This window comes from Theropithecus gelada, chromosome 4, assembly GCF_003255815.1.
Source record: "Theropithecus gelada isolate Dixy chromosome 4, Tgel_1.0, whole genome shotgun sequence".
Classification (NCBI taxonomy): domain Eukaryota; kingdom Metazoa; phylum Chordata; class Mammalia; order Primates; family Cercopithecidae; genus Theropithecus; species Theropithecus gelada.
The window spans coordinates 74069094-74141182 of NC_037671.1; the positions used below are offsets into that span (position 1 = coordinate 74069094).

A 72089-nucleotide genomic window follows, 5' to 3' on the forward strand; every position below is an offset into this window, starting at 1 on the left:
TATTTGACCATGCCAAACTAGAGAATAAGGTCAAAAAATGAATCCTACTAAAATATAATTATTAAATACTAACTTAAGGAGATGGGATACAAGAAAAGACACAATTTAAGAAAGCAAAAAAAGAGCTGTACCATATGGAAATAAATACAAATTTAAAAGATAAAATATAATATGGGAATAATCAGAAATGTAGATAGTAAGCTGTTCTTTTTAACTGCACTTTGCTAACCAGCCAATATCTAATTCCGAATCAATTTTTTCCACTTACATCATTTCCAGCCTAATTATTTTTCTAAGAATTCTCAACTCTTTCTGATTTTCAAATAACTATTTTCTTAATGAGCAATAAATGGGCCACTTCAGTGAATTATCTAAAAATATCTGTAGTAGGGCCTCCAGAAGTTCCTCAAATAAAATTCCTTCCTAACAACGACACAGAAAGGAACATTAAAAGCAACCTCATCTTAATATTACTTCACAGAGTTCACTCTGAAAAGACTCTACATTCATAAAATATTTATCAGCTAAGAAAAGTCAGCACCTTTCTGTCACTTTACTAAACATGCCATACATTTTGGAAATACTCTGCTTCCCCTAATCTATTTTTTTAACCTGTAGTCTCGAAGTAGAAAATCAAACACTATAGAAACCTTGAAAACCTCGGCATAATCATGCAAACAACTTTACTTTCTCACAGCCTCTAAAAAAGCACAACTCAACCCAGAACTTACACAGCTGTCACTTGCAGAAGTGTTTTTTTTTCCTCCCTTAACTTCATCAAGGGTATTTCTTTATTGAAAAAAAAAAAAAGATATCTTTCATGACATTACCCCATTTACCTTGCAGAATAAGAAAACTAATTTTTCAGGTCTCCAATGACAACTGAGGGACCACAGAAGTCGCCATGGGGTTGACATATAGACCTGGCTTGTTTAATGAACACTGAGAAATTAAGACATCAAGCGCATACAACCAACATAATTGGGTGGGACATCTAACAAAAGCCCTCCACTTCCTAGAGGAGGAACCACAGGGCGCCGTTTTGGAAACCCATCTCAGAGCGCCCCACCGCCTCCGCGGGGAGGTCAGACGCACCGGGCTCTCCCAGAGGGAGGCAGAAGGGAGCAAGGGCAGGACACTGGAGGTGGTGCCCAGCAACTCCGGTGCGCGCTCGCTTCCCAGGCTGGAAACCTTGGCCCAGGCTCAACCTGTCTGAGCTGGGCCAGTCCAGGCCACGCGCCTTGGAGCCCTGCGAACCAAACAGGGACAGCCGCGACCCTAGGTCAGGCGAACACCCGGGGTGCCGGATCTCCGCTTGCCAGCCATCATCCCCTAGGGTGCTTGGCTGCTGGCTCATCTGCCCGCACCATCCGCCCCGCCGACTGAGCTCCCCACAAAGCACACAGAGGCGCAGAGCCAGCGCTGTTGGAGTCTTTTATTGTGTTCTGTCACCGAGGTCGCAGCCCCGAGCCAGGTGGTTCGTTACTAGCCAAGCGAGCGAGTGCGCCCGCTCTTCGGGGCTCCTGGGTGCCACCCGGAGGTGTCCTGTTGGTTGAGATGATTAGAGCCGTCGCCCCCTCTCGGGTGGCTGGTCCTCTCATTAGGCAGCAATGCAGGTGGCAGTGTGGACAGCACACCGCAGAGACAAGCTCAAGAAGACCACACAGCACTGTATGGAATGCATTAAGCAGAATACAAAAGAGCTGGACCTGAGAGCTGGGAAATGGACAAACCTCAGGAGAAAGGGGCGTTTCTCTGGAGGAGAGAAACCACCGGAGAGAGCACGAAGCGCAGGGAAAACAGAGCAAGCAATAGAAGCAAGAAAGATGTGTTTTTTCCTTTCTCGAATTTTGCATTGTCACTCGGAGAAGGGGAAGGGAGCCTTTTACCTTCTGCCTCAATGGAAGACAGGAGCAGGGCCGCGCCCAGGGCGGCAAGCACTGGGGGAAGCCTGGTCCGCATCCTCGGCCTCCGAGCTTACAGCGGCATGAAGAGCTCTGCGGGAGGAAGCAGTAACCGCATCAGAACTGGGTCTGGGCAGGCCTTGAACCAGGTTAGAACTGGAGCCTGGACCTAGTCCAGAACCCGACCAGATCTGCCTTAATAACCACAGGGCCTACTCCAGCACATAATGGGCCTATTGTGAAGCAGTGGAAGTCAAGTTCGTCTACAGAAGTTTAATCATGGCCCTAGGAGGAAGTTCAAGTTTAAAAAGGGTCCTGTTCTCCTGGAGACTGGTCCTGCTTAGCATCCCGGGTGAAGGCCTTACCAGCCCCCACATGATTTCATCCTGCCTGGGTAATGGCTAATTCAGAGGTTATTTTATCCTTCACTCAACTAAATATCTCTTCCAGCTGGGGATTTTATTTGGCTGCTTTTTCCTAGCTGCTGAACTTTTTAGGTAACTGTATTTTAGTGGTCTCAGGGTAATTTGGAAAAGTATAATAAACCTTTTTAATTCTCTTTTTTCTTCATGTTGTTCTGCTTTCAAATATGCAGCTCTTTAAGATCTGAAATGGATTATACAGAAAAATGTAAGGCCCAGCTGAAACCTGACCCTCCTGCTAACTGTGTTGTTTTCACATCTGATAAATCCTTTACCTGAGATGAGGGAAAAACAACTCCAAAATACATAATAACAAAAAAGGCAGCAAAATGGAAGAAGCAAGACACTTTTGTCTGTTTTTCCAAGGTGTTTTTAAATAGAAATTATCAATAATAATCTTTGTATTTAACTGTTTGTTTAAGCTGGAAGATTATAAGTATATATGCCCCAGAGGAGAATATGTTCTGTTCTGATTCTTTCTAATTTTGTAATTACATTATTAATTCCTTAAAGACAAAGAATCTTATTCATCTTTGTGGTTTCCCAGGACACAGTAGGTACTTAACCCATGTCTACAGAATGGAATCTCCTAAAATAGTCTAAGGTTCAACCCAAAGACAAAAGCTACTAGCAAGGAACTGAACTGGGAAGCTGCCAGTGGCAAAACATAAAAAGAGTTGAGTCTGAGGTACATAAATTATTGTAAACCAACAGCCTAGGCCTCAGGAAAAATGGAGGGGGATAGGAGACTGTCCTGCAGTGGGAATACAAAAATGAGCCAAAGGTCGAGGCCTCTTTGAGAAAAGAAACTGACAATCTCCAACGATGACTTTCCAAATTATTGGCACAAAGCATGAGGGCAGCTTTCCTCAGCCTGTGTGTAAATTGCATTTTAAATGTCTGATGAGCAGGCGTGCCAAACTGCCTAGAGCTCCTTTTTATGAAGCCAAGATTAAAATTTTGGCACTGCCCTAGGTATCTAAGGGGTCTAGCAATTTCTTTCTTCCTAATTAACAACTGTTTGACATTGCTAACCCTCTTCGACATCAGTGAAAAGCAAGAGGTGAGACTGGGCCATTGTTCCAATCTCCTGGCCTTAACTTTGGTATAATAATTTCCAACTCAGTTGGCAGTCGTGATTGCGAAAAGTTAAAGGCGAACAATCGACCCACCGAAAAGCTGTGAGCAGATTTTTTTTTTTAACAGCTGAACTCAACAAAAATCTGAGTAGAAACACTTTTGCTGGGTCTCGATCGCCTCCTGTCGGTTTCCCGACTTAGCGGCAAGAATGAATCATCTCGCGCCGGGATACCGAAACGCAGTTAGAGCTCAGCCAGCCAGCCAAGCATCTCGTCCATATGTTTTAAAAAAGAAAATGTTTTCTCTCCTTTTTAGCCAAAACATTCATTTCAATGCTTAGCAACAATTCATTGAGCATTCTCAGACATAAATATCTGAAAGCGGCCGCCCCTACGTGGCAGCGAGGATTCCCTCACTTCACCGTCATGAATAAAAATGAGTCCATTGGGGTGGGAGTTGGGGCTAAGTGGACTCGCCCCTTCTGCCAACTCGTCCCCTCCCAATTCCCCGCTGGAAGAACCCAATTTCTTAACTCCCGCGTCAAGTTAAAAAGAAAATCTCTCCCACACACACACACACACCGCGTGCGCGTCGCCTACCTCCTCTCCCACCCACCACCACCACCTTGGCATTAGCCAAAGGAGAGCTTAGCGTTTATTTCCTTTCCTGTCCCATCCTTCCCCAGCATTCATTAGAAGACTACCGAGTCCGGGTCGAGAGTCTCCCTGGCTCAGAATCCCAGGGAACCCTGAACTGGTCACTGGAGGGCTCCCGAGGACGCCCTCTTGGAGGTACCTGTTCCGCTCGGTGAACCAGTCGGGCGCCCCACGCTCTCTGATCCCCACAAGTTTAATATTTGAGTGGGAAAACGCAGCAGAGATCTCACAGACCCGGAATAGGGCCTCCACCAATGCACCGGGAGGGAGTCGGAGAGGGGCTTTCTCCTGGAGCTGGGGAAAGTCCGCCAAGAATGAGTACCCTAGGGCGGGCCTAACCCTCCATCTCGGATGCGCTGAAAGGTAGGGGAGGAAAGGAGCCAGAACACTCCACTTGGAATCTGTCTCGAGATGCCACACACACCCGTGCAGCCTCGACGAGCTGCAGAGCACTCAGCGGGCCCTCCAAAGAATTCCGCACCGTGCGTCATCAAAATACCTTCCCAGCACCCCCGCCGCAAGCCTGCCCTCCCCGACAAAGCCACAGCCGCAAGATAACCAGGGCCCTGCCGCCCCAGAACCCGGTGCGCCCTCCATTGAAATCGACAGCATCCACAGATGAAACTCCTCTAGAAACGGAAACACTGAACGGGATGCTTTGCGCGCACAAAACCGTGCTCAGCTCTTAAGAAAAGCAACATTCCCCTCTCCCTCAAAAACCCCCCCAAAATCACAAAATCTCAGTATACAAGGCGAAGCTCAAGCCCATGTACACTATTACAAGTCCAAACTGTCCTCTCCCAGGATTCTTCACCGCTCCAGGCAAGGTGTAAGCTAGACGCCGTTTTCCGAGTTGTCTGTAGGAATGATGGGGTAGGGGAAAGGGGACAGAAACCAGGCTGACCTGAGACGGCGGCGACAGGGTGAGGTAGAGGCGGCGACGGCGGCTTCCTGGCGTCGGAGAAGCTGGTGCTCGGTGTGGCCCCCACACGCCCCGGCGATAGGCGCTGCGCTCCAGGAGCACCTAGCGGCCGCCGAGGCGTGGACAGCGGCGGGGAAGTCCAGTAGGAGGAGAATCTCAAGAGGAGAGGCGGGCGCTGCAGGACGAGTGGAGACCGCCTGAGCCTGCAGCTGCCGGCGCGCGGACGCGTCTGGGGCGGTTCGCCTTCGCCAAGTGGGAAGAGACTCTGCGCCGCGGGCTACTTAATAGAGGGCTGTTCCCAGCTCTCAGTTTACTCGGTTACGAAACGCCTGAGAAGGTGGACGGCTGCCACGGGGTGATGTATGCTCCTCCGGCGGTGAAGGAGGTCTACTTTTGGGAACGTGTGCATACTTTGAGCATTCCTTCGGCGTGAGGTGGCGATCGCCGTAGTAGCAGTACCCCGCCGGGGGGCGGGGAGAAGGGAGGGAGCAGAGAGGGGGACAGCCGCAACCGGGTTCCCTGCCAAGGGAAGCCGCGTACTCCGCCACTTGGGGCGGACTGGGAAGCTCGGGTTTCCCTATCCCTGCGATTTCTTTAATGAATTTTTCTAAATTAAGAACAATGGGAAGGGGAGCGACTCCCATTTTCAGAAATGCAAGGATGCGTAACCCATTCACCCCCGCTCCTGCCGATCTCCATCCTTCATCATCACTACCTCCACCTTCCTCCCCCTCTGTCCTGGGTGCACTTAAAACCGATTTACAGGATTTCCATTAACTAACTGTCTGTACACGCGGCGCGCCTTCTGTCTTTTTCAATCTCCAAGCGCGATTGGAAACCCGGACAGCCGCCCGCGCGGGGCTCAGTGATGGGATGGCTTTCCCAGTCCTCTTTCACTCGCCTGGTGCTTCAGGACGGAACTGGGAGGCTTACGTTGAGCCAAAAGAGAGGGAGAGGAAAGCTATGAAACCCAGGGGTCCTCAGAATAGGAAGCCGCTCAGTAACAAGTTCCATCCACTGCAGAAACTTCTCACCCGGACCAGAGCGAAACCTGGCCCCGAGCGGAGGCTTCGGACTGAAAGCTCTGCCCTTAAAACCTCGCGGGGTCAAAGGGGCGAAGAGGAGTAAGTTTGAAACCCCAAAGCACCCCTCCACACACAATACTGGAGAAGCCAAATAGGCGGCTGATATTCTGCCAACACCGTCGCCTCTTCTTAACAGCCTCCTCCATCCTGGCATCCTACCCCTTGTTCCTGGGCAGGAGTCTGGTACTAGGGTTGCCAGTTTGTACAAGGCGCACGGGAGGAAGCTTCAAGCACTCACACCAAGAAATCAGAAAAATGCTACGGAGAGATTCCGATTATAACGTCTGACCTCAGTACAGGCCCTGCACCGTTTTGGCCTCTTGAAGCCCAAGGGTTACTCCCGTGGCTGGTGGGGAGAGGGGGCTGGGGGAGCTTTGAACAACAAAGGAACGGGGTGGGGCGCAAGGGAACAGAGGAGCTGCTTCTCTGGAACTGACCGCCCGCCATAGTAGAATCCGAGGGCATGGCCCCAATGTAAACCTCTCTTCCCTTTTGGCTCTGACGTCTGCAAATTTGGCCTTCCCACTCCACTGGGTGCAATAGCCTCCAAACTTGCCTTTCGAATGATAAGAACTTGTAGGGAGCTCCCCTTTCTGCACATCTCCCCACACACAGGCTGCCCTCCGCAGGAGCCGGCGAAAGCAACAGAGAAGACAAGAGGGAGACAATGAAGACAAATAGGAATCGCCGCCTCTGCACATTCCCCAAGCACACAGCCCACTCGAAGTCCAGCTGGGCAGCTCGCACAAAGAGCCTACACAGTGCACAAGCTTTTCCCCCTTCAAAGCCTCACAACCAGGATGTCTGACAAACCCCTAGTGCGTGAGCGCGTCCCAGGGAGGGAACACCCGACTTTCTCAACGCTGCGCCCAGTCAGGCTTGCAGCCACATTGCCCTGGTATCACTGAGCCCCGAATTTGTCGACAGCCGGCGTCTGCACCCAAGCTAGCCCTTCACTTGCCTCCCCACCCAACACGCAAAGAGCAGGGAGCCCAGTCCAACCAGGCTTACAGACCGCGCGTGGACTAGTGGCAGCCGCAAAGACGGAGCCTGGGAGCAGAGAAGTCCCTCAGGCCGCCAAGCGGGCACCCAGTAGGACTGCGCCCTTGGCCTGCTCCGCGGCCTAAAACCGCCAGGGAAGCCCCCCAGACAAGGACACCCCGTCCAGAAAGGAAAAAGGAAAACTGCTACTTTGCACGCCAGCCCAAGCTGGCTGGTGTTTGCATTTTGGCCCAGATGTTTGTTCTCTCTCTCTCTCTCTCTCTCTCTCTCTCTCTCTCTCTCTCTCTCTGTGTGTGTGTGTGTGTGTGTGTGAGAGAGAGAGAGAGAGAGAGAGATGGCGGTGTTGTTGACTGAGGAGCATGTAACTCTGAATGTTGATTTTTTTTGTTGTTTAAAAGGGAACTTTTGTTGATTTGGCTCCGAGCTGCTAATGCATCTCTCAACCCCGGAGTTGCGCAGTCACCCTCCGGGGATCCAAATACAGTCACGGGCTTCCCTTTCCTGCAGCTGGAGGCCGCAGACTGGGTGGAAAAGGCATCTGTCCCCGAGGGCGCGCACATAGCCCTCTCCAGCCAAGAGCAGCTTACTGGGGACCCGGGTGGGCATCTTCTCTTGCTCGAGGCATTCTTGTTCACATACTTGGATTTAACGTATCTGAAAATAGTTGCTGCAAAGGAGTGTAGGTAACACAAACCACCACCTGCAAACGTTCTCTCTAGCTCAACAAAAAGGATCCTTACGCAAAACTTCCAGAGTAGGATGAGAGGAACAGGAAGGAGAGGACTCCCGGGTTGGGGACCACACAGATTCCTCCAGAAACTAATTCAAATACACTCATTCCCCAGGGACACGAGTGCAATTCAAATATGTACAAAGAGGCACTCCGGGGTCCTCCCCGCGTGACGTTGGCGTGTTGGTCCCCTGGGGCCTTTACGCTAGACTCCCAGTATGATAAACGGTAAAGAACGGGTAACCCTCTTCCATCCTTCCCCTTTCAATGGTGCATCCAGATCCTAATACCCTTTGGAATCCGTTGGTGATATTTATTGACTGGGGAATAGCCGGTTGGATTTATTCCGTTTGGTTGCTCTCTGTGGCTTTTATTCCTCTGGCGATATCACGGGATCTGCCTCCTTCGCGCTTCCTCTGTTCAGCTCCCACCGCTTCACCCTCTGAGTCCTGGGCTCCCGGCGGTTCCGACACTCAGATTTCTTGTCCGACAGCGCGATCTAGTGGTCAGCGCTCACCCTGGCGTGGGAGGTTAAAGTTACAGAGAGCGTGGAGCTGGGAAGTTGTTGACAGGCTTACAAGTCTTGGGGTGAGTTTTTATAAAAAGTCTCATTCATGTATTTGATTCTCAGGACTGAGAGGCGGCAGGTTGGGAGAACGAGTGGGGAGAGGGGCATCAACTTTCTTCATGCTGTTTAATTAACTGCCTACAGAAATTCTTGCTCCAAGGCTTCTAAGCTCTGATCAAGTTTCTTCAAAGAAAGGGTGAGTTTACAAGGGAAGAGATACTGATTTCAGGAAGAAGTTAATATTACAGAGCGCCCTTAACTTCTGTAATCTTAACTTCTTCAGAGGCATTGGGGGCCTCTTCACTGATTTGTTTGAGGTCAACCTAGCCGGCATTCCTGGCAACAGGTGAGACAGTTTCTAGAACACTTCCGTTGCAGGTTCTGGCTGATTTGTTCAGAAGGAAGGGGAAACCTCGTCTGAACATGAACTATTTGCCTATCTCTTAAGGCTGGCCCCAGCGTGAGTTGTGAGGATCTTGAGTGAAGAAAGCTCTCACAAGCCCCTTGTAATAAAAGGGTGAGGAGAGGAGGTAGTACACCACCTGCTCTGATTCTCAGAAGCAGAGAGACAGCCTGACCAGCAAGAGTCAAAAACTGTGTGTCTGAATCCTCTTCTTTCCATCCCTGTGTGCAAGTCAGATCAACATACATTTAATGAGCACCGTCTATTTACAGTGCCAAGCTCAGAGCAGCTGACGCAAAGACAAGTAAGACAAGGCCTTGCCATCAAAACTCTGTCAAGTAACAGCTGGGACACCTGAAGCAACTTCATGTATGTGGCCTATTTAAATCTCCCAAGATCGTGGGCTCAGAATGTTGTAACATTAAAAATGAGAAGCCATAGACAACCACTCTCTCTGCACTAGCAAAGCTTAGGAATCCTGAGACCAAACCATCCTGAAAGGAAGGAAGGAAGGGGACGTGCTGCATTCTTGCCTCTTTGACAAGTTCTGCTTCTTTACAAAGGACGTTGCAAGTACTTCACCCAGACCATCTCACCTGTACTGAAATAACCTCCCCTACTAGTGAATGAGCAACTTTGGAGCAGAAAGCAGAAACTGCATCATATTTCGCTTACTATGGAAAGTGGTAGCTCAAACCTCATATGACCTCAAAAAAGTATAATTGCTTCAACCTAAAAAAGCTGATTGTAAACAAAAAATAAAGCTGTGATTGCACAGGAAACTATGACATTTCAAAAAACACTGTATCCACATAAAATAACATCTCAGCATAAATCATTTAGATTTAACAAGAGTCAAGTGCCACTGGGAGTTGATTTTCCAGTTAGCTCTGACCTCCTTGAGCAAAAAGTAGAAGATAAAAGGAAATTAATTAATTTAAGAGCTAAGAAAACAAACCACTGCCACTTCTTCCTTTGTTTCCGTAAAATTCAGTACTGTTTAAATCACACCACTACAGGCATCTTGCAATCTATTTGCTTTGGAACTATCAAAGTAGCATAAGGTGGAGAATTTCTAGTCAGGCCACTGTTCTGTGTGTCAGCAGTCAGTATGTGTATACTTAAATACACTTTCAGACTGATGGAAAATATGAAGAATCACAGGAATCCATTTTTCAAGATTTGGTCTTGGCTTTTAAACTAATTACCGAGTCGATTGAAATGCGGTAATAATGAAATCATAGTCAGAAGATGTTTATTTACTCTCAGTAGGAGCCCCTGTGTAGGGTGACATGTAACCTGACCAGGTCTCCATGTGATAACTCGTTTTTGTTTTGTTTTGTTTTGTTTTGTTTTGTTTTGTTTTTCTGAGACGGAGTCTGGCTCTGTTGCTCAGACTGGAATGCAGGGTCGCGATTTCAGCGCACTGCAACCTCTGCCTCCCAGGTTCAAGCAATGCTCATGCCTCATCCTCCTGAGTATCTGGGATTACAGGTGCGTGCCATCATGCCTGGCTAATTTTTGTATTTTTAGTAGAGAGGGAGTTTCACCATGTTTGCCACCATGTTTGGTCTGGAACTCCTGACCTCCAGTGATCCGCCTGCCTCGGCCTCCCAAAGTGCTGGGATTAAAAGTGTGAGCCACCGTACCCGGCCTGATAACTCATTTATATATATTTACTAATTCATTCAGCTACATGTATACAATACTGACATCAATATATTTAAAGCAGACAAGAACCCAGATTTTGAAATGCTCCTAAATCTAATGTGGTTGCGCCCTCTGGTGGAGAAGAGCAAAAGGATGTTATCTGATCAGACTGAATCATTTTTATTCTAAACACTCATTCTGCAAATGCTGTTACTCTAGTCATAATATTCACTAGGAATAGTGGGAGATTTTTTTTGTAAAGGCAAACCAAAAGAAGTCCTGCCCATAAGAAACTTATAGTAATGAAGACCAGAAATAAACATATGTGAAAGCCAAATATGACTCAAGAGAAGTTTGGAGACAGAGGATAATTGAAAGCTGAAAGATCAATGTGAAAAATGATTTGGGGAAAAATAGATGGTTATAGGAACAAGATAAATGACATCACAGGAAGCAATCAGTTCAATGCAGGACGTGCAAACTTCCGAGGGATAATCTACAAGATTTATCCTGAACCAGTTCCTCCACAAATCAATGACAAGAAAAAGGAGAAAAAAATAGATTGCTATGAAAAAAATAGGAGCTATAACAACCAAATAATAATAATAGTTATCAATAAATATGAAGGATCTGAGATTTTATCCTACGTGAAAGCTAACAAGTTAACCTGTTGTAGTTTCATGGGTACTGACAGAACACACAAGGAATCAAAAACAAAGGACTGTATGGCTCACAGTAATTCACACCAGTTTCTCAAGCCCCAGTTCCAACAGGGCGATACAAGAAGAGCTAGGTGACCCTTGCAAATGCAGTGGGTTGCATTATAGGAATGGAATCTGAGCTTGAGATCTTTTATGAGGGCAAAAAGGCTGCGTGGCTTTTGCCCTGGAGAGACGCATTATTTTTGTTACACTGGACAGTAAACAAACTTGCCCTTCGCTCTGGAGACAGAAATGATCACTGTCTTCCAAAGCCGTTAGTATGCAAACACCCTTGAAGAGATCATCTAAAGTGCTGGCAGTCAGAGCCTCTGCCAACAGACATGCAGAAACATGAGAGACTTGTGGAGAAATATCTCCCAACAATAAGAATTGTTAAAAGTTCATGGGCAGGAGAAAGCACTATATGTTGAAGTGGTCCCTGAAGAATTTCTAGGGAAGGAAGACTTCAAAGGACTAGGAGTAAGCATTCTAAGCACAAAATTCAAAATGAGAACTTGAAAACATAGCAAAAAGCAGGAAATGTGTTGGGCAATAAATAAACTACAGTGGTTTTAGCAGAGTGTTTTTCAATAAAACTGGAATAGTAATGGGGCTTAAAAGTGGCTGAGAGCCTGGACTTTATTCCTCTGAATATAGAAATAACTATAATTTACAGAGCACCCACTATATTTCAGATACTACACAAAGCATTGTATATATGCCAGTCCATGAAATTTATTTTTTTTTTTAATTTATTTATTATTATTATACTGTAAGTTGTAGGGTACATGTGCATAACGTGCAGGTTTGTTACATATGTATACTTGTGCCTTGTTGGTGTGCTGCACCCATCAACTCGTCATTTACATCAGGTATAACTCCCAATGCAATCCCTCCCCCCGCCCCCCTCCCCATGATAGGCCCCGGTGTGTGATGTTCCCCTTCCCGAGTCCAAGTGATCTCATTGTTCAGTTCCCACCTATGAGTGAGAACATGCCCAAATGTCCATCAGTGACAGATTGGATTAAGAAAATGTGGCATATATACACCATGGAATACTATGCAGCCATAAAAAAAGGATGAGTTTGTGTCCTTTGTAGGGACATGGATGCAGCTGGAATCCATCATTCTTAGCAAACTATCACAAGAACAGAAAACCAAACACCGCATGTTCTCACTCATAGGTGGAAATTTATTTTTTATCCCTATACTATAGATAAAGAATCTCATGAGGCAAGTCCAATCTGGCAACAGGGCTCAGGGTAACTTGCTAGGAAGACAACCTGCAAGCAAGGAGACTGGGGCAGGGGGTACCAGAATCCAAGGAAGAGACACTAAGAGTCTCTGTATGATGCTCACAGCAGCAGCATGCAAAGAGAAAAATGGCTGGCTTTAGGAAGTAAAGACGAGACAGTATCTAAAGATGATGGAGCAAAGCCGGGTGACTGAAAGAATGATGATGGCGCCAAAAAAATTAGAGAAGTGAGGCAGGTGAGTCAGTTGTAGGGGAACATGAAAAATGGCTTTACATGTGTCTTATATGTGATCAAAATCCTTGGATATTTTTCCTAGTAAAGTTTATTGGACACACTCTGTTATATTAATACAATATGAATAGTGTCTCAGGTTCAAATACAGATTTTTTTAGAGTGATATACTCTTTTTTTCTGGAAATTGCAAACCACAGAAAACTACTAAAAAGACATATTTGCACTCTGTGCAACAGGCAGAGTTATTCAAAGGGAAAACAATGGCATTGTTATTTCTTGGCTCTCCAGCAAGCTTGTTCTTGGGTGGCTGAATGCATAACACTGCATGTGACGCAAAAAGCAGCTGGGAAATGCTTAAAAAATTTTCTCCAACCTCCGTCTATCTGCTGCTCAAGCATTAGACTCATCAAGACTATGGGACATAAAGTCCTCACTCATTGTTTAAACTGAGAAAATTATTTCAAACTCTCACACAAGGTCTACTTAAAAAAAAAAAAAAAAGGTAGTTTGTAGTTTTACTTATTGAAGCTTATTTTCATGTATTTTTGTTTCTTTCTTGGTAGCAATAGCTTTAAAAGAAAACCACTAATTGCCCTCAAAATACAAGTTCCTGATCTCTGATGTTAGGAACACATAAGGCCATGTTCACATCAGGGAAGTAGAGTTAGAAAACCAAGTATTGAGGATTGAGTTTGTTTTAATTAACACTTTTTTGAAATGAAGTCTTGTGCCTTTGTGATTTTTATCACTATTGATGAAAATGAAGTTGAAATGACTCATCTTGTACTTTCTAGCAGTGGCGAATACTCATTCAGATTTTTACCCTGGAACTAAAGTGAGGGTCTTGACAGACAAATAATGGATTTTTCCCCATATGGCTGTTGTGTGGGCCTTGCGATGCCTCAGTAATACTCCTTCCACCTCTGCCGCACCCACTGTGAGGCCACCATGTGGCTTGGGGTGGTGCTGACAGGTCTCAAGCCAGACTGCACAAACAAAAATCACTAGGGGAGACTGAGAACATCTGAACTAATAATATCTGAGGGCCAGCCTCAGACAATTAAATCTAACTCTCAGGATGGGGCCTGGGCATCTGTATATTTTTTAAGCTGGCTGGGTAATTCTGATGCTCAGTGAGGGTTGACAAACATTAGTCTAAGCCTTGTCACCCAGAAGAGCCAGAGGAGTCATCTATTAATAGAACTGGCAGATAAGAAGGACTAATCAATCACCTGTAGGACACACAGGTCCCCAAATCAGTGGTTCAAGTGGGTGTTTATTGGTTCAGCCTAACTACTAGCCAATAGTAGTTAGGAAAATTATTTTGAGGAAACTTGCAAACTGAGAGGAAAAGTTGATGGGCCGGGTAATAGAGCCAGTGTGAAACTCAGGCCTGTCTGCTTCCCAAACCTCCACCCTCCCCACTTCCATGTTACACCTGGGAGGAATCTAGTTCATTATTGTCATTGACTTTAAGGTTTGTTTATTTATTTATTTGAGATGGAGTCTGGCTGTGTCGCCCAAGCTGGAGTACAGTAGTACGATCTTGGCTCACTGCAACCTCTGCCTCCCGGGTTCAAGCGATTCTCCTGCCTCAGCCTCCCAAGTAGCTGGGACTACAGGTGTGCACTACCATGCCTGGCTAATTTTTGTATTTTTAGTAGAGACGGGCTTTCACCAAGTTGACCAGACTGGTCTCGAACACCTGACCTCAAGTGATCCTCCCGCCTCAGCCTCCCAAAGTGCTGGGATGACAGGCGTGAGGCACCACACCTGACCTGACTTTAAAGTTTAAATCAGACAGAAACATGGTACAGTTTCATTTCCCAAAGGACACTCAATATGCTATTTATTTCTTGTTCTTACTAACATTGATGCTAAAATATATATCCAAATATAAGAACGTTTTGCTTTATTTCTTCTCAGGAAATACAGGTAATATTTTCTTACTGTCTTTATACTCAACAGATTAGTTGCATACTTATAAAGAAAGCAATGAAATTGTGATACACCTGATCTAATGATTATAGAAATTATCACAGTGACGGAACTTAAAAGGACCTTAGACTTCCTGCAACCCACTCCCTTGTTTCACATTTGCAAAACCTGAATAGTGACAGGAGTACAATCTAGATGCCAGCTGCCTGGCTCATCTTCCTTCCACTATTCCAGACACCCTATTCCTGGGCATGTCATGAATTTTGTAAAACATGTTAGAACTCACTACCTCCCTGTCTCAAGACTGAGGTTAGAATACAGCCATGGAAGGCTGCCACCTATCACAACATATCTGCATCTGCAGTCTTTCAAAGTCAAAGCAAAACAAAACTTGCCACAATACATGAGGACATATGCCACTACATGTGCCTGGCCCACCCAGCACTCCCAGTACAACTGACAGAGCTGCTAAGACCAGATGCCTCAACATCATTAGTTTCTGCTTCAGAGGGAGGAAGAGGGGAAGGTTGCAACCGTGCCCAGTACTTAGTAGCATCAGACCTGTGTCCACAGGGCAGTGAGTGCAGGTGAAAGGGCAGACCCAGTACAGTGGACTTGTGTTGTGTGACAGGCAATGTCTGCTTACTTCCCAAGCCCACCTTTGCATCTAAGAGAACATTCCCTCACTCATTTTTAATTGCCCCTCTCCTAAGAGTGTCCACAACTGGCACTCTTCTTCATCAGAGGTTTCTGCTACTAGTAATGGAAAACAGAAATAACAGGGACTAAAATTCTCATGAAAATCAAGAGGTAGGTAGTCCAAAGCTGATCCAGTTTTCTGAAGTCCTCAGACACCCAGGTTCCTTCTATCCTATTATTCCACACATGAAGCCTCATTTCAGGGTACCGCATGGTCCAAAATGGCTGTACCCACTTCAGAGATGATGTATGAATTTCAGCCAGAAGAAGCAAAGGACAAAAAAAGACGGGGAGAGTTTCAAATGGTGGTCTTTGCTGTCTTTTGAGGAAGGTTCTCACAAGCTGCTCTTTGACAATTGCAATTGTATCTCTTTGGCCAGAACTGAGTCACATGGACACATCTAACTGCTAGGGAGAAGTGTGGAAATTTCTGGCCACCCATGTGTCCATCTAAACACCTGAGGTTCTGTTACTATGGAATAAGGAGAAAAGAACAATGACTCTACTGCTAATAGATAGAAATCCAATGGTAAACATCTGTATTCTCTTACACAAAGCGAAACGTTCGAAGTGCTGGGGCAGGGGACAGATAAAATGATACTAATTCATAGTGACTGACGAAAAGATATTCTGACAGATTAAATGTAAATTATACAATATAATGAGAGGAATGCCACTTTATTTATTTTAAATGCATACCAGAATTCAAAATGATGCTAACAAATGTTGTGTAGTAGAGGCACCAATGTAAAGAATTACTCCCGATATGTATATAGAATACAAGCTCAGCTTACATTGCTGATACCTCAATAAATCTCTATAAAGCACTTAGACACTGTCTAGTCAGTTTAGGCTTCTATAACAAAAATACCACAGACTGGTGGCATCCAAGATCATGGTGCTGGCAGGTTCAGGTGAGGGGATGCAAATGGCCATCTTCTTATATCCTCACATGGCAGAGACAGAGAGAGAGAAAGGAAGCAAGCTCTCCCATATCTTCTACTTTTATTTTTTCATCTTTTTATTTTTTAGATATAGGATCTTGCTATGTTGCCCAGGCTGAAGTGCAGTGGCTGTTCAGAGTCACGATCATAGTGCACAACAGCCATCATGTCTCTTAAATGCACTAATCCCATTCATGAGGGCTCTGCCCTCATAACCTAATTATCTCCTAAAGACCCATCTCCAAATACCATCACATTGGGGATTTCAACATATGAATTTGGAAGATGAAGGACACAAACATTCAACACATCGCAGGAACATGTTTCCTTTAAGAAAGTAAATATTTTATGTTTATACTACCAGTTTGATTGATTGGGACTTTTTTTCGTGGATCCCTTTCTTCAGCAGATAGTGATTGGTCACCTTTTGTGGACTGCTGTACTGGGCACTTGGCAGCTAAAAAGCAAGCTAAGCCATGTCCTATTCAAGGTGTTGAATACTCCTGCTCTCTGACATCAGTTTTAACAAGATTTTAATTGGAATTTGGACTCATTGCACTTAGCCTGAAAAACAAGCTGCAAGCACAAGGCAATCTCCTTTGCACTATGGTCTTCAGAAATTCGTTAACTCCTGGTCCTCATGCTTAGCATAATTTGGGGATAGCCTTTACTTAAAAGAAAAACCATCCTGTGAGCTGGGTGGCCTATGAAAAGAGAAGGTCCCCAGAGGACAATGGGGCCATGGAATCATCATTGATGATATCACTGCATGGACGTGTGTTTTCCCTAGCGAATCATTTACTCCATTAAAAAATTCATAACAAACCTCATTTCCTCTTTCCTATCATACAGGGCGTTGAAAGGATTACATGGTATCTTTTTTATAAACAAGTACTATGCTGAAAAGCAAAGAAGGCAAAACAAATACAGCAATAAATAGAAAGGGAATATAGGCTTCCAGGAAAATGTAGGCGTCTTATAAATGACTATGACTGAAATGCTCTCATGAAAACATGCTTGTGCTTATCTTGTAGACAACAAATAAATCACAGAAGGACTCCCATATCATCTCAAAAATTAAGAAGGCTCCTTCTAGAACTTCAAGTTCATTGAAATGTATTGTAAGAATTCTTTGACATATCCCAGAATCTGAAACTGAAGGACACATCCTACTCACATCTCAGACTTCACAGTTTTGTCCTCTGGGTCTGAGACGGATGGCCAGAGAAAGGAATTTATGAAGGTGCCACAGATGATCTACTCCAAAGTGTGTAGGATGGTTTAAGGGGGCAGAAAAGGAGATTAGAATCTGAGAGAAGCATGCCATTGATGTGTTATATACAGAGTAACAGTCAGAAGAGGGTTAAACAGAAGAGAATTAAAGGGAGGGAAAGCAGTTTTTTAATTGACCAAATAAAAGAAGACACTCGTGAAATACATATATTGCACTTGAGTACTTCTCGAGGCAATGCCCACAATAGTCCTTTAATGCAGATGGAACTAATGTTATTTCCTAAGCATTCCAGATTTTTTTAATCTGATGTTTCAAGTGGAGGTTACATGATTTTCTTAAAGCCACGTAACTAGAAAGTGGCACAGCTAGCTCTCAAACCCAAATCTACTGCCATAGCTGGAAGAAGACCAAAGCAGGCTTCTGGTTCTGGTGTCCTTCCAGATTGGTTGTTCGTCATTTGCTGTATCCCTCCCTCACCATGTCACTCTGCTCTTCCCATCTTTGGCTCCCACTCAGGAACCCCTCCAGCCTGCTGCCCCTGAACTCAGACTCCCCATACTCTGAATGGCTGTTTTCACACGACTCTTAGCAAGGCCATTGAAAAATCATCCTGATAAACTCTGATGAAGTAATCCTACCAGAGCATCTTGGTAGGGACTTTGAATTCTAACAAGCATCTTGAGAAAACGTTACCTGAAAAAAGAAAGACACTGTAATGAAGGAATTCGAAGTATCACTAACTAAAAAGCAGAGGAGTTGCTTGAAAAAGAATAAATCCTATTCAACATCTTTCTACTCTGGCAACCAGAAAAAGCTAGGCCTTAGCACATCTATCCATTTATTTTTACATATTTAAAAAATAATTATAGCTGACAAATATAAAACCAAAAATCAAGTGTGATTATATTTATATTCATTTAAAAAATACTTATGAACTGGAAACTACAGATACTGTGTACAGATCTGTAAATTACAATCACTTTGGAAAAGTTTAGCATCTTACTATCAAGTTAAACACATGCTATTGAACCCAGAAATTCCAACCTTATATATTTACCCAAGATAAATGAAAATGTATGCATATATAAAGACCTATATGTGGAGTCAGATGTGTTGGCTCACGCCTATAATCCCAGAACTTTGGGAGGCCAAGGCATGAAGATCGCTTGAGGCCAGGAGTCAGAGACTCCTGGGCAATGTAGCAAAACCCTGTCTTAAAAAAAGAAAAACAAACAAACAAACAAAAAAGAGTAGATGGGCATGGTGGTATGAGCCTGTAATCCAAGCTCTTCAGGAGGCTGAGGTGGAAGGATCACTTGGGTCCAGGAGTTAGAGGCTGCAGTGAACTATGATCATGCCACTGCACTCCAGCCTGGGGGACAGAACAAGATCCTGTCTCTAAAAACATAAATAAATAATAAAGACCTGTATGTGAATGTTTATAGCAGCATTATCCATAACAGTCACAAACTAAAAACAACTCTAATGTCCACCAAATAGATGAACACATTGAGACCATGCAAACGCTGGGTACTACCTAGACATGAACAGGAATATGAAAAGGAATAAGCTACTGATATGTGCAACATGGATGGGTTTCAAACACATTATGCCATGTGAAAAAGTCAGACACAAAGGAATGCATGCTACAGATGATTTCATTTATGGCAGCATAGTACTGGCAAAACTATAAAGAAAGAAATCAGAGCAGCGATTTTTAGGGGCTGGAGATGGGGTAGGAGATTGACTGCAAAGCAGCAAATGCAACCGTTGGCACTGATGAAAATGTTCCATATGATAAACGTGGCATAGTTACAGGACTATATACTCAAGTCATTAAGTTGTACAATTTAAAAGGGCTAGTTTTATTGTATATGAATTGTCCCTCAAAAATGTAACTTTAAAAGTGTATTAAGGAAAAAATGTTTGAGATTTTTTGAATCTCAGTTCTGAGAAAAAATGTTTAAAAAAGAAAAAGAGGAATTTATTGCATATTTGCTGTAAAACAGACACTCCAGGAATATAAAAATGAGGGACATAATTCATGACTTCAAGGAGTTTATAATCCAGGGGAGAAGAGAGCGGAACAAACAAAGCCACAATCTTGAGTAATAAGTGCATGTAGAGGTATACCCAGCAGGCTGTAGGCACACAGTGGGATACCTAAGTCAGATTTCTGAAACTGACAGACTCCCGAAATGAAGGTGCTTCAGCTGAGCCATGCTTCCATAGGAGTCAGTCAGCCAGATAAGAGAAGGACATCCTTAGCTAAGGAAGTAAAAATTACAACAGAGATAAAGATAGAATTCATGGATCAGCTCTAGTTTTGAAAATTGCCAAAATGAATAATGTAATGAATTTAAATGAGAAAATATACACCACATGACAGAAATTACATTCTATGGCAGTGAGACATATTAAAATGTGAGTTCTTCTTTCCACAGAACTGACTGATGAGCCTGAGAATCCTGAAAACCAAGTTTATAAATGAACAGGACTATTACATACTAAGAATAAGCATTTCTTGCTTTAGCATGATGACCTATTCTTCAATGACTCAAGGATGAACGCAGACTTCACTGATCTGTTCCATTTCTAATATCTACTACTTTGCTACTTCATGTCCTGTTTACTTCAATTTGTTGATTACATGGTTTAACTCAAACTTTCTTCTCTCTATTGTTTTCCATGTTTAAAAAAAAAAAAGCACACAAAAACCTAAAAATTTGGTTGTCTGCCATGTTGTATGTATCATCCTGGCACATACAGACATCATTGAGCAGGATATGTTACTTCCTGGTACAAAAGTCCATTCCCAAAGAGACAACAAAAGCAGGAGGTCTCTTATTGCTCAGAATACTGGGGTAATGGAGATAATGCATTTTCTAGTAAAACATGAACTTAGAATTTAATTGTCAAAATTTCTCCCTGATTTGAAGCTGATTCTTTTTAACAAAAAAAATATATATATATTAACTTTTGTTTATTTAAAGACAGGATCTCACTCTGTTGCCCAGACTGGAGTGCAGTGGCAGGCTCATAGCTTACTGCAGCCTCAAACTCTTCAGCTCAAAGGATCTTCCCACCTCAGCCTGAAGAGTAGCTGAGGCTACAGACATAAGCACTATAGCTAGTTCTTTTTTTTTTTTTTTACTTTTTTAAAACAAGGTCTTGCTATGTCACCCAGGCTGGTCTTGAACTTCTGGCCTCAAGCAATCCTCCCAGCTCGGCCTCCCAAATTGCTGGGATTACAAGTATGTGCCCCTGCCACTGATTATTTTTTACTCAGTACAACTCTGGAGCCACAAAAATTACAAAGCACTAAGGACAGCACCTGACACTGAGTAAGTGTTAGATAAAAATTAGCTGTAAATGTCAGGATCTGTTTGTAATGAACGTATAGAATCTTATATCTACAAAGGATATAATTTAATCTAATCTTCTCCCCCATCCTCCACCTCCCCCACAGAGATAATCATTTATAGTACTGGTAACGTAGTGGGGAAAAAAGGTGAATTTTATAGAACAGTTCTATACGAAAGCAAATAGCATTTAATAAAATGCTTACAAAATAAGAAAATATTTTTGTGCGTATGTGTTTCCTTTTAAAAATAGTATTTATTCCACTAAATTCTATTTTTTTAGGCCTTAAAGTTTCTGTGGCAAATAGCTTGTCAATATGCTTAGTTAGTTCTGCCTCTAAATACTGCAACATTTTATGTACATTTTTTTCTCATTTGCCAAAAAGAGATAAAAATTGGTGTTCATATAAATGATCGTTCCCAAGCTTTCCAAAGAGGAAGTTCTATTTTATATGCTTATTTGTCTAATCTTTAATCAATTTATTTTAATCAGGCAAGTTTTCTAACAAATTGCCTGCATTCTTGGTAACAAAACAAAATTACACGTGCCTTTTCCAGTTTTCAACGGTGGCCATTTCAAATTCACACATCAGTACGTCAAAGGCAACTGGCTTTCTTTTATAAAATCAATCTTATTTCCAAGAATGTCACTGAAAACTGGGCAAGAAAACACTAAAAATAATCTGCTTTCTGTATAGCTTTTAATGTGAAATACAGTTTAAGAAATACCATCGTGTTGTAGATACTAGTGTTCTATTTTGGTAGCTATTTCCTGATGGCTAATATTGTAAGGCAGACCTGAGAAAACCTAGATAAGATTGTTGATCTATTCTTTTTATTTTATTAGAAAGTATTCTGGGTAATTTCCATAGTATCAAAATGATTCCCAGTAAAAGATGAATAACTACATATTTCCATTAACTGAAATGTAATAATAAATAAACACTAATACAAGGATATTTCCAGTGGGTTTTCTTTTTTTAGGAAATTAAATAGAAAACAGCATTGCAGTTTACTTAGGGACAAACTGTTTTGAGAACTGAATTTAGAATTAGGCCAAAAGGCTTATCAAGTCATGAATTATTACACAAAGGGAACAAATTTGCCTCCAAACAACCTTAAAAATAGTTGATCCAACAGATTGTGAATAATACTGTTTAGGAAACTAGTTACTGTTTAGGGAACTCTGGGCAAAACTAAAATCTTTCAGGTGTTCCCTTATCCACTAATAAGGTTCAAGTGTTAACAGTGTTTCCAATGTCTTTGTCTCACAGTTATGAACATTCAAAAAGCAATGACTTTCAAATTGTATTCTATCTCCTTCATGTGGATCCCATTATCACACAAGAAGGGCCCGAAGATCTCCTTCCGTGAAAAATCCTTCTCTCGCCACAATCTCCACTTTTCCAAAACCCTTATTTTTTCCAAGATTACATTGAGAACTGTGGGCAAGTTTGGCAGCACAATAATGTAATGCCACTATAATCTTCAAACATTTATCCAGCACATAACGCTGATGGAGTGCAATTAATTATCCACCAGCATTGTATGCTGAATAAATGTTTTAAAACGGTATACTCTTTCAAAAAAAAAAAAAAATGGCACTGGATATAACATAGCATTTTAACTTATCTGGAAATGTCTCAAGTTACAGTTTTCTCATCCCCTCATGGGATGTAGCTTACAATTTCATATACCTCATGTGTTAGTTTTCAAGGGCTGCCATAACAAAACTGCCAGAAACAACAGAAATTTACTTTCTCATAATTCTGGAGACTCGAAGCTCAACGGCGAGGTGTCAGCAGGTTTGGTTTCTTCTGGTGCCTCTCTCCCTGGCTTGCAGATGGCTCCTTTCTCACTCGCCCTCATCTGGCCATCCCTCTGCAAGTGCACATGTCTGCTGTCTCTCTCTGTGTCCTAATTTCCTCTTGTTAATAAAACACCAGTCATATTGGAGTAGGGCCTAATGACCTAATGATTACATTTAACAATAATTACTTCTTTAAGGTCCTATCTCAAAATAGTCACATTCTGAGGTACTGGGAGTTAGGATTTTCCACATATGAATCTTGGAGGGATACAGTTCAGCCCCTAACGGCTGGCCACCACAGAATATTAAACTTAGACAAGGGAAGACCTTGTTTCAACCTCTGATAGCTTTTCTAATCAAAACATAACTGTCCACCATGGCGTTTCATACTTCGTTTTTGGACTCTGAATCATTTTCTGCACAAGAAAATTTGCAACAACAGAAGAAACAAAAGCCAATTCATTTACTAATTAACATCTCCTTGCTAAAGTAGAGGCAGTGTCCTGAGAGGCCAAAACAAACAAAAAACCCAGCAAATTAGTCCCTGCTTTGAATTAAGGGCTACTTCTCTCTTAAGCTGTTTTTTGTGAACCAGATAAATTCATGGAAAATGCACTGACAGATTTAAAATTAAGAAAATTAAATTTTAAAAATCACTCGTTCGGTAGAAACAGCATTATATCGAGTGTATCCGCTGCATTTTGGACTACAAATAATAGGAGATTTTCCTAACAGGGATTTAAACAATAAGGACGTTTATTAGATAACAACAAGCCCAGTGGCAGCAGATCCAAACTGGTTAATTCTGAAGGACAATGAAGATGGATCCAGTGGTTTCTCATTTCTCCCCTCTGTCATGTCAGGCATTGGTTTCTGTCACCTTCTGGTTAAAAGGTGGATGTCAGGCGTCCCCTTCTCACACAAGTGCACCCAGAGACTGGAAAGGAAGCCTTTATCCTCTCAAATCATTTGTTTTGTTTTGTTTTTAATATCAAGGAGGAAAACTTCCCAAAGACCGCCCCTTACATTTCATGGCCCGGTTCTCTCCTAGGCCACTTCTGGTCAAGAGAAATGAAATTTATTCCGTTGCTTTTCACGCACATAGACAAGATCAACACATGCTGTAGAGAAGTGCTTTTTAACTAATTTCCTCACAAGGGCACCATCCACTTCCGCTGGAATGCACTCAATTTACATTTCACCAGAACTTTCATGAGAGAACCTCAGATTATCAGCATCATGCTTCCAGTGTATTATGCAGTGTTTTCATGCCTTGTTCCAGTAATCTGTTGCTGCATAAAAAGTCAGTCCCAAACATAGCTTAAAGCAGTTCAGCATTTCTCTCTCTCATTGATCTTGGCTGAATGGACTCTGCTAGGCAGTTCTCACATGGGGTCTCTACACAGTTGCAGTCAGGCAGTGGCTGGGGCTGGGATCATCTTGAAGGCTTCTTCACTCACATGCTTGGCACCTCACCCAGGCTGGAAAGAGCCCAATAGCTGCAGGCTAGAACAGCTAGGGCTCCTTGAACTTGTCTCTTTCTGTCTAGGAGGTCTTTCCACATGCTGACTTCAGGGCAGGTGGAGTTTTCACATGTTGACTGAAGCTCCCTTAACAGGTGTCCCATGAAAAACTGTCAGAAGCTGCCTCCCCTTCTCTAACCTAGCCGTGGAAGTCACACAGCATTACTTTTGCTACATTTATTCATCATGACAGCTACAAAACCACCCAGGTTCAAGAGAAGGGAACATCAACTCCACCTCTTGATAAGAGAAGTTTCAAATAATTAGTTGACATTTTAATACCACCACATACTCCTTAGAGATTGCCCCCACTGTTAACTATTTAGCTGAACCACCTCTTAATGCACCTGTGACTCCACTGAACCTGCTTTCTATGGCCACCTGGACTTCCAGTCCCTCATCTCTCAGCATTCTCCCTGTGGATTATTTTCACATTCACTTCACAGATCTCCAGCGATGGACTGTTTTGCAGGCAGATATCATGGTCTTTGTGAAGACAGACCAGAACGTCTAGTTCATCCTTAGTTATTTCAATAAAGCCAAAATCAATGCTACTAAGACAAAGACTTTCAAAACCAGTGTTTCCAACTAGTAAAGTTATAGGCCTTATTTTCTCTCATACTTTTTGGTCTCCAAAGGAGAAGTAAAGCACAAAAATATCCAAATAGCAATGTGGAAGGTTGTCCTACACCAATAAGGCCCAAGACTATCTGGCTACAGGTTTGTCCATCCCTTGAAAGGACATGAGAAGAAAAGTAAAAAGCAGGAGGGCCAGTGCAGGAGGAATTTTTTTCCTTGGCAGGCCATTCTGAGCCCACCTATGCTCCTGCCCCTCTGAAGGTGAAGGACTGGTTTTATACTGCTTTGTCTACCTAGTAAAAACAATGACCAGCTTGGGCAACATAGAAAGACCTCATCTCAGCTGGGCACAGTGGCTCACACTTATAATCCCAGCACTTTGGGAGGCCGAGGCAGGCAGATCACGAGGTCAAGAGTTTGAGCCCAGCCTGGCCAACATAGTGAAGTCCCATCTCTACTAAAAATACAAAAAAAAAAAACAAAAACAAAAACAAAAAATTAGCTGGGCGTGGTGGCAGGTGCCTGTAACCCTAGCTACTTGGGAGATTGAGGCAAGGAGAATCGCTTGAACCAGGAGGCAGAGGTTGCAGCAGGCGACAGTGTGAGACTCTATCTCAAAAAAAAAAAGAAAAAGAAAAAAAAAGAAACACCTCATCTCTACATAAAATAAATTTAAAAATTACTTAAATATAAATACTAATTAAATATAAACAGTAGTTCCAGCTACTTAGGAGGCTGAAGTGGGAGGAATGCTTGAGCCTGGGAGGTCGGGGCTACCGTGAGCCGTGATTGCACCACTACACTCCAACGTGAGTAACAGAGCGAGAACCTATCTCAAAACAGAACAAAAGACAAAAAACAGCAAACAAAACACAGTGAGCATCTGCAATCTTATCTCATTTATTCTTGAATATTTCTCTGCTTAGTATCAGTTAAGCACACTGATGTTTTTCTTGAATGAAAGATTGGACTGAGAGCCCGGAGATATGAGTATTCCTCAAGACAATTTCACAGAGAAAAATTAAAGAAAAATTCTTAGGGATGGCTTAACCATTTAGAAAGAAAATGAAACATATTGTACACATATCAGAAGAAGGAAAGAAAAGGACTTCAATGTAGTTTAATCAAAGACATATAATACACTATGTGTAAACAAATCATTCAAATCCTGAGTATCTTTGATTCAGCCTTAAGTTCTGTTAACATTATTTTGTTTGTTCGTTTGGTTTGTTTTGTTTTAAGCAGGAATGTTGAGAGAAACAGGAAGTTGTACTTTTGAGAATGCAAAGCATAAAATTTACAGCTACCTTGTTTCAATACAATAGACCTGAGAAGTTATACTTACTAGCTACAAAATATAAGTAAAATCTATACTTATTCTGCATTTTGTCATCACAACACTGAGTTTCTGTCTAATTCTGCAACTAAGTTTAGATTTTTTCCTCTAAACTTTGTAAGTCTGTCTTACTAGCTTTAGGATTTCTATTTTTAATCTTGATGTTACAAATATTTGTTTTGGAAACCGCATAGCTAACATACTTAATGGTGAAAAGTTGAAATCGTTTTTTAAAAGATCAGGAACAAGACAAGGATACCAACTCTCACCACTTTTATTCAACATAGTACTGGTTACATGATCTTTTTTTTCTTTTTTTTTGAGATGGAGTTTCGCTCTTTCGCCTAGGCTAAATTGGCACGATCTTGGCTCACTGCAACCTGCATCCCCCGGGTTCAAGCGATTCTCATGCCTCAGCAGCTGGGATTATAGGCACCTGCCACCACGCCCGGCTAACTTTTGTATTTATAGTAGAGAAGGGGTTTCACCATGTTGGCCAGGCTGGTCTGGAACTCCTGACCTCAGGTAATTCACCCACCTCAGCTTCCCAAAGTGCTGGGATTACAGGCGTGAGCCACCATGCCCAGCCATACATGATCTTATACTTAGAAAACCCTAAAGATTTCATGAAAAAAGACTATTAGAACTAATAAACTAATTCAGGAAAGTTGCAGGCAACTAAATCAACATACAAAAATGAATCGCATTTCTGTACACTCACAATGAACTGTGCAAAAAAGAAATCAGTAAAACAAACCCAGTTAGAATAGCTAAAAATAATAGTAATAAAGTAATTCAGAATAAATTAAACCAAGGAGGTGAAAGATCTGTACACTGAAGACTATAAAACATTGATGAAAGAAATTAAAGAAGACACAAAGAAATGGGAAAGACAGCTCATGCTCATGGATTAGAAGAATTAGTATTGTAAACATGTTTATACTAACTAAAGCAATCTATACATTCAATGTAATCCCTATCAGAATTCCAATGACATTTTCCGCAGAGATAGAAAAAATAATCCTAAATTCATGTAGAACCACAAAAGATCGCCAACAGCCAAAGCAATCTTGAGCAAAAAGAACAAAGCTGGAGGCATCAACACTACCTGATTTAAAATCTACTACAAAGCTAATATAATCAAAACAGCATGGTGCTAGCATAGAAACAGTCACATAGATCAACAGAACAGAATAGAGAGCCCAGACATAAATCCATGCATTTACAATCAGTTGATCTTCAACAAAGATGCCACGAACACATATTGTGGAAAAGACAACTGTTTATCCATCTGCACAAGAATAAAATTAAACCTTCATCTCATACCACATACGAAAATCAACTCAAAATGTATCAAAAACTTACACATTAAGACCTGAAACTATGTAACTACTAGAAGAAAGCATAAGGGGTCCCATGATAATTGGTCTGGGTAAAGATTTTTTGAATATGACCCCAAAAGCACAGGCAATAAAAACAAAACTAGACAAATGGGATTACATCAAACTAAGAAGCATCTGCCCAGAAAGGGAAACAAACAATCAATAGAGTGAAGAGACAACCCATGTTATGGGAGAATATATTTGCAAGCCATACATCTGACAAGTTAATATCCAAAATATAATAAGGAATTCAGACAACTCAATTAAAGAAAAATAACACAATTTTAAAATGGGCCAATGACACATTAGTGAAATATTTCACTTAGATAATTTCTATCCTACAACAGCAAATCCCAGAATTTTTTCTTAATTTCAGACACCACCACCTCCTCCAATATGATATATGGTACAATTGTTTTCAGAATGTAATCATTCTATTAATAAGGGAAAGCATTTTTACATTTTGAACACATTTCTGAAATCTTAACTTCCACATTGGTGAATAGCAGTGGAAAAGGCCATAATTTATGTTTTTCTGTAACATCTTAAACTTACTAGTATTGGTAGAAGTAGTTAGATGAATTCAAGTCCTTTGATTCCAGTCACAAGAATTCTCCTTAAATACTTCCTTGATTTTGTACAATATTCTTAGTTTGAACTTGTTAATTCATCCAATATTTATATTGATCTTAAATAAAATTTATATGTGGCAAAATATTACTTGTTGATTTCACTTTTATTGATATTTCTATGATCATTTCACAGTGTTTTTAAAATGTGACCTGTTGGATTTCTACTTTCACGAAGTTAATGTCATTTTCAGCCTAAAAGGTGTCCTTCTAAATACTTTTCTCTGGTATTTGAAAATAATGTGTATGTTTTGTTTACGTGCCATGAATGCTATCAATTTGTTTATCTGATTAACTTGTCAAACTTTCTAATAGTTATGTAACACTCAAAAAATAAAATGGGCAAAGGACTTGAATAAACATTTATCAAAAGAAGACTTGGCTGGGCGCAGTGGCTCACACCTATAATCCCAGCATTTTGAGAGGCCGAAGCAGGTGGATCACTTGAGCCCAGGAGTACAAGACCAGCCTGGACAACATGGTGAAATCCCATCTCTACAAAACATACAAAAATTAGCCAGACATGGTGGCATGTGCCTATATTCCCAGTTACTAGGGAGGCCAAGATGGGAGGATGGCTTGAGTCCAGGAGGCAGAAGTTGCAGTGAACCAAGACCATGCCATTGCACTTCAGCCTCAGCAACAGAGTGAGAGCCTGTCTCAAAAACAAAAACAAAAAGTTCAAATCACTAATAATTAGGGAAATGCAAATTAAGACCACAGTGAGATATCATCTCATACCTGCTAGAAAGACTATTATAAAAAAGATGAAAAATAACTACTATAGATGAGAATATGGAGAAAAAGAAAACCCCTACATGTTATTGATGGGAATGTAAATTAGTACAGCCATTATGGAAATCAACAGGAAGCTTCCTCAAAAAATTAAAAATAGAACTACTGTATGATCCAGCAATCCCACTATTAGGTATATATCCAGAGGAAACAAAGTCAATCAGCCAAAGAGATATCTACATGTGCATTGTAGCATTATTCACAATTGCCAAGATATGGAATCAACCTAAGTGTCCATCAATAGATGAATGGACAAAGAAAATGTGGCATGTACATGTAATGGAATACTAATCAGCCTTTGAAAAGAAGGAAATTCTGTCATTTGCGACAACATGGGTGAACCTGGAGGACATTATATTAAGTGAAATAAGACAGGCACAGAAAGAAAAATACCACATGATCTCACTTTTATGTGGAGTGTTAAAAAGTCAAACTCATAGGAGCAAAGAGTAAAATGGTGGTTAACAAAAGCTGGGGTTTAGGAGAGCAGGTCAATGTTGGTCAAAGGACACAAAATTTCAATTAGACAGCAATAAGTTCAAGATATCTATTGTACATCATAGTAACTACAGTTAATAATAATATATTGTATACTTGAAAACTACTAAGAGAGCAGATTTTAAGTGTTCTCACTTAGGACTAGTTGAAAAATAAGTATATGAGGAAACACATGTTATGTAGTTTTATTTAGCCCTTCCACAAGGGGGGTGTGTGTGTGTGTGTGTGTGTGTATAGATATATAATACATATTTATATATACCTTGTGGTATATAAATATAAATAAATTTATGTATTTATATTTATATATACCTTGTGGTATATAAATACAAATAAATAAATATATTTATATTTATATATACCTTGTGGTATATAAATGTATATTTATATATTATTTTATATAAAAATATATAAATATGTATTTATTTCTCTATAAATAAATATATATTTATATATTTTATTTATATATAAATTTTATATTTATAATAAAAATATATATTTTATTTATAGATAAATTTATACATATTTACATATAATATATAAATATTTATATATTATACTTAATAAATTTAAATTTCTATATAAATATATTTATATATTTATTTATATATAAATAAAATATATATTTATATTTATACACCACAAGGTATATATAAATATAAATAGACATATTTATTTATATTTATTTATATTTATATATATACACCTTGTGGGAGTTACATAATAAAACATCATGTTGTACACCATAAATAGCCGCAGTTTTTACTTGTCAATTTAAAAATATTCAAAAATTGCATTATTATAAAAGTATTTCCAAACATTAAGAACTCAGTATGTATTCAGAGGATTCTCATAAAATATTCATGTCTTCAACAGATATTATGTAGCAGACTAAGGAATTATAAGACAGCCCTTATACTTCAAGGAACTTAAAATTGAATGCGAGAAATAATGAACGCAAAGCATGCTTCCTATTACTTGTATGTGTAAGCAGTGTTATCGGAGTTCAGAGAAGCAAATGACTTCTGACTGGCAAGATCTTGATATTTTAAATTTAGATTTACTGAAATACTCTGTAATTCCACGGTAACAGAAGGAATGTTAAGTTTTCTTTTCCTCCCTATCCAATACTTCCCCCTAGTGGCGCCATGGCTCCTTTACAATACAGCCCAACTCCTCAGCCGGAAAGACAAAGTGGAATGGGAAATTTGACTCCATCAACAAATCACTATCAAATCTGAATTGATTTGTGAACATTAGTTTTGAGTTGAGCCATTTCAAATGGAACCCTTGTTTCTCTTAGAGAGAACTCTTGTCCTCAGTCAGAAAATTGTCCTACCATAAAAGTATCATGTTACAGGGCCCAGCCTTTATCATAAGATGCACTGGAAAAAAAGCAGTAATCCCTGAAAAACAAGATATCAAAAGAAAAAATAGACCTTCCGTTACTTTCATGAAAAAGCCAGTTTCCCTGTTCCCAGGCAAAAACTGAGGCTCTAGAATCCCTTGAAAGTTTGTCAATGCGACAGGCATATCTTTGAATACTTTTGTTCGACTAACAAAAGAAAAATGTGGATTGTTCTCTAAGTATGTGTTGAGGCATTGTGTGCCTAAAAATGCTTTCTTCTTTCTGTGGCACATGCGAGTTTTATTAGAGAGGTGCTAATAAAAGCCCAAAGCTGAAACAGTCATCTTTACCGGAAACTTTGCAATACAGCTGTCTTTCAGTATCTGCAGAGGATTGGTTCCAGGACCCTCAGGGATACCAAAATCTGCAGATGCTCAAGTCCTGTAGTTGGCCCTGTGGAACCCACGGCTACGAAACGCAGGCGTCATATCCTCGGGTTCTTCATTCCTCAAATGCTGCATTTTAAAACAGGGATTGTTTGAATCCGTGGATGCTGAACCTGCAGACAGGGAGAACTGGCTGTACTGTGGCCTCCAGAATTGCTGCTTCAGGGCCACGCTGTGGAAGCATGGCTCGGTATGTAACTCCCGAAGAGCGGGGACATTTTTTGTCTAGTTCATGGGTGTATATTCCAGGGCCTAGAACCTTGCCAGGTTCAGAGTAGACTTTTCAATATTTGTTGACTGAATACATGAAGGAAAACTACACATTTCTCCATACAAACCAGCTCTGGCCCAGGACCCAAGGATGGGTAGCTTTGGAAGCATGTGAAGACAGAGCTTTGGGCAGAGGAGCACCTGGATGGGTTGACTTTTTCTCCTGGAGTGGACAAGAAGAGGTGGGCAGGGATATGGAAAATCATGTTCCTGGGCATGTGATGTGTCAATGACTCAAAAAAAAAATTAACTTTAAAGAGTAGCAATGTTCCTGAATGGACAGGTGGAGGCTCAGAATAATGGTTATTTGGGAACTAGTGTAGATGTAACCTCGGCTGACTCCCAAGCCCGGTGGCTTCAGCATCACACAGAATTAACTGCCTCATGTCTCCTGAACAGTGCCTTTTCAGTTCTACCATTCCCATGTTCTTACCTTCAAGTGTCTTGGAGGTTGTGTTCCTTTGTAAGGAAGATGCTGCAACTGTAAATTATAACTGCAATCCCTAGATCATCTCCACTATCTTCTTTCCTGTTTTCCTCTGGTTATAGAAGGCAGAAATCTAAGAATAATGTAGCCTATCCTCTTTACAAATTAACCCATTTTCCTATTAATTTTCTATTCATTTTGCTTTCTTTGTGGCAGTTATTCTGTGTCTCACACAAAACATAACTTATAAGACATTAGGTTACCTTTAACATCCTTACTAGCACATCCTGCCACCCTTACTTTCATCCAAGCTGACAACTCACTTTGCTCAATAGTCTGAAATCTTGCTTCGTTTATTGTAATAGAGGTGAACAAAAAAGAGACTCCAGGCTCCACATCCTCGACTGGAACTTCCTGGTCAGTTCCTTTGTTGTACGGTCCAACTAAAGTGGAAAGAAAACTTTTTGAAATCATTTTAATGATCATTAGGATAGAATTAAGATAGGGAAATGATCAATTGTAAAGATATGTCTTTGTGACCAAAACAGTCAAGATGGTTCACTGCATACTGATTTCCCAGAGCAGGTACTATTTTAGGAAAAAGCACTGTAGGGAGAGCATCCAAATGTTAACGGTCATAGGCTGTTCTAGCTAAGTGCATTCACTGGGGTAAAATGGACTGGAAAGAGAAAAAACAAGGCCAAACAAGGATACCAGCTTTTAGCCACCAGAATAATGCTAGAGAATATTTTTAGCAGCTCCCAGAGGGAAGATGATGGCCTCCTCCAAGAGCTCAATAAAGATCTGGCATAATTTCAGAATTCAAGAAATAGCCCATCTTACATTATACTAATGGAAGATTGATAATTAGAAATCAACACTCAAATCCAAATTTACATACATACATACATGCATATATTCTGGCACTAAGTCTGCAATATCTAATGTTATGAATTTCCCTTTCTTTAACTGACTTCATGTATGCCTTAAAATTACCGTTTCTTTCTTTTTTTGAGAGAGAGAGTCTCATTATGTTGCCCAGGCTGGATTCCAACTATTGGGCTCAAGCCATTCTCCCTTCTCAGCTGCCAAGTAGCTGGGATTACAGGCACGTGCCACCGTGCCTGGCTTACAATTACCATTTCAGTAGGCAGTTTTCTAGTTTCCAAGCAATGTAATTGTGAACATTTAATCCTTTTTTCCCTCCAGTATATTATACTGAGATAAAAATGTAGAAAATGTCTTGGGTTTTTATTGGTTTTCCTCATTAATAAGATGAGTCTTTCAATATATCCTTGACTTGTAGAAGCTGGTGGGGTTTGTTTTTTGTTTTTTTTCAGATAGTAAATAGCAGCTGTAAAACTATAATTTCAATAGAAATAGGCAACTGGAGTAGATACAAAGCCAGACTCACAGGAGTCTGAGAGAAGAGCAAAATTTAAAAATTGCCAATTCTTATGATGCTAATTCATCAAACATAACCACGAATACAACAATATTCAAAAGGAATAAAGTTTGTGGGGAAAGCAACAAGTAAAATGATCCTAAGTATTTTTTTTCTTTTTTTCTGCATTTAGGAAGTAACATGGTACATAATAGATAAACAACAGACTTCAGAATAAGACATATCTAGGTTTGAGTTCTAGTTCAAATGTAATTGTGTATTTGATCTCTGTATGTTCTCAGCTTCCAGTTCTTACTAATAATAGTAACGATAACTGCCTGAGATAGATTGCCTACATTAATTTATATTTGGGATTCTTGCTAAATCAATATTATGGTTATGAGATCGTGTTGCATATTATGAAACCAGAAAACAAATCTATCTAGACCCTGTGCGTAGTGGCATGACCATTTGTTGTGTTAGTCACTGTGGAAGAGAGAACAACTGCTGCTTTCTCCAGCTCCCTATGCTCCACAACACTTGTCCTCTTTCTGCAATTCGTCCCTGCAAAGCAATTTCCTCTTCCCATTCCTTGGAATGCTTTTCTTCTCACTGTTAGCTGGCTCCTTCTTTTCTTCTGGTCTCAGTTCAAATGTAACTTTACTCAGCCCTTTTCTAGCTTCCACTGCACTATTCCTCCCAATAGACTACCCTGTTGATCTGCAGTTCCCACTATAGGACAGTATCAGCCTTATGAATTATTTGTTTTCTATCTCCAGTGACTAGAATGTAAGCCCCATGAAGGAGCTTGCTCATCTATTTCACAGCTGTATTCTCTGAGCCTACAACAGTGCTTTAATACAAAGTAGACTCTCATACTCAATAAGAAATTGTGGGATGGATGGATGAGGAAAGGTAAGGTTTAAGTGGATGATAAAGATCCTCCTCTGCTCATAATTTGAACACTTTCCATCATTTTCATGGCTAACAGCTGCTCTTAGCCTTCATCACCTCTCATCTAAGTTGCTGCAGTAAGCATCTTAAAGGATCTGCCTGTTTCTACTACTGCCCCCTATGGTCTATTTTATCACAACAACCAGGCTAGTCCTCTTTAAAACATGTAAGTCTACTCTTCATTGAGAAATCCTATGAGGGCTCTCCATGTCACTCAAAAGCCAAAGTCCTTAAAATAACCTACAAGACCCTACTTGATGTGGCCCACACCCTACTAACTTCCTCTCCCTCACCCACCGAGTGGTATCTACTCTTGCCTTTCTGTTCTTTGAACATGCCAGGCACCTTAGGACATTTGCTCTAAGCTGTTTCCTTTTCCTAGAGTGCCTTTTGCCCATATACAGTTGGCCCACCATATCCATGGGTTGCGCATCTGTGGATTCAACCAACAGCTTGAAAATATTTGGCAAAAAATAAATGGCTGAATCTGTATTGAACACATACAGACTTTCTTATTGGTCCTTATCCCCAAAACAATACAGTATATTTACATAGCATTTATCCTGCATCAGGTATTATAACAAACCTAGGATATTTAAAGTATACAGGAGGATGTGCATAGGTTATATGCAAACACTACACCATTTTATGTAAAAGGCTTGGGCATTCACAAATTTTCATATCCGTGGGAGGTCCCAGAACCAATTTCTGACACAGCGGGATGACTGTTTCTGACCAGTTCACTTTCAGATGTCTCAAAATAATCTGACCTTCCTGTTGAAGACTACCCTAACTTTAATACTGTAACCAACCATCCACACCCATGTCAGTTCTCCCCTTTGGTCTTTTTCCATAGAACTTATCTTTTAACCAACAGTGCAATTTATTTTTAAACTGTCTTTCCTACCACCCCTTTCTACAACATAAACTCCATGAGAGGAGGAATCTGCCTTTGTTCACCAATGATTCCTAGGCACCTAAAACCGTAAACGGTAGTACACAGTAGGCACTCTGTATCTTTTTTTTTTTTTTTTTTGAAACGCGGTCTCGGTGTATCACCCACGTTGGAGTGCAGGGGTGCAATCTGGCTCACTGCAAGCTCCGCCTCCCTGGTTCACGCCATTCTCCTGCCTCAGCCTCCTAAGTAGCTGGGACTACAGGTGCCCGCCACTGCGCCCGGCTAATTTTTAGTAAAGACGGGGTTTCACCGTGTTAGCCAGGATGGTCTCGATCTCCTGACCTCGTGATCCACCCGCCTCGGCCTCCCAAAGTTCTGGGATTACAGGCGTGAGCCACCAATCTCCATATATATAGAAGGAAAGTCCTGAAGTGGTTCACAAGATGCTACTCTCCACATGGATGCACACCAGAATCCAGGAAAGGGGAGTCCCAAACTTGAAGTCTATGAAATTTCCAACTTCATGCATAGTTCTCTCAAAGCAGGAAGGGTTCTGCAAACCCTGAAGCAAACTGCCTAGAGCAGCATTGTAATTCTTTTTATGATTCTTACACTCTCTGTATCTATTTGCATTTTGTGTTCTCGAAGTAGACCTTTTTGAACCATTCCTATTATGAGAAGCCAATAATGGCTACCATTTATTAAGCACCTAACTACTGTTTAGGGTAAATAAGAGTTGTGGGTCCATTAGATGGTATGATAGCTGGGGAGCCCAGTAACTATCCTGCTTTGGTTGGTTCCTGATGACAGAAACCTACCTGAACCCACTCTGAGTGTAGAAAAAAACAAATACTGAAATATTTTACAAAGTCATTCTACTAAACCCTAATTCTAAGCTGTGGGATATATCCAGTATTTAAGCATACTCTCACATAGCTGAGAGAAAAAAAAGAAAGAAAGAAAGAAATGTAGACCCCAGGAGCCAAAGATAACCTGCTTCCACTACCCCCAGGTTCTAGCATATTCCAAGATATACTGGAGTGGGTAGGGGGAAAAGCAATATGCATTCAAATGTCAAGTTGAGACAGAAATTGAGACTCTAATTTTGAGCTGTTAAAAGTAAAATTTCACTAAAATAATATCACAATAATGTTGCTTTATACAAGTTTTGTGGCAGAAGAATCATTTCTTTGATCCTTACCTAAGATTTACAAGGCTGACCAAAAGTTGAAATTATTGGCATAAAAGTGATAAAATCAGACAAAGCATGGTAAAGACTGCTTTATTGGCGGCAGTTACTACAAGTCAATAAATATTGATCCCCAGAGAAGAGCTCGGTTATCAGATTACTGGTCCATAGAGAGCGGAATGAAACTGAACCAAGTGATTGCTGGGATGACTGAAGTCACTCCTGCTTCTTGGGAAACGCAGCCACAGCCAGCTGATAGAAGGCATATGCTGTTCCTAAAAATAAAAAACAAAAAAGAACCTAACCAGAAATTCTGAGATCTAAGTGTATAAATTTAATATTCCAGTTTAAAAGTTGTAAGTTTGCATTAAGACTACCTTAATTAGAACACAAAAAAGTATTTTGATAGGTGTTGGCAAAATTTTAAATAAATATATGTAAAATATATTTAATGTAGTTTTAACAAAGTATGGCACAATAATATATTTGTCAACATAAAATACAAAAATTTTTAAAAATAAGAACATATACAAACGTTATTTCCATATTAACCCAAGATTGCCTGAGAAATGCTAAGGATGATTAAGCATGATTCAAATGCCAAAGAAAAAAATGACTTCAAAATATGCAAGCTTTCCCTAAAGTGAATGTAAAAAAAGGAAGAGTGATATAATTTTACAGTAATCAAATGTAATGTAAAAAATAGCTGATAACTGGAATTTCATTTTAAAAACTATTTACCAGAATGTCAAAGAAATGGTCACATTGGCCAAAAGGAATTCAGGACTTTTTTTTTTTTTTGAGACAGAGTCTCCCTCTGTTGCCCAGGCTGGAGTACAGTGGCACAATCTCAGCTCACTGCAACCTCCGCCTACCAGTTAAAGCAATCTTCCTGCCTCAGCTTCACGAGTAGCTGGAATTACAAGTGTGTGCTACCACACCCGGCTCATTTTTGTGTTTTTAGTAGAGACAGGGCTTCACCATGTGGGCCTGGCTAGTCCTGAACTCCTGACCTCACGTGATCTGTCAGCCTCAGCCTCCCAAAGTGCTGGGATTACAGGCATGAGCCACCACACCCGGCCTATAATACCTTTTATAATAAACTGGTAAATGTGTTCCCCTAGTGAGGAGATTGTGGGAACCCCAACTTAAAGCCAGTCAGTCAGAAGTTCCAGAGACCCAAACTTGTAACTGGTGGGAAGGAGGAGACAGTCTTCTGCCATCAACCTGTGGAATCTGATGCTATCTCCCAGTAGAGAGTGTGGAAACTGAATTGGAGGACACCTAGCTGGTGTCCATTACATGGTATGTAGGGAAAAACCCCCACACATTTGGCAACAGAGGTCTTCCATGTTGATTGTTGTGATGTGAGAGCAGAGTTTCCCAAACAGGTAATTAACATAGTTTCCTCATCTTTAAAATGAAGACATATTATAGACTTCATGCAAGATTTACAGAAATCCAAGTATGTGGCATTCCTATGAATATGATGGGCACAAAATAATCACTCAAATATAGATTCCCTTCTCTTTACCTTCCAGTAAAAGTATTGTTCCACACAAATTTTGTTTGTCATAAATATGTCTGTAGAGTTTAGATGTAAAGTGCGCTTTTATTTTGCATCACAGTCAAAATGTTTTAAAGCCCTTGCTATAAGAGGTAGGATATAATGGATGTTTTTAACTGAACTATAGCCTTCACTACCACCAATGGTACTCAGAAAGCCAACTCTATCACAAGATAATCATCAAATCTTATTGGTGTTATTTTGTTATTAAGGCCAGGTGCAGTGGCTCATGCCTGTAATCCCAGCACTTTGGGAGGCCATAGCGGGCAGATCACCTGAGGTCGGGAGTTCCAGACCAACCTGACCAACATGGAAAAACTTCATCTCTACTAAAACTACAAAATTAGCCAGGCGGGGTGGCGCATGCCTGTAATCCCAGCTACTCAGGAGGCTGAGGCAGGAGAATCGCTTGAACCTGGAAAGCAGAGGTCACAGTGAGCTGAGATCACACCATTGCAATCCAGCCTGGGTAACAAGAGCAAAACTCCGTTTAAAAAAAAAAACATCAAAATGCTCTTATACAGTATGTATCAGTCATCCTCTTGAATCATTATGAGACATGGTAAGATATCAAATTCTGGAGACAGACTGCCTGCATTAAAATACTGGCATAGCAAAAGCAATAAAGTTATCAGTTATCATTACTATTACTTTTCTATAAACCTTCAAACATTCCAAAGGCCTTACCACCAACTGTAAGAACCATGGTGGCTCTATACAGGAGGACATCAGCTATCCCACCCTTTACATACAGTGGAATTCCATCATCCTCCTAGATTAAAAAAAGAAAAAAAAGACAATAATAGATGCCTCACTCATTTCCAACTAAGTTTCAAAAGAACAGGCATATAAAATGATATAGCTCCTTAAATCCCTATAATTAAAGTATTTAAGTATTAAAATTTAAAAGACCTACAATTTTCTTTATTCTGTCTCTACTCCTACTACTTTTAAAATAAGAACTCCTAAAAGTCAGCATTTTTCTTTTACTGTTAATTTGAGATCCATTAATGATGGTCTTTCCAAAGAATACATAAACATTAAAGCTATAAAACATACACACTGATCTCAACAACTTTAATATAACTGAAATATAAAAGAATCAATAATTGCCACACATTAGATTTAGTCATAGGAACCTTTTTTTCCCTAAAAAGTGGGGAAGGGATTTTGGTTTATAACCTTAAATTATATCCCTAGCATCTAATCCAGCATAAAGTAGCTATTTAGTACATCTGTCCAGTAAAGTATTTATTTGTATGTATATATGATACAACTATTTTTAATCACTTGAAGTTTTATTTGGGAAAAGCTAGAAACCATAATAAAACAAAAATCACTCATAATCAAACTACTTATAGAGGTAAATTGCTCTGCTCCACCAGGTCTTTCCCCAAGAGACAACCACTATTAGCAGTATGGCACATGTTCTTGACTTATTTTGTAATGTTTATATTGTCATATGATCTAATTTATACACATACTTGTTTATCCTAACTCTACCTTTTGGTAATCTAATTATTACAAGTAACAATCTCCTATAAAATACTTCAGTACCTGGAACAGTTTTTGTTTCTCTGGAACTTTATTTTTTAAATGTCTGCGGGAAGTAGTGCTTATGGTTCTCTGTCCAATCTGACGGAGAGCCTAAAATGAAAATATTATTAAACAGACTTAGACCCTAAAGAAACCTTCAAAACCATTTTCAGTCCTTCATATTATAAAAAAGGTAAATTGAGACTTGAAGCATATCTGATTTGTCAGTAGCAAAGTCATGGAAGAGCATCCAGGCTTTTCAATTTGTCATCCATCCTCTGGCCTTCGAATTACATTCTGCAGTCTCCAAACAACATACTCAAGAAGCAATTCATACAGATTCTAACCAAAATATAAAATCATGATCTTTACCTGAACAGAACCAGTAACATTTTATAATCCTTGATGCAAACATATTGACATACACATATTACAAAAATAGTGCTTAACCAAAATACACTAAGCTCAAATATTTTCATAATATACTACCATATTATCAAAAATCTGCTGGGCGTGGTGGCTCACGCCTGTAATCCCAGCACTTTGGGAGGCCGGGGCGGGCGGAACACCTGAGATCAGGAGTTCAAGACCAGCCTGATCAACATCAGAAACCCTGTGTCTACTAAAAATACAAAATTAGTGGGGCGTGGTGGCACAAGCCTGTAATCCCAGGTACTTGGGAGGCTGAGGCAGGAGACTCGCTTCAACCTGGGAGGCAGAGGTTGCGGTGAGCCAATATCAGGCCATTGCACTCCAGCTTGGGCAACAAGACTGAAACTCCGTTTCAAAAAACAAAAAAAAAAATCTATTACTAGGCGGGCGGATCACCTGAGAGTCCAAGAGCAGCCTGACCAACATGGAGAAACCCTGTCTCTACCAAAAACACAAAATTAGCCGGGCACGGTGGCAAATGCCTGTAATCCCAGCTACTCGGGAGGCTGAGGCAGGAGAATCGCTTGAACCCGGGAGGCAGAGGTTGCGGTGAGCCAAAATCGCCCCATTGCACTATAGCCTGGGCAAAAGGAGTGAAACTCCATCTTAAAAAAAAAAGAAAAGAAAAGAAGAGAAAAAATCTGTTACTTGGCCAGGCGCGGTGGCTCACGCCTGTAATCCCAGCACTTTGGGAGTCCGAGGTGGGTGGATCACCTGAGGTAAGGAGTTTGAGACTCCGCTGGCCAACATGGTGAAACCTCATCTCTACTAAAAATACAAAAATGAGCTGGGCGTGGTGGTGTGCGTCTGTAATTCTAGCTACTAAGGAGGCTGAGGCAGGAGAATGGCTTGAACCCGGGAGGCGCAAGTTGCAGTGAGCCCAAACTACGCCACTGCACTCCAGCCTGGGCCACAAGAACGAACTCCGCTCAAAAAAAAAAAAAAAAAAAAAAAAAAAAGGGCCGGGCGCGGTGGCTCATGCCTGTAATCCCAGCGCTTTGGGAGGCTGAGGTGAGCGGATCACTTGAGGTCAAGGATTCGAGACCAGCCTGGCGAACATGGTGAAACCCCGTCTCTATTAATAATACAAAAATTAGTCGGGCTTGGTGGCGAGCGCCTGTAATCCCAGCTAGTTGGGAAGCTGAGGCAGGAGAATCGCTCGAACCTGGGAGATCCGAGATCGTGCCACCGCACTCCAGCCTGGGCAATAGAGTATGTCTCAAAAAAAAAAACAAAAAACCTATTACTTGACAGCAAATAGACTGGCATGATTCCTTCTCAATTAAAATGCTTCTCCCATTACATTTTTCCTAAAAAATTTTAAATAGGGTATACATCTTTTAAAGAGACTTGCATTAAATATCCAGTTGAATTAAATAATGAAACAAATGTGCTCTCGATTTTTTAAAATAAATTACATTGAGGATTTTAATGAAGCAAAACTTCATTAAATAATTTAAAAGATAAAATAATCATTGTCGCATTTTTTTCTTTTCTTTTTCAAAATTTGGGGAAATATTTCATATGCTCAAAGTCGGTGGAGGGGTGAAGGACAATGCACAATAGCCTGACGGAAGTAACGCTGCACTTCAACCATGACTATTCTAAAGTTCCACCCAAAATGAATGGCTTGGTTTTTAAACTGCCTTCTCAGAAAGTTCGCAAAGCTCAAAACCATTGAAACTTAAAGCCTTTCATTACCAGAAGAACACCTTTCTGCTTGATGCTTCCGGGTGTCAGACATTCCCCACCTGGTCCTTGGTTTTACTCAGATCCGAGCTACTAACCTCATCAATGACCGACAGGGTTAGGGGTGGTGCCTAAGAACCCAAGACGGGTCTAACCCGCAAGTCTCTGGTCACTTCCCCAGCCTCCACACTCCTTACATCTACCCAGCAACGGCCTGGGGCGAGAGGAATAGACGGAAGGAAAAGTAAGGTCAGGGGAAAAGGACATAAATCAAGGTGACTTCATTAGCCGCCTTCTGCACCCCTCCCAGGTGAGGGTTTTCTGTCATGGTGCCTCAGCCTCCTCTCCACTCCCTCGCCCCTATCATGAATGCAAGACGAGAAGCTCCTCACCAGCAGATTCCGCAGCATCTTGGCTGTTACTGACCAGCAACCGCCGCAACTTAACACCAGCAACGAAAATGGCCACGCCGGAACCGGAACTACCTCCGAGACTTGCGTAAGCATTCAGGAACGCAGATCTTGCGGGGCCGAAGATAAGCCTGCGCTCCTAACCATAGAGAGCAAAAGAAAAACTAGAGCGGCAGTACGGCCCTATCCGCTCTAGCCGGCTCGCCGTCTCAATCTGGTGAGCTCGTTCCGGACGTTTTCGAGGAAGTTCAGTCGGCTGGTCGCTGGAGCTAAGGCTGGGGAAAAGGCAAACGATTTGTGAGATGAATGTAATAAGCTTAGATGAAGTCAGTGTGGGACCAGGCTATCAAAGAAAGCTAGTGTCTGTTTTGAGCGAGAAGGCGTAAAACTGGGCAACCTTTAAGCCGCTAGAAAGTGAACAAAGACTGGGTTGGCCGAAATACAGCTGTGAGGCCTCATAAAATACAAAACACGGATTAGTTTTTTCCACCGAAGGAATTGCTGCGGGACATTACTGTTCCTTGTGTTGAGAGTATGCTGTAAGAGCTATGTCAAGGTAACAATTTTTATCTTCTTGTACCTTCGACTGCTGCAGAACTCCCTAAGCAAGAAGCTCTTCCACAGTGTCCCCATATTGTGGAAGCGGCTCGCTCGCTTGCTTCTGAGGAAACGTTGGGGGACAAGAAATGAGATGGCGCATCTGGACTCAAAAGTCTTGCTGTCCCAGATCCAGCAGGGCCCTACATTCATTACTGGAGTTAAGCACAGCAATTATTTGTTGTACAGAAAGGCTGTCGGTGTCATCCATTTCGCTTAAGTAATCCCCATTGTGTTTATTTCTTGTGCTTACCCTCAAGTGTGTACAAACGCAAATATCTGCCCTGTATTACAATAATCTTTCCACCTTTCTACAAACTCTTACAAATTATTTGATTGCCATTTCAAATAAGAAACCCATAGGCTCAGCAAATGATACAAATTAGTAATATTAAAACTATTTCTTGTAATCCTTGGGGTTTTCTTCTTCACAATCTACTGTATGTCAATGGGCCCACCAAGTTACCAGTCCCAGTTAAAATTCTCTTCCTCACCAAGGCTTTTAAACACCCCAATTCATGTCTTCTTAGATTGCGACTGAAAGGACCTGATTTTCTACAACCCTCTGGATTATGCATGTAACCAACACTCTGGACAAAATTACCACGTGCCAATAGCTAGGGCGTGGGGGTTTAAGTACATTGTCCATAACCTTAATTTGTTAGTTGTATGTACTCTCTTATGTTTTCTCCAGTTAGCCAACTCTAGATTGTAAATTTCTCAAGCGCAGAGATTATGTGGATTTCTTACCAATCCGCAAGCACTGCTTAAAGGGAGTATTCACTAACCAACACATGAATTAATTACATTGGGTGACAGATCTAAGAAGCTTATGACTCTGTCCAAAAAGCCATGAATTCACATTAAATAGATCCTAGACACAGATTCTTATATTCATGTTATTCAGTACAATTTCCCCCTTTACTGGATCATTCCATCTATTAACACGTTCCCAAATTAAAAACAAAAAAACTCCTTTGATTTCCATTACCATCCTATAGACTTCTTTACACTTGTCTCTCCTCCTCCTCCTAAGCTTTTTTTGGTACCATTTTGGGCAGGCTTTTACTGCTTTTGTTTAGAATCACCAATAGCTTCCAGGTTGTTAAATAAATTGTGAGACTCAATTTTCACCTTCTCCATCTATTAGCAGCATTTAACATAGCTAATCCGTCCCTCACCATATACTTTTACTTTTTAATTTGGAGGTAAAGCATACATGTAAGAAAGAATATGATAGTTTGAAGCATGGTCGTAAAGTGGCTTCCATAGTACTCCTTCAGCGGTTCTCCTGTTTTAGCGGCTGCCCCTTTTAGTTTCTTCCTGGATCCTTGTCCTCTTAACCTCTAAAATTTCAGTTTCTCACCTTTTTTCTACATTCATCCCTTTTGTGATTTCATCTAACATTGAACTACTACTCCCACTTCCTGTAGATTGTATGAAGAAAAAGAATTTTTTTAGGAAAGAAAAACTATTCATGTGCTGACAACTCACCTATCTCCTGCTTGGCCTTTCCCATTAACTTAAGACATCTCCACCTAGATGGCTAACGTGCATCTCAAACTTACAAACAAAACTGAATTCGACTTTCCACTCCTTATTCCCAAACTTTGTCCTCTGCAATTTTCCTTACTTCAAGCCTTAAACTTTGTTTTCTGTCATACTTTATAAATCAATTTATTTAAAATTTCCATTGGCTGCACCTTCAAAATATAATCTGAATTGAACCACTTCTCATTATCTCCAACACTACTGCTACTACTGGCCAAGCCATCATCATCTCTTGTTCAGATTATGTCAAAAGCCTTTTTAACGGGTTTCCCTGTTTCCACTCTTCCACTATCTTCCACACAGCAATGATTCTTTTAAGAACTTAAGTGGGATCATATGACTCTGCTCTAAACTCGGTTGTGTTTACTCATGTATCCCTGGCATCTAGAATAGTAATTGGCACACAGAAAATGCTCAATATACATTGGTTAAATGAATGAACTGTATCCTGCACAAAAGAATGGATTATTGAGTGTAAAAATTCAAAACATGTCTTAGTACTTGTACTCCCTCCAAATGTTTTCAGTCCCAGGGTTCCTCATTCATTATCGCCTTGCTCCTTTTCTGTAAGTTGTGATTATCCTGACATACAAATGACTGAAATTTGCCTGGGTACCTAACAAACTTTACTGGATCTTCCCAGGCACACTAGAAACATTACCACTTTTTGAAATTCATCCTCTGAACCAGAAGTTACTTTCAAAATAGATTGCTTCCAAAACATCAGTTTGGGGTTCTTTTATCCTTGCTCTTTTGTAATGTTAGAAAATTAGAAAATGGTTCTTTTGGAAAATACTTACTCCAGAGGGTTTTGTAACAGTATGACAGAATTGGCAGGGGGAATATGTGGGAAACCTGAGGTAGGTCATGATTTAAGTCTTGTCAGTAAGATGGACATCAGATGCAAAAGTACTAAGTTAAAATATCTCATAATTACTGATGCAGTTACCAAAGCACAGTTACCCAATCATTTTTTTTTTCCTTTAAAAAGCAGACAAGATAACCCTGACTATGATCCTGCCTATAGAATCTATAAATAACAAAAACAGAGGGAAGCCAGAATAGTTTTCTGTGATTTGGATGTGTGTGCGTACACACATCTGTTAATTCTAGAACCATGCTTAATCCACTTCCAATTTTATAAAAATATAGAACAGTTTCATGTGAACTTTAATGTTACAAACTACTGGTTAGGTAAAAGATAAATTTCAATATAATTCCATACTTTATCACATTCTGAGTCACCTTTGGAAATCAGGAAACAGTTGCTGTCTTGGTTGCTGTATTTAGTTTATTATTAAATACTTCATCTAATTGCAAGCCTCAGTCTTTTCATCATTAAACTTAAGTAGTTGGACTAACTCCTAATGATCTTTTTTCTCTAACTCTGAAGTCCTTATGATAAACAATTTCATAAATGAGGACTAAGCTCTGATTTTCTTTTTATCTTGCCCAAATTCCTATCTAAGGGGTCTGGGGAGTCCTACCCTACAAACCACAAATTCTTATCAGATGGGTTTTATTTAACCCTGTATATTATGACTTACTTTACCATCTGACTGGCATAACGAGGAAGAAAATCAAAATGTTTTACCCCAAAACATGTTTCTCTGCCAAATCTTGAAATTGCCCTGCAAAGTTTCTTGTGGGAAAAATCCACATTCTGTAGAGAATCCCCTTTCCCCTTTGTTTTCTTTCCTGCCTTTCCAGATCCAGGAGATAATCAACTAAGAGCCAGGCATTCTTTTAAGTCTGGTAAGACACATTTTATAACCTGCTCTCTCTGCAGTCTGCTATCTGAGAGTTTCGTCTGCACAATAAAACTTAATCCTTTAACTTAACCTAAACATTTCTATTGATTCCAGATAAACTCAACCAGTTGCCAACCAGAAAATGTTTAAATCTACCTATAGCCTGGAAGTCCCCCCTCCCCACCGTTTTGAGTTGCCCCGCCTTCCTGAACCAAACCAATGTATTTCTTAAATGTATTTGATTGATGTCTCTTGCCTCCCCAAAATATATAAAACCAAGCTGTATCCCAACCACCCTGGGCACATGTTCCCAGGATCTCCTGAGGGCTGTGTCACAGGCCATGATCACTCATATTTGGCTCAGAATAAATCTCTTAAAATATTTTATAGAGTTTGACTATTTTCATCAACAAGAACATGAGTCACTCTCCATTGAACAATAATCTACCAGCTACCTACTATGAATGTAACGCTTTGTAATACACTCAAGGGAATATTGTTTTAAAGTCTCTGACCTTCTGGAGAATATAATCTAATTAGGAATATCATACATAACAGTAAATTTGATGCAGACATAAATGACTCTCCAAGTAACTGGTACAACAAAAGCTGTATGGGAAATTCAAAGAAAGTAGTGGGCTAAGGTTGTAAAAAGGCAGAATTTGGGGCCGGGCGCGGATTACAGCCTCACCCCCGTAATCCCAGCACTTTGGGAGGCCGAGGCGGGTGGATCACAAGTCAAGAGATCGAGACCATCCTGGCCAACATGGTGAAACCCCATCTCTACTAAAAATACAAAAATTAGCCTGTAGTCCCAGATACTCGGGAGGCTGAGGCAGAAGAATCGCTTGAACTCGGGAGGTGGAGGTTGCAGTGAGCCGAGATCGCGCCACTGCACTCTGGCCTAGTGACACAGTGAGACTCTGTCTCAAAAAAAAAAAAAAAAAAAGACAATTTTGGCAAGGTCTGGTAGAATAAATGGAGCAGAAATTAAGTCATTCCAGACTTAGGACAAGAACATGATTAACAATCTGAATTTGGAATCAAGCATTGATGCGCTGCAGGAACTGTAAAAACAGAGGCCTAGATGGGAGTGAAAAGAGAAAAAAAAAAATAGTTGTTAAGAACTTGAAAGTCAGATCCTGAATCTGCCATTTAGTGGTAATGACATGACTGAAGGCAAGATACATAATCTATTTATACCTCAGTTTCTCTTTAAAATGGAGATAATAGTATTCATCATCATTGGGTGGCTGTTAAAATAAAAACTATTATGGGAGGAAAGGTTGGGTAAGAAGAAAAATCTAGGCAAAAGCTGTAACATTTGCAAAGGCCAAGACAGGGTGGCCAGGTGTCTTGGGGAATTGCAAATGGTTTGGTTTGCAGAACAAATGAAGAATTGAGGTAATAGTGGAAGGCTGATTTCAGGGATGAATTAAACAACCTGAAGGGCTACTTACAGGTTCAAATAGCAAACTGTTAAAATCAGAGCTCTATTTCAAGATCATTCTAGTAATGAAAGGCTGGATTGGACATGAGTTATTAGGGTCAGAGAGTCTGTCAGAAAGCTCTCATAGTAATCCAAGGAGGAAGGAAAACCTAAACTAAATAATCAAGACAGATGTAGATAAGGGGAGGGATGAGAGACCCAACTAAAAGGAAGAACATTCAAAACTCAACACAATACAGTGATTTATATTAGATTGGGCAGCTGGAGAAGAGAGCTAGGGTTTCTGGCTTACCTCAAGGTGGTTGGCTATACCATTCACAATAACGAGGAATGTAAATCTCTGGTGTGAGATTATTCCTGTTTTGACCTTATTAAACCCAGGCTTGTGTGGAATGATTGCTGCTTGGGCCTTATTAACTTAGGTTAATTCATTATTAACCTTCATGTCTCCAGTGATTAATAATGAAAAATCTAGAGCTCAAGACAGATGTCAAGGCACAAGAAAAGATAGAGAAGTCAGTCAGTGTAAAGACAACAGAAATAATAAGGTACTTAAGATTGTTCAGGGAGAATGTGTAACTTAAAGGCATAGAACACAATCTCAAAGAACTCCTAATATTTTATATGGTTAGTATAATTAAGGAATATACAAAGGAGACTAAGGAACAGATAAGGGGAAAAAAATCAGGAGAGTCATTCACAGAAGCCACATGCTAAAGGAGAGGAAAGGAAAATGCCTATCAAATGGAGCAAAAAGATATAATGGAGCAAAAAAAAAAATAAGGGCGAGTTCACTTGATTTGACAGAAAAGAATGGGAATTGTTCATTGAATATCTATTTTTCTATGCTTTGTGTTAAATACTTTTTATCTGTCACTCATTGCTCAAAACAAAATCTGTCAAATGGGTATTGAAATCCCTATTTTACAGACAAGGAAAGGTAAATGGCTTAGAAGATTTAAGCAGTTGCAAGGTACAGTTTGTAAGTATAGGAGCCGTATCAGCCTACTTCTCAAACCCATACTCTTTCTACTGAATCTTTCAGACACAGGTGACACTCAACAGAGTACAAACAGTATAATCTTGAGGTGAAAGCCTGACCCTGATTGAAGTTGAAGATGACAAGAAAATATAAAGGACATACTGTTTCACAAAGTTTGTTGTGAAAAGGCATGACAACATGCCCTGGGGTTACTTTACACCACTGATACTGCAATTTGACAAATATTTGTAAAGCTATTGTCTGCAATTCTGTGCTTGAAACAAAGTGGCATAATAAGCTTGAAAGGGATGTAAGGGGAGTTCAATCTTTTTCCACATTACCTTGTATAGAAAAGCTTGTGATACACAGACAAGCTCCTATTACTACCACTTAAATAACAAGTTTATCTTTTAAGATTTTTTTTAAAAACATTATAAAATCAACAAAAAGTGAAGGGTATATTTGCTTCAAGGTGTTTCTGATTTAAGATAGTAGATTGGCCCCCCCGAGTTTATCTCTCCTCCATCCCACTATAGTAAAATGAAATAAATTTGAAAAATATGAGAAAAATTATTGATAAGACACATTATCTTGGATGAATCTCAGGGCCATTACACTAAAGAAAAGAAGGCTGTTTCAAAGGTTACATATGGCATTGCTATTTAGAACTTTCTAGAAGAAAAAACTATGGGGATAGAAAACAAATTGGGGGTTATGAGTGGGGGGAGGGGTGAATGATTACAAAGGAATAGTATGAGGAGTTTTTTGGGGAGTGATGGTACTTTATCTCTGGTATTAAAACTCAAAAAACTATGCTACCAGAACAGAAGTAAAATTTACCATACGATAATCTGGAAAACAATTTTAAAAAGACATGAGCCCAAAATTTGAATAGAGAGGAGGCAGCAACAGACAAATGATTTCAACAAACTTCTGGAAAACTGAAAGCAGATGGAATATGACTGAGCTGAACAGAGAAAGCTGCAATCTAGAGGGACTACAAGGTGGATACCAGTGAGAAGCATGCTGACTGATTCCACAGTCCCTGAGCAGCTCAGATTTGGAGGTAAAAGTTACAGCAAAGAGTGGAGGCAGGGACAGGCCTGAAAATGTCTAGTTGAAAGCATATACAACAGAATGGCCTGATCCCCAAAGTTCTCTGCCCTACTCCTCTTAGCCATAAAAATATGATCTCTCACTTCCACCACTGTCTCTCACAGGTGGAAGACCAGAGAATTTTTATCTGGAGAAATAAATGGAAGACAACTAAGTGGAAGAAATATGGAGAGGGACAGATACAAGGAAGTATGTGTGAAGTGGAAATCAGGAGGTGAGATGGAGGACAAGGAAGAAGCAGAGTTAAAAGCAGTAAGAAATAGAACCTCCCTAGACCCCTTCAAGTATTGCCCACAAACACAAAGCTTTCAAATAGTGTTTTGGGTCTCCTCATATATTGCCAAGACTAGCCAGAAATAACAGGAAATTCACCTATATGAACAAGAAAAAAAAACAAATTACAAATTACAGATAGTAACAAAAAAACCTTGGTGTTAATTGAGCAGTAAACAAAAGTAGTAATACATATTCATATATCTATATCCTCAGAAAAATATTTTATTTATGAACTAAGTAGGATATTTTGGAAACACAATAGAAATGAAAGAAGTTCTAGAAATTAAAATATTTTTAGAAATGTGCTACAAATTCAATACAAGGAAGATAATGTTGCAAGATCAAATTAAGTACTTTTCCTAGAAAGAACAGAGATAATAGCATCGAAACAACTGGAGAAAAAGAGAAGAAAATTAAGCACCAATCTAGGAGAAGTCCAACATCTGACTAAGATATGTTCAGATTTCTCATTAGTAACGATGGAAGCTAGACAAGAGTGGAGCAATGCCTTCAAGACGCTGAGAGAGCTTATTTTTAATTTAAAGTTGTAGGTGTAGTCAAACTATCAATGAAATGTGAGGATGGAAAAAGGGTGTTTTAGACATTTAAGATCTCAAAAAATTTAACTTTCATATACTATTTCTTAGGAAGCTGTGTTTTAGGAAGTGCTCTAGTAAACAAAGTAAACTAGGAAATGGGAAGTCCAACACAGGATGACAAAGGGAGGTCATGGGATCATCACTGTATAGTAGGCCAAGAGAGCAACCATACAGACTGGCATAGAAGGACAACTGCAGCAGAGACATCTCTGGTAAAAACAGGGACATTATCTGATATTTGGGTACAAAAACCGTTCAAACTAGTGATGGGAACATGGCAGACCTGACAGAGAAGTTGGATAATTTTTAAGGTAAATTTGTAGAAAGTTATGTAAATGTTTAAAATGAGGCAATTATTAATTACAGGAAAAATAAAATTATGCAAAAGAAAATCATGTTACATTTGCCCTAGAGTATACAATATTTATACAGTCATAATTAAATAATAGCTAATATGTTTACTAAATATGATGTAACTATATAACAGAAGGCAAAGTATGTGTGTTAGAGAGCTAAATCATCATGTAACATTACTAAGAAGACAATAATGTCTAAAATTGTTACATCAAGCAACATAATAGCCATACTATTTAGATACACTAAGATAAATAACAGAAGAAACAACTTTTGAAGTCAAAGTGATTGCCTCTGGGAGGGAAGGAAAGTTCAGGCAGGTACTACTATTTTTTATCATAAAGCCTTTAGAACTTACTATTTTATTTTTAAAAACTGTGTACACATGTTACTTTGACACATTTTATAGATATATAAAAGGAAATAAGGCCACCATTGTCTGATTTGTTTTTAGACAAGATATTTATTTTGAAGTTCCAAATGACATTAGCAGAATTGTGACTTTTATGTTTACCGAATGGTGCATGGGATAAAAAGGGGTTCTAAAACACTTTACTAGATCACCCAAACCCTACAACAGACACTCATGCATCGAAATTCTTGTAAAAGGAGCACTTCCTTACTCCTTCCACCCTCCCCTCAAAATACCCATGTTCACAAAGAACAAAACTTTACAGCTTAACCAACAAAAAAAGTGTCATACAATAATTCTAAGGCAATGTTTCTATGAAGACAGGAGAGGTAGCAAGCTGAACCACATTCACTGACCCTATCTCTCAGCTGCTCTTCCTCAACAGTCAGGTTTTTCCTGTGTACCCCACTTCATTATTTTCATCATCCTTACCTCTCTGTTTACTGGACATTCCCCTTGATCTAATACCAAACTTAGCCAGTCTAACTGTAACTCAGATGATAATCTGACCACTTCCTGGTAAGAACAGATGGTTAATGTTGTCACAGTGATTAATAAATACAAATATGCATTAATTTAACAATGAATTACATTTCATCCCATCCAGGCATGAAGAAGTTAAAACCTGGACTCACTGACCCTGTGTTAAAATTTAGTGCTAAACATAAGCAACAACACTGGGGCGTTGTTATTTTATCAAGACACCTGAACATAGCAAAATTAATTTTGTTCATTTTTATTAACATAGGACATACTAACCGAATATTACTTAATAAAATCAAGGTTACAAAGAAACTCACTAGCCAATAAACAAATGATATTCATTTGACTCTTCTCTTGGTTGAATGATTTTCTATTAATTAGTAGTACACAGCTATTTTTATCAATTTATGCTTAAACTGCCTTATGATTTCAATGAAATTTCTTAGCTTTTACTTATTGAATAATTTCTTCAACTGGGAATATTTTCATAATTCAAAATGGTTCCTGAAAATTAATGCATCCTTCAATGCCTTCTACTTAAGCTGGGTGCATTTAAAATGCAACATGATTCTTTGAAAGGTGACTATGACATTTGAGCATAAAGCCTATAAGAAAAAGAAATGTCTTCCCTCCCCCTATGCTTCACAGAGACCATATGAATGTTCCATACTCTTCATATTTAGCAACAGGAGTTCCTTAGAGATCAAACAGCAGAAAATAGGAGGAACTTAGGCCATCAATGCACTTGTAAAACAGATAAAACTCCAAATGTATTTTAAGATTCTACCTTCTCCACAGATGAGAAAGTGCTGAAAGGGCTCTTCAACTTTTCTTTACTGACATCCTCTCTGTGCCCCAATTAGAAAAAGAGTTGCAGGATGGTAGTCCTCCTTAAACAGCACAGACTCAATCTGGAAAGACTGGCGAAACCCCTCTCCCCCAACAATGTATCCCAGAAAATAAACTGCCAAGTGCAAGAGGGACAATTTTCAGAATAAATAACATTCTGAAGGACTGACAAAACAAAGACTATTTTTAGACAAAGAACACACCAAATACTCCAAAATTTCAGGATAACCATACATCAAGTACTTCGTGCAAGTAATATTTTTACCAGTTAAAAGTCATTATGAAATACACATTCTTTTAGCTGAATTTCATATGTTATATAAAACTTGAAAAGTGTGGCACATTTCTACCATTAACCATTACATTGCTTTTTGTTTTTTAAAAAAAGTATATATTAATCAAAAGTATACATTACCCAGGCCTTTTGATTTAAAATATAACTGAAGGAAAATATAAACTCTGAATAAACAGGCATTCTTCTACACAAACATGAGTTATTTCAGTAAAAAACAACAACAACAACAATAAAGCAATTTCAATGTAATCAAGCCACCTCTGATTAATACATACATTTTCATGCATGTGGAAAAATTATTTTTAACTAGAACTTTAAGAATAAGTTCCATAGCAAACAAGTTACAGCATTTATTCAATAAGGAATATTAAAATAATTCCAGTTAGTAAAAAATAAAATAACTTCAACCATATACATATTATAATTTATCATGTACATACTCCAAAATCCCCATAATTTAATTAGGAAATTTACAGAACATCTTTTTAAAGTATGTCTTAGGAAAACCAACCAAAACAATTGGTGCATTAACTAAAGAGAATGTGCATACACACTGCCATTTGACCTATATGCAAAAGTGGAATGAAATACATAGGAAATTAAGGTTACTGCTTTGAAAAATTTCTGGAATATTAGTACTTAAGTCAAAACACTTACCTGCAAAATAAAAACAGCCTGAGGTATTTCCAAAGCTGAAGTAATTTTCTGAATGTTAAATATCACAAGAATGAAAACAGTCTCCATTAAGCATTTACATGTGGTTTACAGTTGAGGCAGAAGATGAAGCTCTGCCAAGCAGTTTTCCCATTATCACCTGAATTCTTTCTTCCCTTATAAAGCATAAGCTTCAAGGGAAATGATTACATATAAAAACATTCCAAGTGAGTTGGGGTTCCTGACTGCAACATTTAACCAAATGGAAAGAGGAATTTTTTAATTCTCCTAAGCAGGACCTACCCAACCACTGCAGACAGGAGCATTAATTCTTATGCTAGATAAGGTAAGCATGTCCTTTGAAATCAAAGCTAAGCTTGACAAATAACTGTACTGGATAAACTGGATACATGAACCACCTCAACAAAGATGGTATTTTAAGCATTTATACACATGAAAATGATGAAGTATATTATTTAGATATGGTCTTTCTTCATCTTTCTCTGAATCCTGAAAGGTTAGCAAGTCGTTATACTCATACATCTTGTAATCCCTTTCTCCACAAAATACATACACATATATAGCATCATATATCAATATAATATCATCAACACAGCATAAAGATTTAAGCAGTAGACACAAGTCACATGAAAGAGGCTCTATGCATCATGTGGCCTGTCCCAATAAAAAGCAAACATTAGAATGCCATTTCAGCAATTACAGTGTTGATATGATCAATATAGCTAATTTTTTTATACCCGTCATATATTTTCAGAAGTCATCCATAGGGAAGAAGCAAACAACAAAGACTGCTTTTTTTTTTTAGAAAAGTTATGTGCCAACTTCAAAATGACATACTAACCAGACATCAGCATTCGAAAGCTAGGTTGAATAGGACTGGCCTTGATGCACATGCAGATGATTTGCTTTCATAATATAAAATTAAATGGTAATGTCAGCTGTATTACTACTGTTTCTATATTTATGATTAATTACTAGCAGTACAACTCCCAGAAGGAAGGAGATGGATCCAACAGCGATGTAAGCAATCCCCAAAAATGGATTTTTTCCTCCCATCCACGAAATAGTGCTCAAGATCATCCGTTTTCGTCCATCAAAATAATGTACAGGGTAATCTGAAGAGGGTATAGGAAGATTTTTCCATCTCTGGTTACTTGATGTTTAAAATATAATTTTAAAAGTTGCCACTTAATTGTTGGTAATTCATTTGTGTAATTCTAGGATATACAGGTACCTTACTCCTATGTTCTAAATCACACACACACAAAAAAAATATTATCTTGAAAGACTGATTTAGCAAATTAAATGTCAGTAGTAAAAGCCAAAATATTTTACCAAAACAAACAAAATGTAAAGGTTACGCAGTTTCTCAGGTGCTTTTGGTCTCATTACATGGAAGGGGCAAAAGACCTCAAAGGAATGCAACGTGAAAAAAATAATTCAAGTGAACAATGAAGCCCACACAAGGAGACTGACAGACCAGGAGAAAATGGAAAAATCAGGGACTAGAAGTCTCTGTGGGCTCAAAGAACACATGTAGCAAGAGTGTAGTTATGAGACTATGAAAAGGCTCTGAGCAAAAGGTCAAAGAGCATAACAAAGTTTTAACTTGCTGATTTAGAGCAATGGCAAAACTCACTCTGTGACACAGCTGATAGCTAACAGTGGAAGTGAACGGTGGGCTGTTAAGGAGATTTAGGAAATAGGGCACCAGTATAGTAGATGAATTATCTACATGGACCAGTTGTAGAATTTTGCAAGAGGTAAGGTAGCGAAGAAGCCAGAACCAAGTCTCCATGCAAAAAGTTTACAACTTTTTCAAAAGCATCTTTTGAATCTAGGGTTAGGCCCTATCTGTTTCTCTAGTTTCTTCAACTCTCCATCCCCACAGATGGGTCCCTATGGGTCCCTAACTCCCAATGGCAGGTTCGGTTCTGCTAACTTCTTAAATCAACCCTAAACTAAGGCAGGAATGATTTTAAGACCTCTAGCTAACCCAACATTCTGTGGGATACAGTATCAAATTGCCCATGCTAGTCTCTCTCTAGCATCCCAACCCTAAAGAAACAGGCTTCTGCCTTCATTCTAGAAGTCTTCAGTTCCCACCGTATGCCCAATTTTGAAAATTAACCCTTGATGTTTTGCAGGTCCAAATTCCTGCCTTATCAAGTCTTCTCAATCTGCCATATATATCATGCATTCCTTTAGATAGTTCTTTCAAAGTTGGGACCCTGCTGCAGAATTCCTGTGGCAATCATCTATCAACTAAGAATTCCTCAGTGCTTCACAGACTTCCCTTCATTGTGCCCTAGGCTACAGGTTGCTAAATGTGCCCTTACTCTCTAGAGATTTTCTGGATGCTAATTTTAACAGAGCTGCTCTCTAGTTTGACTATCTCCTCAGGATAATGTTCTAGAAATCAGCACTTGAACTGGGTCTGTCTGTCCAAAACTGCTCCAATGTGGATTTAGTTTCAAAAACTTGGTCACTTTTAGCTTGCCATAGCAGGCCATATTTACTTGTGTATTCAGGTGCAATATCAAGAGACTAGAATCCAAAAAAAACCTTATTTTGAAATTGGGTCTATTAATTTAACCATTTACTAATCCATTTTAAAACCAAAACCCACTTGGATTATGCCTCATTTGGATTATGAAAATAAAAAATGCAAAGATCAGCAAACATTTAAGATTCTAGCATTGGGAGATCTCTTCACTCACAGTGTATGTAAAATATAGGCTCCAGATTAAAAGATGTAAAGACTTTGGTTAGAATAAAAGAAATTACTATTTCCCTCCTAATAAAGACTGCATCTATGCAGATATGGGTTGGTGTAACTGAGTGAACTAGCGGAGATGCAGCCTATGTTGGTAGCTGAGAGTAAAATTATGGCCTTTGGAGTCAACAGCCTGGTTATGAACCCCAACTCATTGTTATTACCTGTGTAAAGTCAGGTAAGTTACTTAAGTGCTCGATATTCCTGTATTCTGGTCTATAATAGGGAGATATGCTGCTGCCTGAATTAAATAATGAGCAGAAAACACTCAGCACAGTGTTAACACATAGAGTGGAATAAATGTTATTTATCAGCACCGAATGTGAACTTATTAATGTGGAACAAAACAGCTAATAATAAAATATTTTGAGTTTTGATACTACCAAGAGATCAAAATTTTGAACAATTATATTGATACAAATTAACACATCCACTGATTTTTAATATCTAAAAATATATATATTAAAACATCCCAGTACCACTCAACTCCCAATTTTAGGTACTCTCATTGGCCTTTACATTAGGCCCAATTACAATCTCCCTTTTAAAAATACCTAGCTTGTTAATAAATCAATCACCTACATTTTAAGTAATTTACCAAACAATATGCTTCAAACCCCAGTACCAAGTATATGCAAATTGAAAACATTACTAGAAGATACAAATTTTAAAATACATTCTCGCATATACCACACATACTTTTGTAAAAATGCAGATCCCAAAACTAAAGCCCAAGGTAACATGCCACGTAACACATATAAGGTTGGAGTAGACTCCTTTCAAGCTCTATGAATCTGTATACCCAGCCAAAAAAGGATACTGTATGTGATATTCAAAGAGTATCGTCCAGCTGGTAATGTTGGGTGTAAATCACTTTTCCTTTCTATAAGACGATACAATTTGCGAAAAGTAGGTAATGCTGCAGTACGCATCCAAACAATAAAATCCTCATTTATGAATCCATTATTATCTGGGTCAGAATCCAGCATGTAAACTGGTTTAAGCCAGTTTACAGGCTTTGTTGTACCTTAAAAGGAGTGGGGAAGGGATGAGGAGACAAAATATTACATTGTGAAATTAAAGTGGCAGAGAAACAAATAAATTTGGATACTAAATAGGGGTTTATTCAAAAGAAGCTTTGCTGCAATTTTAAAATATTATAGCTGAAATGCTTATAAGACACCACAGAAACTGAATTCATAATTAAAAGTATACATTTCCTTTAGAATTTTAGTACATTAGAACATTTACCTAACTTGGTATGAAGGTGAGGAAAGAAAAATTGTGTTTTTCAAAGCATAAACTTTAAGATTCTGAAGACAGAAAATTTTAAATACTTCATTAAAACTCCTAGTTTAATTTTTTAAGGGATATTAGTAATGTTTTACCTTTAAATCGTTCTTCCAGGTTGTCTCCTCCAGGGGGATTTCTGAATTTCACATTTTTATCTGTCCACCAAGCAATACCTTTCTTTTTCAAAGCGATAGGTACAGGATAAGAATCATTGCCAATAAGAAACAATTCTAATGTATCTAAACACAAGAAAAGGAAGACATTACTAAATATCTCTTGAAAACTCATAGCAACTGCTTAACTCTGTGAGAAATAAGGACCTGATATTTGCTTCCAAAAGTGGTTGTGACAGAGTAGGCATATGATTCACATTTGTTCTTTATTCCTATGTGGATTAACTATGGTAACTTTATAACGCTAGATGGACTTCTCTTCCCTTAACAGAGTTCTAATTCACTTACCCATAGGCTAGCTGACATGCACTAAGATCAAATGTTTTAACATTAACCCAACTATAATTGCAAGGTAAATCTACCTTTCCTTCCTTCCTTCCAATAATGCATCCCTAATTGCTTCTTGCTTATCCATTTATCCGTCTGCGCTGTCTAATACAACAGCCACTAGGCACACAGGGCTACTGAGTCTTTTGAAATGTGGTTGGTCCAAATGAGTATGTTCTGTAAGTGTACAATACACATCAGATATCAAAGACTTAGTATAAAAAATTAGAATATGAAGTATCTCAACTTTTATATAGCATTACATGCTGAAGTAATAGTATCTTGGATATACTGTGTTACATAAAATGTATTACTAAAATTAATTTCACTTGTTTCTTTTCACAGTTTCAAATAGGACTATTAGAAAATTTAAAATTACCAGGCCAGGCGCAGTGGATCACGCCTGTAATCCCAGCATATTGGAAGGCCAAGGTGGGTGGATCACAAGGTCAGGAGTACAAGACCAGTCTGACCAATATGGTGAAACCCCATCTCTACTAAAAATACAAAAAATATAGCCAGGTGTGGTAGCACGCGCCTGTAATCCCAGCTACTGGGGAGGTTGAGGCAAGAGAAATGCTTGAACCCAGGAAGCAGAGGTTGCAGTAAGCAAGATCACGCCACTGCACTCTAGCCTGGGCGACAGAACGAGACTCTGTCTCAAAAAAAGAAAAAGAAAAAAAAAAAGAAATAAAGAAAATGTGAAATTACCTACAAGACTTGTATTTACAGCTCACATTATCTTTCTATCAGATAGTGCTGCTCTAAATGATCAATTATAGCTCCTTTTCAACGACAAAAATAAAGTGAGTGGGAAGGTCAGCCTGACTTTTATTTTAAGTTATATGAAATACGAAGATTAGCAGAATGTTTCTGCTTCTTTCTTCTCAGAGACAGAAATCCATTCTAAAATGTAAGTATGCTCAAAAGAAAATCACAAAGCATTATAATACCCCATTCAATACTCGATTTAGTCTTAAATGTTGGAGTTTCTCAATTTCATTCATGTTTACTAATCAAATCTGTAATGAAATTATGCAAATTGTCCTAATTATATATGTCTATATTTGTATCTATATCATACCATTAAACATGCTGTTGGCAATAGCTCCACAAGGAGCAATTGGTTTGTCTTCATTTCTTCGATAAGGCTCACATTCCTTACTGGGGTTCTGGTTTTTAGAAGGAAAAGAAAAGAGAAACTATTATCCAGGCCTTTGGGAGAACTATGAGCTATCCCTAAATTATGAGCTATCCCTAAATTACTGATTAAGAATTCAACACCTATATTTTCCTCACTTGTAATACATAGGCCTGTAATGTAAGTAGGCTATAAATAACACCACATTTAAATATTCAAAATGTATTCTGAACATTACTGTCTTACCTTTGTAACATAACCTTTACTTGCATATGTTTTGTCATATATGCATGTATCAAATAAACATCCTTTTGATTTTCTGATCACAGAAACATTACCACAAAGGGTTTTCTGCCCAAGAAAAATTAAGAAATGGTCTATTGCCAATCCAGTTGTGATACAAGAAAATCTTAAACTGGAACTAAAGACGCTGGAGGTTCTAGTTCCTTGGGCAATTCCTTTAATTTAACTGGGCTTCACAAAATAAACACGTCCAACTATACAATCTCAAATTTTGTGATTTGGGGTTAAATCCTATATCTAAGAAAGGAAGGAAGGAGTTTAGTGCAGATTCCTAGAATATATCAATCTTTAAACTGTGCATCCAGGTACAAGAAAAACAAAAATGCTGACAAGGCAGAACATTTGCCTGTGGTCCAGATTTGGTTTTGACTTAGTCCCTACTGAGGATCTTAAAGAGGTGTGGCAGTTATGGGATTCAACTAGAAATTGTATCAAGTCTGAGGTTAGGTGTATGTCTGAGCTGGGACCCTCCCGCCACATTAAGCTATGTCTCAAAACACATAAACATACCAAGATAATCTCAATTAGAAATTAAGAAGACCCTAATTAGACCTCTTAGGATTATTTCATTACCAGCTAACATTGACTTGTATCTATATTCTCCATGTCTAGACTGGAAAAAAGCACTTGTGTGAATGGAAAAGATAAGAGAAGGCTAAGGAAGCCTGTGGCAGGTATCTCATAAAGTCTCTTCAATATTTGACTTCTCAGCTATTTGGTCCCTACACCATCTGTATTGATAAAGCTATTAACATTAGGGCAAATATATCTGCTAGCCACTAAATTCTTAAGGAAGTTTTAAAAGAAAGGAAAATATTATTTACTACCTATGTGTCAGGTACTAAACTAAGCAATGCTAGGTACTTTGCATTAACTGGCTTACAAAAGCTATTTGACAAGGGTCGGGCACGGTGGCTCACGCCTCTAATTTCAGCACTTTGGGAAGCCAAGGCGGGAGGATCCCTTGAGTCCAGGTGTTCAAGATAAGCCTGGGCAACATGGGGAAACCCCATCTCTACAAAAATACAAAAAATTAGCCAGGCATGGTGGCGTGCGCCGTTAGTCCCAACTACTTGAGAGGCTGAGGTGGGTGGTTTGCTTGAGTCCGGGAAGCAAAGGTTGCAGTGGGCGGAGGTCATGCCACTGTACTCCAGTCTGGGTGACAAAGTCAACCCTGTCTCAAAAAAAAAACAAAAACAAGCTGGGCACAGTGGCTCACGCCTGTAATCTCAGCACTTTGGGAGGCCGAGGTTGGTGGATCACGAGGTCAGGAGTTCAAGACCAGCCTGGACAATATGGTGAAACCACATCTCTACTAAAAATACAAAAATTAGCCAGGCGTGGTGGCGCACGCATGTAATCCCAGCTACTCAGGAGGCTGAGGCAGAGAACTGCTTGAACCCAGGAGGCAGGGGTTGCAGTGAGCTGAGATCACACCACTGCATTCCAGCCCGGGCGACAGAGTGGTGAGACTCCATCTCAAAAAAAAAAAACAAAGCTATTTGATGAGTACCTAATATGTAGCATGTACTATACTAGGTGCTAAAAACAGAAAAATGAAAAGAATACGATCCCTATTTTTAAGCAACTCAAAATGTAACAAAGGAAGCAGACCCTTACAAACCAACTGTCATAAGAAATAAGAGCCAGGATGAAGAGAACACCACATGCCACTAAAGAACTTATTTCTGTGAAGGTAATGGTGAATGTAGCTGGAGCATGCCAAGAGGCAGGATGATATGTGATGAGATAAGAGGATTACGCATAGCTCAGATCATCCTGAGATTTTACTACAAGTGCTAATATGACCACTAAAAGATTTTAGGTAGTGAAGTGATATTTATACTTTTTAAAAACATCTCTATAGCTGCTATGAGAATGGCCTGGAAAGGAGCAGGCTTGGATGATGTGAGACACAATTTGTTTATCAAAGCAAAAAGTGGTAGTGACTTGGAACAAAAAAATAAATAAAACATGTAAAGAAGCACATTTTTGCATGGAAGGACACTTAGAAAAATAGCAGGCCTTGAGATGAGAAGACCTCCAGGGAAGAGTAAAAATGGCATTCTAAATAAATGAAATGCTAAATGGCAAGACGAGCAGATGACTTGTGTCACAATGCATGGTTATGGAGCAGCAAACAAGGCCCAGGGCAGCCAGGCCTTGTTTAATGTATTAAAGATAGTATATAAGATAATGAGGCTGATGCCAGATTGTAAAGGGCCTTACACATAATATCTGGCCCTTTACAGAAAAAATTGATCAATTCCTGGTCTGGCCTGAAATCTTTGCTTGCAGTTTATAAGAATCAGTTTCAGTTTTCTTTACGCTCAATGAACAGAGCACATATGTAAATAAAATAATTGTAAACCAGCCACCATTTCTGGGGTTTTGGAACACACACAATCTATACTCCCAAAAAAACACATTCAGAAAGGTCTAGAAACTTGGTGTATCTCACAGTACATCATCTTCTCTGGATTTGAGTGCTAAAGATTGGATCCTATGGAATAAACCCCACATAGATTCAGACTATCATAGGCCTAACCAGAACCCTGGGTATACCAAGGAATCTTTAAGTAGACTTGTATTGCTTAAAATCCCACACATCAGGAACTGATGATCAGCAATAAAACCAATCAGGGCAACCTAGAGCAGTTACAGTTTATGTTTAGGAGGCCCCTGCTGCTCACAACATAGTCCTAAATTGTATTCTAAGAGATTCGTCAATTCTAAGAAATCCTAAATTGCTCAGGGCCTCTGAATGTTTGTTGCATTGGCAACAGTAACATAAAATACTTAGGGCCGGGCGATGGCTCACCCATGTAATCCCAGCACTTTGGAAGGCCGAGGCGGGCGGATCACCTGAGGTCCAGAGTTTGAGAACAGCCTGGTCAGCATGGTGAAACCCCGTCCCTACTAAAAATACAAAAATTAGCCGGGCTTGGTGGTGCACACCTGTAATCCCAGATACTCGGGAGGCTGAGGCAGGAGAATCACTTGAACTCAGGAGGTGGAGGTTGCAGTGAGCCGAGGTCAGGCCACTGCACTCCAGTCTGGGCGACAGAGTGAGACTCTGTTTAAAAAAAAAAAAAAGAAAAAATACTTAGGCACTAGCCACTACTATGGAAAACTAAAAAACTGAACCACAGTAAACAAACTAAGATCCCCTAGTCCACACAGATTTCCAAACCAGTCTGGGCGTCAATGCATTTGTGCAAATTTCAGGAAAAAATATTTTAACTAAAAATCTTTATGATACAGGCCAGGCACAGTGGCTCATGCCTGTAATCCCAGCACTGTGGGAGGCCGAGGTGGGCGGATCATGAGGTCAGGAGTTCAAGACCAGCCTGGCCAACATGTTAAAACCCTCTCTCTACTAAAAATACAAAAATTAGCTGGGCATGGTGATATGCGCCTGTAATTCCAGCTACTCGGGAGGCTAAGGCAGAATTGCTTGAACCTGGGAGGTAGAGGTTGCAGTTAGCCGATACTGTGCCACTGTACTCCAGCCTGGGCGACAAAGTGAAACTCCATCTCAGGGGGAAAAAAAAAAATCCTCACTATACAAACTATAAATGACAACACTTTAATTTCATCCTAACAATTCTAACTGAACAGTTACCACATATTCTTATTTTACAGATATCATATTTTCATATTTATCATTTTACTTACAAGCAAAGCACTAGAATCTCCATTTAGTTGACTATCATCTCGAGATTTCACGTAACGACGATGGTTTTGATAGAAATTAGACAGTCCATAATACATAAACACATTGCCCTAGAGAAACAGAGAGGGAAAAATTTTCGTACAAAAACTATTCTGTATAAACTTATTTCATGTGTACATAAAAGCTACGTAATTTGGACTTTACTAGGTTACAATTTGTAATAGGTAGTGGGGTAAATTCCACCAGTACTTAGCAATCTAAAATGGCACAACTGTAAATAAGGTTAAAGAAAGTACGTTACAAAATTCCACAAGTAAACTTTAAAACTATACTTAAAGACATCAAAGAAGTACTATTTACATTAAAAAAGAATCTTCAAGGAATCTATTAGCCTACTCTGAGCTACTTTCAATTTAAAATTTTCTCTAATTCAAACTGGTCTTCACCCAGTTAGCATCAACGTTTCACAGGGATAATGGTCAAACTTGTTTCTTTTTTTTAATCCCAGAGACTACAGACTTGCTATGTTGCCCAGGCTGGCCCTTAATTCCTGGGCCCAAGCTATTCTCCCACCTCTGTCCCTAGATGCTGGGAGGTATGCACCACAGGTTTGTAGCACCAGGTCCAGCTGAAACATTCATTTTTTTCTTGTCCAAGTGAATTCTGAACTTCAACTGGGATGTAATAAATTCCTCAAGAGTATACTATATGAGTTAATAAACTACTAATTAGTAGAGTCTCTATGATAATAAGCCACTTTATAATAATCAAGAAAAGTACTTTAATATATTTAATAGAGCAAACTTTGAAATAACCTGGGAAAGAAGGGTAACCTATAAACATTACAATTATTTAGAAGATGTTAAGAAGCCATTTAAATGATTATTTTTATAAGTAGCAAACATTAAGCTATTTTCTCATTTCTGGATGCTACTTGTATTTTCTATATTCTTATCCTTAATTAAAAGTAATTCAGTAACATTATAAGCATACATCATTTGATTTGCTATTTTCATATACACTATCAATTATTTAATGCTTGACTTTCAAATGTCAAACCATGCAAATTTTCCCATTCTATATAAAGAAAATGTTTACATGGAAACTTTCTTGTGGAAGAGGGGGAATATCAAAATTGCATCACAGAAATTGAGACAATGAATATTCTTTTTTAAAAGGAAGTATTACCTCAAGATTCGGTACAGTAAATTCAATTTGCAAACTGAGAGATTCTTTGAATAAACACTGAGACAAAATAACCTACTTGAAGTTCCCTGAAAAGAGTTTAGTCCAATTCAAAGTTTGAGCTTGTGAAGAAACACAGAATCCACAAGAGAATGAATCTGAGGTTGACTGCCTTTGCAAACAACAAGTTCGGAAGTATTTTTGGAATGGGAGAGAAAAATAATGGAGCTTCTGTATCACTACTAGTCTCTCATTTCTTCAATTGTGCCTGTTCTGACAAAAGCAGAACTTATTGCATCTTTATTGCCTGCCCATCACATTGAAAAATCATGGACTTATAAAGATGCTTTAAATGTATATTTTGTTTTTGCTGAAACAAAGTTAAATAATTACATTTGTCTTCTACAAAATTTGTTTTCATGTTTTATTCAAAGACAGCACTATCCTGTCCTTTATCTCAGTGCAAGAGCATCTATAACCACTAGATGGCAACCAACTATTAGGGACTATTAAAGTCATCACTACCTTTAGAAAATCTTAAGTGCAGAAAATCTAAAAAGTTGGCTTGTATTAATGCAGTTTTGCTCCCTTAAGAATAATTATTTTAAGCTCAATTTTCAGGCACAGGAGAATACAAAGTGGTCTTTACATGCCTATCTGAATCTTTATGTCCGTTAGCATGTGCTCAGAATGGCAGTGTAAATGCAAACAGATGAATTTCTAACTACTTATAAAAAACATAAATGATCAGTAAGGTTTTAATAAGTGTTTGCATTTTTTACAATGCTTCATATGTCTTAAAAATAATTCAATTAAGTGATGGGAGAATTATTATTTTCTAAAGTAAAGCTTGCTTTAGTATTGTAAGTATGCAAAATAATTTGAGCAATAATTTTAAAAATACAAGTATATATACCTTTATAAAAAATTGATTTGTACAGTCATAAAATTATCTAGTGAAAGGATAAAATACAATGTCTTAAATTTTGTCTACAAAGAACTAAAATAAACCATTCAAATAAATGTATTTAATTACCAGACAGCAAAATCCAACAGCCAAACACATAAAACGATCTTCCTCAAAAGCCTATAAATTCCAGTAAATTAAAGTGACTCCTCTATAAAAGGAAAATACCTAGTAAAAGACATTTAGTACAATATCAGTATTTTTTAAAGCATGGCTTTTCTAGCACATTACTTGGAAACACAGACCTCAAATGACTTTTCTAGTGTGAAGTTAACGGTACAAATGCAAGGTGTCACATCCGGAGATAAACATTTATTGCAGGGACTGGAAGGCTCTGTTCCGGTATAATCAATCTGCAAGAGAAAAATATAACTAAGCACTTCCTTAGAGAAAGTGGATACCTAAAACACTCTGAAATAAATTGCTATTAAAAGGAAAATTAAGTCCAATGAAATGAACTAGAGCCCAGACAAAAACTGTTTTTAAGGTCATCTGTTTGACAGTGTAAAGTGGTAAAAACTGGAAAGGGTCCTCTGTTGTACTACTGGCTGATCTTTCCAAGTAAAGTCCTCTCTTCTTTTTATCAAAGAAATATATTTATGCATAAAATCATATATACAAAATTCAAAACTGCATGATAAAGATTTACATAGCTAAAACATCTAACTATTAAAATACTAGATTAACAGAGATCCTCTTAAATCTTACAATCTTAAATACTTTTCAGTCCAGCTTTCCATGACATACTTTTGAAAAAAATTAGGTTATCAAGAGCTACTGTTTTTTCAACACCTGGTGCTGAATTTGTCTTTGTTTTGGGTTCGCGGCAAGGAGCTTTATGCTTGGAATTTCCCAGGTGATAAAAGTATCTTTGTTATTCTTAAGCCCCTTGATTCACACCAGGGTTTATGTTAACAAGATGGCTCAGGATAGCAGCTAGTCACCAGAAAGACTAATTGTGTGATTAGGGGCCTTTGGCCCAGTCCAACCTCTTAGGAGGAAAGTGGAGCTAAAAATTTAGTTCAATCAATTAGTGTTCAATCAATCAAGTCTTCATCATGAAGTCCAATAGAAACTCTAGACACTGAAGTGAAGAACAGTTTTCTGGTTGGTGAATCCACTAATGTGCCGGGAGGGAACTACGTTCTAAGTATACAGGGAGAGGGAATAAAAGCTCTGCATTCAGGACTCTTCGAGATCTTGCTATATGTGTCTTCTAGGATCCCCTCTGAATATATAGACAGTTGGTCAGAAATATGGGTGACCTGGAGATCCCTGAACTTGCAAATGGCTTCTGAATTCAGGGAAATCTTATGGCGAGGTAGTGAGAAGGGTCTTGGGAACCCCCTGGATTTGTAGCCAGTTGACAAGTATGAGTGGCCGGAGAACTTGACTTGCAGCTGGTGTCTGAAGCGGGGGCAGTCTTGTTGGGGACCATGCTCTTGAAACTTGTGGAGTCTGACACTAATTCAGGGTGGTTAGTTCCAGAATTGAACTGCAGTATACTGGTTGATGTCAGAAGATCTGGCCTGATAGCTAAATTGAAAGCTTTTTTTTTCCTGTCATAAAAATAGACTATTTTTTATAGTTTAAGGTTCACAGCAAAACTGAACAAAGTACAGAGTTCCCATATACCCTCTGCCTCTGACACACACACAACTTCCCCCACTATCAACATCTCACATCACAGTGGTACATTCGCTACAATCGACGAACCTACATTGACACATTACCATCACCCAAAGCCCACCGTTCACATTAGGGTTCACACTTGGTGTATATTCTATGGGTTTTGACAAACGTATAATGTGTATCCACCATTATGTTATCATATGGAATAGTCTCTCTGCCCTAAAAAACCTCTGTACTTGATTGATCCCTCTCTCTGCTAACCCCTGGAAAGGACTCATCTTTTTACTGTCTCCATAGCTTTGTATTTTCCAGAATATGAAATCATACCTTATGTACCCTTTTCAGATTGGTTTCTTTCACTTATACTCATTTAAGATTTTATATGTCTTTTCATGGGTTCATAGTTCATTTATTTTTAGCAATAAATAATATCCACTGTCTGGATGTGCCACAGTTTATTGATTTGTTCACCTACTGAAGGACATCTTGGTTGCTTCCAAGTTATTGAAATTATGAATAAAGCTGTTAAACATCCATGTGCAAGTTTTTGTGTGGGCCTAAGTTTTCAACCCACTTGGGTAAATACAAGGTATGCAATTGCTGGGTCATACAGTAAGAGTATGCTTACTTTTTTTTTTTTTTTTTTGAGACAGAGTCTCGCTCTGTCGCCAGGCAGAGTGCAGTGGCGCAATCTCGGCTCACTGCAACCTCTGCCTCCTGGGTTCAAGCGATTCTCCTGCCTCAGCCTCCCGAGTAGCCAAACTACAGGAGTGCACCACCACACCCAGCTAATTTTTGTATTTTTTAGTAGAGGCAGGGTTTCACCATGCTGGCTAGGATGGTGTCTATCTCTTGACCTCATGATCCGCCCGCCTTGGCCTCCCAAAGTGCTGGGATTACAGGCATGAGCCACTGCGCCCAGCCGAGTATGTTTACTTTTATAAGAAACTGCCAAACTGACTTCCAAAGGAGCTGTACCATTTTGCATTCCATCGTAATTCCTGTTGCTCCACATTCTCCCTTAGCATTTGGTGGTGTCGGTTTTGGATTTTCACCATCCTACTAGGTATGTGGTAATATGTCATTGTTGTTGCAATTTGTAATTCCCTATTGACATATGATGTTGAGCATTTTTATATGCTCACTTGCCACCTGAATGTTATGAACTTAATGTTTGTGTCCCCCTAAATGTCCTATGTTGAAGCTCTAACCCCCAGTATGATGGTATTTGGAGAAGGGACCTTTGGGAGGTAATCAGATTTAGGTGAGGTCATGAGGGTGGAGCTCCTATGATGGGATTAGTGTCCTTATAAGACGGGGGGAAAAAGTCCACAGCTCTCTCAATCTCTATTATCTGAGGACAAAGAAAGAAGGCAGCCATCTACACCCTGTAAAGAGACCTCACTAGGAGCTGAATCTACCAGTACCTTGACCTTGGACTTCCTAGCCTCCAGACCTACAAGATATAAACGTTGGTTGTTTAACCCACCCATTGGAAGGTATCACCCAGCTGATTAAGACACTGTAGTCCTCCTTGGTAAGGTGTAACATTTAGCTGCATTTAAAAAATCATACATTTGCTTAACAAAACTTGGTTTTGTCAAATTCCAGTATAACCTCCTATAGAAACGGTTTCTATCAAAGCTTATTTGTTTACTGATGAAATTGTTTAGAGAAAATTTTCTTTCACTGAAAACTCTAAGAGCTAGTCATATAACTAAAACAAACTAAAAACACAGGCCTCCTAAATGAAGAGAAGCAAAGCCTATGTAATCTTTCACTAGACCTATTGGGCCACAACTTTGCACCTGGAGCCTTTTCATGCACAATATTCCATTTAAATACCAAGTTTTATGATGTTGGAGAGAGGAAAGAAAAGACCATTCAGAAAAACAAACTATATTTTAAAATCTCTGTACATTTTCTCCCTCTTAAGATTAATCTAAGCATTAAAAAAAAAAGTTGCCAGCTGGACTTATTCCCATATTGTACGCTTTTGAACAGAACCGTCTCAAATCACTCTCTCTAGAATTAGTTTCTAGGGGCAAAATCTGCAAGAGAAATCATATTCTTTATTTAACTGAACAAAAATAATCTGATGGAATTTGAAATCTAATAAATTATGCTACAGTATAAAATATAACAATTTAACATTTTATTGGAACCAAGAGCAATTACTGAATATTAAATTATACATGAACAAAATAAAAGATAGCTATAACATTTTCATCACAATCTGATTACAATTTTGTAAATGTATCTACAAGTACATGTCTTGCCGGGCGCGGTGACTCACGCCTGTAATCCCAGCACTTTTGAGAGGCCAAGGCAGGCGGATCATGAGGTCAGGAGATCGAGACCATCCTGGCGAACATGGTAAAACTGTCTTTACTAAAAATACAAAAAAAAAATTAGGCCGGGCGCGGTGGCTCAAGCCTGTAATCCCAGCACTTTGGGAGGCCGAGACGGGCGGATCACGAGGTCAGGAGATCGAGACCATCCTGGCTAACACAGTGAAACCCCGTCTCTACTAAAAAATACAAAAAAAATAGCCGGGCGAGGTGGCGGGCGCCTGTAGTCCCAGCTATAGGGAGGCTGAGACAGGAGAATGGCGTAAACCTGGGAGGCAGAGCTTGCAGTGAGCTGAGATCCGGCCACTGCCCTCCAGCCTGGGCGACAGTGCGAGACTCCCTCTCCCCAAAAAAAAAAAAAAAAAAAAAAAAATTAGCCGAGCATGGTGGCGGGTGCCTGCAGTCCCACCTACTCGGGAGGCTGAGGCAGGAGAATGGCGTGAACCCAGGAGGCGGAGTTTGCAGTAAGCCGAGATCACACCACTGCACTCCAGTCTGGGCGATAGAGCAAGACTTCGTCTCAAAAAAAAAATTACATGTCTTTTGATGCCATGAAAATCTGATACGACTATTTAAAAAAATCATTATCATTAATATATTAAGCCTATATGTAAGGCATGACATTAGGTACAAGATACATACAAAAGCAATCATACGGTGTACAGTTTACACAGCCTTTTCCTTCTCATACATATTTCATCTGACCCTCACCAAAATCCTATAGCATTATCTCCATTTTATATAAAAAGAACACATTCAGAAACTTGTCCAAGGTCACATACGTAGTAATAGCTACTGCTAAGCTGGAACCAAGGATTTCTGACTCCAAGCTTCACGTTCCTTCTACTAAACTGTTTTTCCCCCAGAAATAATCAGTCCCCTTTGCCCCCTAGCAGACTACTTTATCAAAGATAACATAAATACCAAGAAAACTATCATAAAATGCTAAGTGCCAAAGTGGATGGCATAGAGAAATAATAAATAGATGGACCAGTACTTCTTTCTTACTGAGAATCAGCAAAGATTTGAACAGAGCCATAAAAGAAAGACGGAAAAGAGAGAAAGAGGTGGCATATGGAGAAGACAGAGGTGGAAAGCACAAGGTATATTTAAGGACAATAGCAAAACATTTTGGATTTATAGCATTTTCATGTTGGAAGGAAATGAGGCGGCTAAGAATGTAAACTGGACCCAAAACTATATACTGTATTTCACTGACTACTGCTTATTGAATGTATACTAAGTGCCAGGCATTTTAAGGACTTAATACATATGCAGAAAGTAGAAAAGTTCCTCTTCAAAGCTTGTCTTGGTTTAAAAACAAAATAATAGACACTAAAAATAATAGCTTCTTACTCTAAAGCCTCCTATCAACTATTAGTTCTTACACTTTAGCCCAGTTAGTTGCTTTGGCTTACTCAGGCATGATTGGACAGGCCCAGGCAAGTCCTAGCTCATAGCTTATGCCCCTTCCTTATTTGGATTTGTTATTGCTTCATTAAACCTTTCATAAGCAACTTCCTCTCCTTCTTTGTTCTCCCTTGCACTTACCTACTTAGGAAAGTTAGGAAAGTTTTAGGTTGTTAGCAAATCGGGTATCAGTTTAAGACTGTGAGGTCCAGCTCCAGTCAATGGATGCAGGACACAGCAGTGAGGACGACCCAAATGCGTAAGGGATAAATATGTTGCTTTTCCCTTGTTCAAGTGTGCTCTCGCCACTGTTCCATCTGTCAGTAGCACCCTTTCTGCAGAAAGTAAAGACTGAATTGCTGAGAGGTCCTCTGTCGCTGTGCTGACTTCTCTTCATGGCACCGATTATCTATTTCTAACACAAATCATCTCATTTTAAAAATACAATTACCCTGGCAATCATTGGAATTGTTTCCAAGTTTTGTGGAATTGTCCACTGTGAGTTTTGGAAGGATGCAGGGTTCCACCTCCCACTTCAGAAACCAAAGGCAGAGATGGGTTCTTCCTCTCCATAAACCCATGGTAGCCAGGGTAAAGGTACAAGAGCTACACTCAGCAATCAGATACTCCCACATAAAGCAGTGAATCCTGGGAAACAAAGAGTGGGTGTGATTAAATGAGCAGTCACAGCAGTAGTCCAGCAAGAAAAATTCAACAGCAGCTGTGGCATCTGGATCAGACTGTTTATACTTTCAAAACTCCCTTACTTCCCACTTGTCTCCAAACCTGATTCTCTATATGTCCCATGCATTTTGTGTGTGAGTTACCCAATCCTCCTTTAATACTTGTTTTCCTGTCTAAGCTAGCCAGAGCTGGTTACTGCTGCTGACAATAAAGCCTCAGAAAGCTAAGTAACCCTGCGTGTTAAAATGTCCAGCAGGAAATAAGGAACTGAAGAGTTTTGAGAATAACATAACCAAATATTTGCATATAAACAGAAAGGAAGTGGGACCTTAATTTCTTTCTGACTGCCCATCATGATGTAATCATTCATTCACCTAACATTTATGAGTACCTCTATGGTCCCAGCAATGATGATTCAGCCTAGCACCTGACCTCCTGGAGTTCAGTATCTAACACAGAAAACAATATTAAAGTAGAACAGATATTTTGATTAAAAAAAAAAAGAAAAAAGTACAGGTGGTATGGAAAAACAACCTAGTCTAGTAGTCAGCAAATTTCTCCATGAGAGCTGCTGAGCAGATGTTTTCTACAGGGAGACAGTACAAAGAAAGACTACATCCCTGACTGGGTGCTTGGAACATGATATAGTTTCGATATTTGTCTCTCTTTGCTGCAACATTTGCCAATTAACCCGTTTGTTAAATTTTCAGCATTCCCTGGATTACTCTTCAATAGGCAAATTTGTTTTGCTTTTAGATATGGATGGATATCACAGTTACAGAAGTTTGACTTATAGTATATAATATTTTCCTTGGGTAATTTCGAGAACTCCTTCAGACCCGTAATACCATTCAGATGACCAAAAAACTCTCAACAAACTGTGTCAAGA

At 39.5% G+C, this 72089-nt stretch overlaps 3 protein-coding genes across 7 annotated transcripts in view; all 3 read right to left on the reverse strand.

Annotated features, from left to right (window-relative positions):
* Positions 1-5307, reverse strand: part of COL12A1 (collagen type XII alpha 1 chain) — a 123191-nt gene extending 117884 nt beyond the window's left edge. For 2 of the 4 annotated variants that reach the window (XM_025382190.1, XM_025382191.1), the window contains exons 1-2: positions 4967-5307; positions 1890-1997 (exon numbers count right to left, since the gene is read on the reverse strand). In XM_025382190.1, the coding sequence (XP_025237975.1) occupies positions 1890-1962 (73 nt within the window). In that variant the 5' untranslated portion in view covers positions 1963-1997; positions 4967-5307. The remainder of the gene's footprint in view (positions 1-1889; positions 1998-4966) is intronic. The other 2 variants (XM_025382194.1, XM_025382193.1) reach the window with 2 other exon arrangements.
* Positions 5308-36335: 31028 nt separating this feature from the next.
* Positions 36336-42170, reverse strand: LOC112622815 (cytochrome c oxidase subunit 7A2, mitochondrial). The gene is made up of 4 exons (XM_025382727.1): positions 41875-42170; positions 39383-39472; positions 38513-38597; positions 36336-36533 (listed from the first exon to the last, which is right to left on the reverse strand). The coding sequence occupies exons 1-4, from the start codon at positions 41986-41988 to the stop codon at positions 36475-36477; spliced, it is 348 nt and encodes a 115-aa protein (XP_025238512.1). The 5' UTR covers positions 41989-42170; the 3' UTR covers positions 36336-36474.
* An 8841-nt stretch (positions 42171-51011) lies between these two features.
* The window catches only part of TMEM30A (transmembrane protein 30A), a 32297-nt gene continuing 11219 nt past the window's right edge, over positions 51012-72089 (reverse strand). The window contains exons 2-7 of one of the 2 annotated variants that reach the window (XM_025381359.1): positions 65369-65476; positions 62974-63081; positions 58936-59023; positions 57447-57590; positions 56879-57085; positions 51012-54397 (exon numbers count right to left, since the gene is read on the reverse strand). In XM_025381359.1, coding sequence (XP_025237144.1) covers positions 54204-54397; positions 56879-57085; positions 57447-57590; positions 58936-59023; positions 62974-63081; positions 65369-65476 — 849 coding nt within the window. In that variant the 3' untranslated portion in view covers positions 51012-54203. The remainder of the gene's footprint in view (positions 54398-56878; positions 57086-57446; positions 57591-58935; positions 59024-62973; positions 63082-65368; positions 65477-72089) is intronic. The other variant, XM_025381360.1, reaches the window with a different exon arrangement.

Bases quoted from the DNA above. Each gene is read 5' to 3' on its own strand.
- LOC112622815 (XM_025382727.1), bottom strand. From the start codon at position 41,988: ATGCTTACGCAAGTCTCGGAGGTAGTTCCGGTTCCGGCGTGGCCATTT. The intron at 39,473-41,874 runs GTGAGGAGCTTC...TTTTCATTTTAG, and splicing joins AGATGCTGCGGAATCTGCTG to GCTCTCCGTCAGATTGGACA. The intron at 38,598-39,382 runs GTACTGAAGTAT...TTTTTAATCTAG, and splicing joins AGAAACAAAAACTGTTCCAG to GAGGATGATGGAATTCCACT.